Genomic DNA, 62,559 nt, shown 5'->3' on the forward strand with positions numbered 1-62,559 from the left:
TAGCACGATACGTTCTGGTTTATGTACCTTAAGAGGTCTATTGTCTGTTTTAAAGGGTGTCAGGAAGGGTTGCGAGGTAATGGTGGTTGGACCCAAATGCAGGACAATGAGGCAGGAGTTGGCCAAAAAAAATTGGTATTTAATGAAAAAAAAGACAAAGCTGACAAAACCAAAGGCGCTGCAGACGAGGCAGGAAATCCAAAAACAAAAATCAAAACACCATGAAGACTAGAACAAGACATGAAAACCTATAACATGGCAAGACATGAACATGGCAAAGAAACAGAATGACACAACCAGGAACAAAGGGGAAGGCAGGGCTATATATACACACGAGGAACAGAGGGGTGACGAGACACAGGTGAAACAAATCAAGACATAGCACAAGGAGAAAGCAATGACCTAATCAGAAGGGGAAACACAGGGAGTAACACATAACAGGAAATCAAGAACTTAACAAAATAAAACAGGACACAGAAACCCAGAAAAACTAATCACGAAATCATGACAAAGGGGCGTGGTGGAAAACAAACCACGTGTTTCTACTGTGGAAAGTCAATGGAGCCAAATCTGGGACAAAAAAACTCATATTTTGATCTCGAATCCAACATTGTGCTCAAACTAAAAGTAAAAGTAGGGAACGCACGTAGCATTTGGAAAATATCAAAATATAAACGAAAGTGAAAAATTATGAAAATAAGTAATTTGTTCAAGTGAATTCCAGGAACTGAATCAAAAATTATCTTTAAACAGAAATAAACTTTCCCTACACTTACTTTTAGTTATAGTACAATGTTTTTTTTTCAAAATTTGAGGTTTTAGTTTCAAATCTTTTTTTCCAGGTTAATTAAATCTTTGGCCCGGATTTGGCTCCATAAATGTCCACAATGCCTAAAGTGTCGACCAGTTCGTGACCTAGTGCCGACCGACAGATTAACACAGGTGGATAATGAACAGGAAATTGGGGGAATAGAATGCCTTTGTCTGCTATAATCTGCAGCTGTCTGTTGGTATATTCAACCATAAATCAAAAGTAATGAGTAATTTAAATATCAGTAATTGTGAAAGTGTTATTTAATTTGTAATTTGGTCACCATTTTTCTTCTTGCATCTTAGTCAACAAAAGCTGATTTGAGATCTTTCAACATATGTGTGCACAAAAGGAAAATGTGGATGCTCTTACAGCACAGAAGCACTTCGGACGAAGAGAAAAGAAGTAGTGAACCCTGACAGCAGAATGTGCAGCAGCTCTGAAGGTCAATTTAATTTCTCTCATAATCATATAATGATTTTTTATTCTCACTTGTCTTATGAGGGTTGCATGAAAAAAAAAAATGCACCTACATTTTGCTGATCTCAGGCTGATTTGAACTAAATACAGGTTCTATAAATGTAACAGAACGTTTCGGCGCCCAGCTTGTATCCCCCGCAGATCCCTGGACGTGTTCCGCCGAACAATAAATCCTCTCTGAATCACTGGAGACATCAGATGGCGTCTTTTGTTCTGACTCCCAGTCAACTGTTGCCCGTTTAGTTGGAGCATTGTTAGCTCAGTTCGTGCCAAAACACTACAAATTATCCGCAAGCAGCATGAGGAAGAGAGAAAACAGCCGAAGACGCAAGTTTGCCTGAGCAATAATATGCTTGCTTCAGTACCACAACGTACTGCAACACAACAATGCTTCCTGCTACCTCTGTGAGGCTTGAGCTTTCATCAGATAGAGGTGTTTGAACTCTGCCTTGAAGGGACATCGCATCATTGTAATGAACGCTGTAATAAAGAAAGACAGTGAGAGATGGAAAACCCAACTAAACACATAATACCCATCTGCGCTCATTGCTCTGGTATGTGCATGCGATTGTGTGTGTGTGTGTTTGAACGCTCTGCAGTAATGACACACACCGTGTAAAAGGATCAAGCATTTCCATGGTGCAGCGCGGGACAAAGCCATTACAGTAATCAGTCTGGGTTGAGCGGAATTGAAACAACCAAACATGTGGACTTTCGCGTTAGTGTTCCACCAGGATGTAAAAGTCGACTGTGCGATCGCGTGTGGCCGAACGACGCCTTTTGCAGTTTTATGAGCAGTTTTCATTCATTATTCTTGAGGGGAAGGGGGGCACGGAGCCCTCACACACCCTCGCGTCAGTTATTATCAACGACATGTTGCATTTCTGCTTTGCAAAAGGCTCAAATTGGACAGCTCAGAGAAGAGTCATGAGGAAACAAGTCTATTGTACGGTATCTAGAAAGAAACGCTCTAATGAGACCTCGCTACCGGTGAAAGTGGCACTGACCTTTTCAGATGAGATCTGGTCCTAAACGGGAGACATTTTAGTTACGTAACTTATGTTCAGCGTTGTTATGCTCGCCCTGATTCTTCAAGAAGGTCGGTGTTGTGTTTGACCGCTTAATCATCTTTAATTAATTTCGCTCCAAATGTAACCCAAAACCTTTTACCAGTGTGTTTTTTGAAGGAGCATGAATGTTGTGTTGTAGCTGACTTCTACCAGGTGTATGCAAATTTAGATTAACTTGTGACACTTTAAACTGCAGTGGTCCCCAGTAAGTGCGGCATAACAGTTGTGTCATGGCATGGTCTTTTGAGTATGTTCTGTTTGGTTTTCCTTGTGTTTCTTGTTTTCATTTCGGAAAGTTCTTCCTACTTCCTGTGTTTTCCCCCTTTGATTATTGGATTGGTTTCTCCTTGTGTGCTCCGCCCTCATTAGTCTCACCTGTATCTCATCGACCTCGCTGTCCATGTGTGTATATATTTAGCTCTGCCTTTCCCTTTGTTCTTGGTCAAGTTGTCTGTGATGTTATCCCCATTGGTCTCAAGGTTCAGTTCCTTGTGTTCTTGTGTCCTCCTCTTGTTTTTTGGTCTTCACCAGTTTTTTTTGGATTTCCGTGTTCCGATTACCCTGTCATCCTGTACGGAGTCTTAAATTCTGTTTTTTGAGATTCTATTAAAGTGATTCGGTTGCCTGCTCCTGCCTCCCCGTTGAGTCCTGGATTCGGGTCCGCCCTCCCTCGCTTCTGTTCGCGTCGAGTTGTTCCGTTGAGCTGCTATTTTCAGCTATACCCTAACAATGCCATGAGGTTACCATTTAAGGTTATAAGTCAACCATCTCATCAACTTTTGCAGGCAGTCATGTCCAGACTATAACTGGAATAACTTTGATCCCTCCCACATGGCCAGAACCCAGTACAAGGGATTGCGCTATCTGCCCAACACAAAGCTAAAAGCAGCGCTAATGGCTGCCAGTGTGAAATTTAATGACGTCGTGAGATGGTAGTTCAGCCATTCTTTAACAATGGATTTTGACTAAACCGAGACATTCATATCTGTTTGCTTTACCCTGCACTTCTGTACTTTCTAGTTGGATACATCAAGGCTTTCAGAAAAAAAAAGCCCTTCCCATTCCTAATTACAACTTCTAATATCTTAGTAGACTAACTTTCTGTTGATGGTGCCATTACATTCAGGTTCCAAAACTTTAAAGAAACATGCATGTTTGGCTAGAAAATAATAATTTGCTGACATGATGTATGATGTATTGTCATTAGCCACCGATCTTCAAACATAATATGAATCGGCCTGAGGGCAGACACTTATGAAAAGAGATACGAAGAGTAGAGGAACAGATTTTTCCACGAGGCAATGGAGCCCCCCAGGTGTTTTAGGTCCAACATCCCTTACTTGTTCAATACCGGCCGAAGGCATTTGTTGTAAGTCAGTCGCCGGTACAGACTACAAATCATTCTGCCACTACTGACTGTGCAGCAGCTGTCTTTTACAAAATACACCCAAATATGATTTGTTATAGCTTTCAGTTTCTTTCAGCAATTTCTGCATCCCGGGTATTACGTCACTAAGAGAGGGCACATCTTAGTTGATGTAAGGAAGTTTATTGGTAGATAAAGGACGCGAGGGAAATAGAATAGCTTAGGCTTCTTGTCGCCCTCTGTGATTTAGAAGGTGAAGAGGACGAAAGGAAAAAGTGAGATGGGACCTCCCATTCCACCCATCAGCTCAGGCCCTGCATGCCGCACTAGTATTTTTTAATTTTAGCTTTCATGTGAACTATGTCACATTACCCTATATGACCAAATTAGCACCGTGGAACATATTACATCCACATGTGATACAGCTATCAGCAATATTTGCCCACTGATAAGAGCGTGCCCAATGAACCACAGAGCCCACACTAATGGATGCGCTGCAAGTAGAATCTGTCTCAAATGCCGCATTACACAGAGTGTTAGACACGCACAGATGAAACATCCAAATATGGCCAGGAGCGCGTGTGCGCATGTAGCAGGTGGCAGCTGAATTCACATTTGACATCCCCCAACCCCAGTCGGAGCCACCAGTTCAGCTTCGTCTGTGTTTTTGGACACAACAACGAGCGGCTACACCTGCCTTTCCTGCAGCCTGCGCTCATTAGCCTGATTGCTGCAGCCAGGGAGGAACAGCCAGCAAAGCATTTAAAATCTGACGGATGTGCAGATATGCGTCGGTGGGGTTAGAGCAGCGTGGTGTGACTGAAATAGAAATGTAACCAAATTTGCTCTGCGATTATCGTTACATCTGGAAAACCACGTTTGACAAACAGCTGTCATTGCCTCCTTCAAAGTAATCATTATGGTAAATCATTGCCGCAGCCTCTCTGGAGACGCTCTAACGTCCTCACGAATCACGACTCCTCTATCATACTTTATTTACGTCTTCAAGTGGGTTATTGCGCCAAAGGGGTCCGCAGTGACCCACTTACATCTCTGCATGATAATTTCTCCTTTCAAACTTTCCGGCGAATAATAAGGTTTATTATCGGCTATTTGAGACATTCAAAGTCTCCCGTGTTACTTTGGCGGCTCCAGGTCTGCGTTAAATTATTTGACATGTACACCAGGATCAAAACCACTAATGCATCTCATGCGGCTCGTGTGTGTTATGCAAATGGTGGGTGTTTTAATGAAGGCGTCATGAATAATTCAGGAGTGGTGTTCCACAACAAAACACACGGCAGGAACAAATTTGCAGAAAAAAGAATTGCTTTTGGAAAAATCAAAAAAAAGGCCTGATGTTGATGTTATATCTGAGCCTTCTGTTTGATATCCAGAGCTGCTCATCACTTGCTCATTAACAAACCGTGGGCAGATTGAAGTAACCCATTTAATTAGTTTGGAAAATACAGGAGATGCACTCGCCGCGTCCACTCAGATTCTCTCTTGCTGCCTGCAGCCTTTTGAACTTTAATAAAAACCGAACATCAGAACAAGGTTTCAAACTCAATTTGTCTTTTCAGCGGGGTTGCTTGGACGACGCCAGAGTCTTATTACTCCCTACAAAGCGGAGGAAAAGGGAACACGCGGCATATCAATTGAATCATTATTAACACACATTTTGTTGCACTAAAAATAACATTAAAAAACTTTACCGCAGGCGGAGTATTCAAAAATAAAAATCATTTATTTATTTGTTTTTTTAATTCCACCGCGGCTAGAGTTTCAGCAGACTATTGTGTATGGATTGTGGTTTGGGCCGAGTTGTTGCTTTGACAGCCCTGAGCCGGGCAGAGAAGGTGAGAATTATTCTCCACCCACGCAGCACTTACAAGTCTCTTATCTAATCCTACAGCAGCAGTCGAGATGAAATAGTTTGCTGGATCAAACTCAGGACATGTCGACCTCAAAGAGAAAAAAAATGACTTCTTTAATGATACTCACACCCAAGTAGTTTCAGATTCGTCAAATGCCATTTTGTTGATGCAAGTGTTGCAGCACATAAGGATATATAACACCGTCTCCACCTGCCGCCACTCACTTACAGGTGTAGTGCCGACACAGTACAAGCGAGCATCCCAGTGTCCACCTTGTCCTTGTGCAGACGTCTCAACCAAAGCGCCCCTCCGCTCTGTGACACAGCCAGGCCGACTTTGTAATCATATTACCGATGCATGTCTCATTAGTTCCTGCCGTGGCTGAGTGTCCCCGCTTCCTCCCGCTCTACTCATCCCATCTTCGTTGCACGCGCACAAAAGGACACACACTCGCAAACATCCACTCAGTCGCTGGCTGGCATTTGAGAGTGTCTGGGCTTGCATCTAAAGCAGTTTGCTGGGGGAAATAATAGCCCTCTAAAAGGATTCTCTGTATGCAGAATCATCCAATTGCATTTGAATTCTAGTGAGGCAAATTCAATTTTAGCACAAGGTGAGTACAGCGCCGCGGTGAGATGACAACAGAAGGAGCGTAAACGGGGGGAGCCTAAATGAGATGAGAGTCGGTCGAAGCAACAGGTTTGGGGAGTTTTAATGAAAGGCTGAATGTGACAGACGGAATGCATTTTGTTCCATTAGCAGTCTCTTGAATGCATGTGCAGACAAGAATGTTCAGATCCTTTCCTCTTGTTAGTTTGTTTTGGATTTCACATCCAAAAATGCAATAAAGAGAAAAGGCCACTAGGAGTCTTTAGAAAAGGCTGTCATTCTGACCGAGTGTCAAGGTTGCCGAAACGTTTCTGTGATAAGCCTGCTGTCAAAAAAAAAATACACAAAAAAACTCAACGCTCAGGTCCCGCTTTTCTCACCTACCCATAACCCCTTTCTGTGGTAAGGCGCTCACAGATTGAACATGAGAGTGTTTGTGCGTTGCTCTAAATAGGCTTGGCTGGATGTTTTGTCCCTTTAAAAAGCAGTAGCTGTGACGTCGCTTTGACTCCTGGTATCGATTCTCCGGCAAATGCTTTAACTGCATTCTTTCAAAAGCTGCCCAAGAGGAGAAGGTCTTCCTTAAGAGCATCTCTAGAAATACCTGTCACAGTTCCCCTCTCTGTGAACCCGACGGTATTCAATATTGATGAGCTCTCCGTGGCCCTCATACGTTCCCCTTTGCCGGCTATTTGTAGCGCAGAGGCGATATGTGGCAACCTGAGAAAACTGCAAATCCTCCGTGCTGCTTTCTCACAGTGTCCCTTCCTTGCAGCTCCAGCTGGGTTTAAAGTTACTACAGCGCCGGCTCAAACTCACAGCACGCCCGAGTAGGAGATCGATTTCCTCCCGCTAGGTGACTTTCAGGGCACTTGGCCTAAATATCAGCTTCGATCAAAACCGACTGAAAGGGAGCGATCTGCTTTGGGCTCGGCTCTATGGGTTTGTGTGCAGCGGGGATAACAGGAGCTATGCATCGAGAAGGGCCGTTCCTTTCAACATGGATTAAGGTGATGTTAATGTCCCGACCTGTAATCATTCCAAAACATGGCAACTTTTGAAAAGGTCCCCTGCACATCCTCCAATTAGATTAAAGGGGAATTTCCGTCTTTTACAACCTGGACCATATTTCTGGCATAAAATACGATTGTTCACTCACCCATATAACTCTGGTGTCATTTGGAGTCGTTCGGACGATATTTAGATCCGCGTATATCCATACAGTGGGAGTGACTGGGGCACCGAAACGCAGCATCTAAATAACGCATTATCTGCCGCGAACTCGTTCATTTCACCAATATTTCGTTATGAAACGCTAGTGCTACTCCCCGTTGAATGACACCAAAGTTATATGGGTGAGTAAATGAAATAAGATCCAGGTTGTAAAAAATGGTAATTCCCCTTTAAGTGGAGCAAAAACAAAAAATAAAGAAAGTTGGACGGGCTGTGACTAAAGTATTCTTTTGTTGTTGTTTAGAGGTTTTATCGTTTCACAGAGAAAGCAATTTTTAAACAGATGAGAGAGTAATCCTTGACAATACAGGGATTATCTCTTTAAATGACCTTTATCTTGAGCCATGACGCCAGGAGTGCTTTTCAACTACCTTGTGCCAACTTTAATTACAGCCAGAATGCCTATTTATTATCAGCAGGCTATAATAAACACGGGCTATATAGCTACAAGGAACCTATGCATTCAGATTTAGGAAGTCCAGCATAAAAGCACAAGAGAACACCTTAGTTTTTAACTGGCTTGCCCACTATTTATTAAATACTCTATACATCTAGCTGTCTTTGAACCCATGACAAGTTGTTACAGCTATCTGCTTCTGGTTTAAAACTTTCAGACAAACCGGAAGGAAGACAAACTCATGTTTTACTGAAAGGCTCAAAAATAATGGAGCAAATCCGAAGGGTGTTTGTGCCGTTTTAGTGGGATTAAAACAGGCGCCCGCCGAATGACGGATGAGTCGATCGTCTCCCACTGTCGTTAGCCGGTATTCCTGCCTCATCAAAGGTGCTACATTTGCCCCTCCAAACTCGGGAGTGGAGAGCAAGTGCCGCTTTGGTTCAGATAATTGGAGCCATGGGATCTGGTTACAGTAATGAGAAAGGGGATTGACTACAAAGTCGACTTTATTTCATTGCTAAACTTCCACATGACCACTTCTGTTGTGTTTTGTTTTTTTTTGTTGGGAAGTTGAGACTCTGTTTGTTTTCAACTAATGTTTCTCAGATCTTGTTTACTGTTTTTTTTGCCTTTAATATCTTCAGCGGAACCGCTACAGCATGCAATTACTTAAAGAAGAATTACCGTTTTTTACAACCTGGACCTTATTTCTGGCATAAATTACAATCGTTCACTCACCCATATTCTCTGGTGTCATTTAGAGTCTTTCGGAAAATATTTAGATCCGCGTATATCTATATAGTGGGAGTGACTGGGGCACCGAAACGTAGTCTCTAAATAACGCATTATCTTCTGCGAAACTCGTTCATTTCACCAATATTTTGTTATGATACGCTAGTGCTATTCCCCGTTGAGTCCAGAGTTACCTGTTTTCATCATCCGGGGTCTATAGACGACTTTGTTTATGATGGACGTCCTTACCGCTTTTAGCCAGAGTATACGTATGAGGAGCATGTTGAAAGGAGGATGCGGAGGAAGAGAGAGGAACAGCTGGCCAAAGAACAACAAACCACTGCACGTCCGCAAATAGACAACAGGTAACTTCGGACTCAACGGGGAATAGCACTAGCGTTTCAGTGCCCCAGTCACTCCCACTATAGGGATATACGCAGTGCTCCGCTGGATCTAAATATCTTCCGAACGACTCCAAAGACACCGAAGTTATATGGGTGAGTAAACAACCGTATTTTATGCCAGAAATAAGGTCCAGGTTGTGAAAAACGGCAATTCCCCTTTAAGATGCTCTGATTTGCATTTCTGTCTTCCAAGGGCTGCCTCCAGTCAGTGTGAAATAACGATGTGTTGTGATTTTTTTTATGGTGGTCTTTGTATCTTAAAAGAGCCCAGTGGAGAGTCTGAGACATAAAATATAATCCTATAGCCAATGATACAGTTTGTAGACAGCCCCACTGATATATCTTGTTCTATTACATCCGTTTAAGTAAGATTGTTGAGCAGGTCAACCCTCAACTTTATCCGAGTTATACCCTTGATGAATATTATAGTAACATGCATTATGCATGTGGAAATGTGCTGCATGTACTGCACAAATAACAGGAGAAATATGTCCAGAGAAAGCTTAATCTCTCCAGAAACTGATCACAAATGAGCACAAACAGGGCTGTTTGAAATAGCTGAGCAGCGAGGAAGGAAATGTTTCTTGCAATGTATTCAAGTTCTGTGTTCAGTGGAAGGACATCTCAGCTTGAAAGTGATCTTACCGCATAAGTGAGAGCTTCTTTTTTTTTTTTAAATCATAGAAAACAAGCAGCAAAGAGAAGCCGACGAATCATTTCAGCAAGCACATAAAAAAAAAAGCTAAGAAAGTGCCCGACATTAAGAGTTTCGTGATAATAAAAAGCCCGGTTGCCTGGTAATTCTAAGAGGATGTCAAGTGATTCATCCAGTGATATCTGTCAGAATAAAGGCACTTTTTTTTTTTTTTTTTTTTTAAAGTCCAAAAGTCCTTAAATAAATAGGAGTATGACAAATTGATGTACTTTAAAAACTTCTACTTCAGTGCTCTGGAGGCCCTAGGGTGAAGGTTTTACACAGCAATTAGAGTTCCTTAAATACATTTATCACAATCCAGAGATAAATGCAGGTTTATATAACAAATTCCTGCTGTATTTCCCCCAACCAGCCAGAGGGTTGGCAGAATTATACTTAAATTTATTTGTTGCTCTTACATTCAAGCATAAGATTATGCCCAACTTCCCAATATTGTGTAGGTCTCCCTTGTGCCTCCAAAACAGTTGTGACTCATCAGAGAATGGACATGGGCCTTCTGAGTGTGTCCTGTGGTGTCTGGTAACAGAATGTTGTTAGTGATGGCCTTTGGGTCCTATGGGTTGAGGGGAGGGGCCTCTGTGGATCATCCCACAGATACTTGATCAGTTTAGGATCTACAGTAGGGAATTTGTAGGCCAGGTCAACACCTTGTGCTGTTCTTCATATTTTTTTAGTTGTTCCTAAACCGTTTTTGTGTGTGTGACTGTGTCAGGCTGCATCCTGCTGGGGAAGGGGGTGTCTGGTCTGGTCTGGTCTGGTCTGGTCTAGTTGGGTGGTACATGTCTAAGTAACATCCACATGAATGCCAGGTCCAAAAGTTTCCAGCAGAACACTGAATAGTCACAAGATGGTCGATGTTATTTACTTCTCCTGTCAGTGGTTTTAATGTTGTGGCTGATGTTGTCCTCTTTATGCAATTGAGTTCCTTTGGTGCATTTGCATTTTAAAGAACAAATGAAAGGTAAAAACAGGAAAGCATTTGTGACTACATGACTGCTGTGTGTGTTATTGTCATCTGCTGTGCATAAAAAAGAAAAATACATAATCAATGACCAGCACATTGTTGTAGATTGTGACTGAAAGGTAGAAAAACACTTTATTCTTATTAATAAAAACATGAAACACTAAAATGATATATTTCATTCTCTTACAATATGTACAAAGACTTTGTGTTCTTCACACTGATTTGTACGGTGCATGTATTCTTTTCTTTCCAGGCCGAGGGAGAAAAACCGAGCTGTAAAACTTTCTTCATATTTGAGTCATTTTTACCCCCCTACCCCCTCTATTTGGCTATTCAAGCTCTATTTAATGCGAGAGAAGCTGAATTTCAAATGTGTTCTTGGAAGGATTTGAAGCAGACCGTTTCAATTGGAGCTTGGCTTTATGCTGTGACAGGGCCGGGTCCAGTGGGCTCGCTAACAGAGCCCCGTTGCCTGCGTCCGCAATATTCGCCGATAAATGAGCCGTCCTCGCTGAATTCTCCGTCGCCTTCCGCGTAGTCGACCATGCTGTCTCTGCTGACGCCGTCTCCGGCCACGTTGTCTCCGCTCAGGGAACATGAGCTCCTGCCCTTCAGTGGCTTCTCGTCGCTGTCACTGCCGTCGACAAGAACACAGAGGGATGGCCAGGGGTCAGCGGTGCGGCGCATAAGCAAACACATTGTGTAGCAGATGGAGCAGACAGATGTTTGGAAGCAACACGCATGCCTTTCACACACACATTAAAAGAACAAACACAAAACGTACACCAGCACACAGAAAATGTTCACAACATATAGACTATTAAATGCTCGGCTACACTAATTGACACACAGGCTCCCACTCACTAAGCAAATTCTTATGGTTTCAATGCATCACTACAGGCAGTAGGCAGGGGTGGATGCGGCGTCTGCACAGCAGGAAAGGAACACAAGGGAGACGGGGAGGGTTTGCTACAATCACTTCACTAATTGCTAATTGCCAAGGCTTCAGGACCAAAGGCAATTTCAAATCTCTCCAGAGCCAGCGATGGAAATTGCCAGAGTGCAGTGAGAAAGAAGCCGAGTGGGAGGTGTGTGTGTGTGTGTCTGTGTGTGTATATATGTCGGGGAAGCTGAGATTGAGAAAGGGAGAAAAAGGGAGAAGAGGTGGGGCATATGCAATCCCAGACAAACAGCCTGTCATTCCTGGTATTCCCAGGGGCCCCACACGCGGGCCGAGGAGATTAGATGCCAATTTAGGGCTGGGCAAGTGGCCAACTTGCAGGTGTCTCACTACAAGACGCGGGGTCACCTCAAAGCACTGAGGATATTTCTCCTCCCTGTCCTCTTTTTGTAATTCCCTAAACTACCCATGTTTGGTAACACCGCTCTCCCTCTCCCTCTCCCTCTGTCTCTCTCCTTTGGTTTTGTATTCATGACACAGAGCGTCTGCATTCACATACGCTCAGGTGGCTCATATATGATAGCGCCATTTGAGGCGTATTGTAGTTGACACCTGTGTCAAATACAAGCTCGACATTTTAAGCAGGACTTTAGCGCAGAGATGCGCTTCAAGCACAGATTACAAATTGGGTCTCCTTCGCTGAGGACTTTTAATAACCAATCTTATCTGTCCTATTTCATGAGGCCGTTTACGATGCAAGCCACACAAGGTCCGCATTTCAGCTCTTATCAAACCTTCTTTCTCTGACGACTCCAGAGCGCTGCAGATAAGTGGCTGTTATCTAAGAGCAGTGGAATGCCACAGCCGCGGCGGGCCGCCCACAGTGACTTTGAATCCAGCGATAAAATGGGGCTGAGTGCTTTTGAGCCCCAGCTCACTAGAGACCTTGTTCAGGATCCAGCTCAGTCTCAGCTGTTCCCGTGAACGGGCCTTCCTCCAGCCTTCCAGAGCAGGTAAGAGATGGAGGCACATCAGCCGGCAGAAAGTAATTAGATTTGTCTCGCCATTGACCCGTGCTGACTGAGTTTGGGGGCAGCAGGAAAACTTCAGCACCTGAAGTTGTATTCATTCTACTTGAAGGCTGTCTGGTGGAAAACTCGCAGGCATCTGCTGCCTTCTCCCAAATTGCACATAAAAATATGTGAAGATGAGAGCTGAGAAACGAAACATAAACTTGCTGAGGAAAATATTACATCACTCTGGTGGCTAACAGCCTCCTCCAACTATGGCACCTGCTGTTCTTGCAGTGGACAGAGGGGGCAAAGCCACACAGGCCTGTCTCTGAAGAGAAATCATCGGAGGCATAATTACCACTTGTCAGCTCCCCCGACACGTGGCACACCAGTGGGTGGTCTGTCGCCTTCAGAGATTCAAAGGGCACAAAAGGGCCCTGAATCCAGCTCTAAAGCCAGGAAAACAACATCATAGTAAGGCTGAGGGCACTCTGGGGGGACAGTACTCAGAACAGCCTCATGAAACCAACCATGAGAAGCATTCTAAACAGATAGCAGCAGACAAACATCTGCAGTGGCTCAAAATCACACACCAAGACTCCTCCTGCCTGGGGAGGCGAAAAGTGAACTTGATATCATCAGATTTTCTTCCTCTCATCATATTGAGCATGTTTACCCATGCCTAAATCACTGATTCACTGGCATTGATCTATATAACCTTTAGCCAGAGTCATTTTGAGCTTCATGCATCCATAAGCTATATAATCTATAAACAGGGTCGTAGCCGCTGTAAACAATGGATTCTTTCCCGTTCAACAGAATTCTAGTCTTGGCAAGAAGCACAGGAATGCAATTGGCAGCGAGTGCAGGATTGTGAGTAATCATGTTCTGAATAATGTGATGACGAGCAGAATCAAAGCAGACAGAAGAGGCTATTTTAGGTGAATATGCTCACAAACAAACGCGCCATTGTCACACGATTGCTGCAGCGCTGTCAAGCAAAATAGGATTCAGACGATTTCCCTAAACTGTCACCGTGGCGGCTAAACAATGCGAACAATGGAAATTCAACGGCTATTACGGAAGTACAACAGCTGTCTGCTTTAGGCCCAGAGGCCCAGATTTGCTATGTTTAGTTTAGGCTTACTTCACTGAGTGTAAGATAGTTTCCATCAGCAATTACTGTACTTCTAAAATCTGTCTATCTTTAGTGGGAGCTATTATGTTAAATGTGGCCTCTGCTAAGGATAATCCACAGAATACATACTAATCCACTACATGAATTAGCGTTTAAAGGGTAAATGTAGAGAGGGACTACAAGCAGGAACATTTAACGTTTCAGTAACCTTTAGTTTCAGAACACATTCCACGATAAAGGTGGCCTAAAACTATGAGTGGTAATGGTTCAGCAGGCGGCTAAACTGAGCAATTAAACTCAAATGAAAACTAATTCTGGCTTCAGACTGCATTTATTTTTAATGCCGGTAATGCCGCGTGAATTCAGACGTGAAATGACCTACCTTCCAAACTTCAAGAACAAACAGTATAAAGAACATAGACAGTATAAAGATGGAGGCGGAAGAGCTCCTCTAATGTGAAGTCAAAGCAAGTAGAGCTCCCCCTGGTGGCTGGCTGCAGTATAGGTCATAAGCTCCACCTCCTCCATGTTAGTGGATGGGACTTGAGCCAAACTAAAACACTAAAATACAATAAGTGTTGTTTGTCAAGGATGGTTTCTGTCATATTACGTAGTTAATATAATGTTGATGAATGTCCAAGAGCCAATTCTTTGGATACGTTTCGTTTTAGTTAGTATTTGACGCTATAGAAACAGGATGTGTTATAATGGCGACTATCAGTTGCCATGCCAGCCACTCCATAAAGTGGTCTCGTGCTGTGCAGACTCTGCCTCCAAACTCGCAAGATGGCGCCGCCCGTATCCCCAGGAAAATAGCATCAGTTTGGCAAATGCAAAAGATGTGTCCCCACATCGTCCATATTTATATACAGTCTATGGTAAAGAATAGGGATAGATGCTTTATGCAAGTTATAGGAGGACTGTATCATGCTCTAGTCAAAGAATCAGTCTAACTTTAGTTCACGCTTCACGTTTAAGAAATAAGTCATTACAGCTGTTATCCAAGAACTGTCACGTCCGTAAAATCTGGTGACAATCTCACGTAACGCCATCCAGGAAATTGTTTAATTTTGACTGTGACTCTGCAAGCCAAGGAGCAGTAGAAACAGCAATGCAGAAGGCGTTGCACAATAATTAGGATGATTAGACGTAAACATTCAGTATTGCCAGGTTGCTTACACAGTGTAAGTCAGCTGTAATTACATTACGCGGGGAGACAACAAGCATGGAGTGATTTTCAAGCTCAAGTAATTTTTGATGAAACGGGAAACACTGTGTGCACTCTCAATTAAATACAGGCATAAAAGGAGATGAGCAGCAAATATGCACAAACACACACACACACTAACACACAGCTAATGCGTGCGGGAACAAGGAGACACACACTCGGAATCTGGCAACAAAATAAAAGCACATAATTCCAACTAAAAGGGGAACAAAGCTTAAGCTGAGTGTTTCCCACTACTCTTAACTACGCCGTGTGATTACCTAGCCCATTAAATGATGAGAACATTGGCTTCTGGGTCGGTCCTGGTAAATCTCATGAATGTGAGGTTTGCTTTTTAAGTGGGAAGGGAAAAACATTACTGCGATACATGCAAAAAAAATAAAAAATCAGCCAGAAAAGTATTTTTATAAATGATTGTTTGCTTAGTAATACTACAACGTGATGCATCTGAAGGAGATTAAAAAATTCCATTTCCTTATCACACCTCTGCACTGCAGCTTTTCCTCCTGCAGCGCGGGCGTATGTCTCACCTGTATTCACAGAAGGTGTCATCATTCATTGCTTGTGACTCCACGTCAGGATGGAGGTCTTCTTTCTCTTTCACTGCAGGACACACAGTTCAGCAGGGTTGTTATGATATAAATTCAGATAATTGTCAATCAGTATCAGTGATTTCAGAAAAAAACAGATTATCTAAACCTTAACGTCAACTGAGTTTATATGAGACTCGAAACTCAACAGTCACAACCAAGAAGCCTTTTGAGATCTGTGTAAACATTACATCAGGAAAGCCTTTCTTTTGTGTGTCGGCACAAAGTGCTAGATGTCAGGGCTGTGCGTAAATACCCATTAAAAAAAAAAATACCAGTTGCTTTTGAGAGAGACAAAAGAGCGGTTTCATGAAAAGAGCTAGCTGGGCAGAAGGGAGAATCCAAAGGAGCTGATGAAATATTCAGGCCTTCATGTCAAAAGCTACTGCAGGCAAAGAGGAGAAGTGCGGTGGCGAGAAGACGGGAAAGCAGGTTGAGAGGAAAGGAACAGATTAAAGAGGTGCTTCGCAGGTACAAACCATTGTGAGACAGAATCTGGCTCTGATACGAGGCAACACAAAGATGCAAGGGAAGACCCCGGGATGGTCTGCACAGGTGAGCATTGGGGAGTAGAGGAACAAAGCCAGCTGATTCTCACTTGCGTGGCTTGACAAGGTATGCAAACAGTGGTGCCAAGCAGAACTAACAGGGTTGATCTTGGGCTTCGGGAGGGTCGGCATGCAGTCCCACATGCATGGGGTCAAGGTTGGAGTCCAAACCAAATGAAAAAAGCAGCATCCACACTCCCCCAGGCAGAATGACGAAGGAACCCACTAACCCACCTTTTTCCATGGAGAACATGTCTTGGCGCTGGGCCGGCGGCGGCGTACCTGCATACTTGCCGCCTTTGTTTTTCCGCACAAAGCAGGCCATGAGCACGACAAGTGTGAGCAGCGCCACGGCACACATGGTCCCGATGAACCAGGCCTGGCTCGAGAAGTCGCTCCCCTGACTCGCCACACCTGAGAAGAGAAACATCAGAGACACAGGCTTTACACTTTTAACTGATCTATTTGAGTAAGAACTTTTTCTTTGGTGAAACACATGAAAGATTCAAGCTACGTTCTCGCGCTGTATTTGATTCCCTTTGACTACAGAGCTCTGTCTCTTCTGAAGGAATATCACAAACAAATGATCAGAGATTTAAAAGAAAATGATTCAGTACGCCACAGTCAGTCAGTCACAGAGTCGACGTGTCACCAATATGCTGATATTCTCACGGGCAGGTGTGAACTCAGATTACTAAACTCTAGAGGCAGTGACGCCTTTCTCTCCTCTCACCTTTGACACGCGTCTGGATAACGTCTTCGTAAATGCTAGCGTTATCGAGCAGCCCCTTGGCCACGAGGCGCACGGTGTACACAGCCCCGGGTTGGAGCCCGTCGATAACGTGGAAACCCTGAGAGGCGTTTATAGCCTCTGAAATCCGCCAGTTACCATCACCTGCAGCCAAGCACAAGGAGTGCACAAGCAGCAAGTCACACTATCAAAAGAAGCATGCGCTGTCACCAAGCAATAATGAATAAGTATTTTTGTTGCACTATGTATAACTTTAAATGCATTTAGAGGTAATCTCAAAAAAATAAAAAAAGATTGAGGCAGCCGTGGGGGTTTATGACATATTTTTAGATGTTGATATAAACCATTCGCAGGTGTACATAAACACGATGCCGCCTAAAATTGCGATGCAGTTTTAGCAAAGCTGAGACAGGAAAAGTAGCTTACGGTTATTCACATAAGCCACATAAAGCTGCGAGTCGCGCTGCTCTTCTCTGGCAGTCCAGCTGATTTTGGCAAAGGTGTCACTCACATAGGAGCTTATGTTCAACAGGGCTGGAACTGATAAAGAGAGAAGAAGTAGGGGGGAGGAAAATAAGGAGGAGAGTGAAACACAGACAGGCGGAGAGGGAGAGAGAAAGAGAGAGAGAAAAGGGGGAAAGAAGACAGGAAAAGAGGATTAGCAGAGAAAAACAGGATCCCCCGCAGCTTGAGAACAGTGAAAAACCCTTCAAGGCGACGGTTCAAAAAGGCAATTCAGGGCTCCAGACTTAATTGAGTGGAGCTGGATTTTGCCTCATAAAAAGCGGTGAAGATATAGAGATTGTGGGCGGGAGTGACATCTAGTCTTCACTCTGTGTTAAGCAAAGCTGGCATTTCACCCCACCGCCATGAGGAGCGCATATCAGAATAGATTGAAACGACTCCACGTCCCGAATCCCATTGTTACTTGAAAGTTCAGGTACATCAAGATGAGATCGCAGGGGTGTCACGGGGGTGTGCGTGCGTGGGTGGGAGCTAGCTATATAACTAAAGGAGGATGAGCAGAATTGCCTGGGACAGAGCTGGGAACAGAAAGAGAGCAGTTGTGGCCCGGAATGAAAGAGAAGCTGAAGATGTTAGATTTCCACTACAATGCTGTCAGGTCTAATAATCTATATTGTGCAACAAGGGAGCTCTATAGACTACATAAAGGAAAGATTGTTAGAGTGAGTGGGAAAACTGTATTAACGGTGGGAGTACAGCGCAACTTATACTGCAGTAGACCGACTGAAACTGTAACAGGGATTGCACAACACATCTGAACAAAAGATTTCAACCGCAGCCGTCACTTATGACTCGGTGTTCCCACAACTACTGTTTAGAAATCACCCAAAATACAAGTTGCAAAGGCTACGGATGGCTACTTGCTACTTGCTACACCAACACACCTACAACCTTGCCTATTTCTACCTCCTCTTCTATTTTGTCTACAGCAGCAGCTGCCGGTGATACATACTGCTCTGAACAGGGGCCACAGCTGGAGTCGGGGACAAATCTTCAGAGGGATAAAAAAGAAAATGAAATACAGCAGAAGATTAAAGATATATGGAAAGCCAGCTTTAGGGTTTATAGACCAGGCACCCAAACACAAACAAACAAACACATACACACACACACACACACACACAAACTCACGTTTCTATCTTTGTGAGGACCTTCCATTGACATGACGCATTCCCTAGCCCCTTAACCTCACCCCGACAATCTCAACTAATAGCCTAATCCTAACTCCTAACTCAACTGTAACCATACTCTAAAACCAAGCGTTGTGGGGCCCAGCAATGACAACACGGCCCCACAGTGTTAGTGAATAAGTGAATAAATATGGACAACCCGTCCCGACCTCTTTGCACTGGCCAAATTAGTTAGCTAGTTTCCTGGGGATACACGGGTGGCGCCATTTCGCGAGTTTAAAGCCAGAATCAGCGCCAACATTTCCGTTAGACTCATTGCGTTTTCATTTAATTAACACAACACTCAACACAAGGAAACGTTGGATTATACACTGTTCTTATTTATGTAATTGAAGCCAATGCAGAAGTTACAAAGTATGCAGTTCCTCGAATGGCCACTAGAGGCTAGCTCCAAAAGTGAGTTATCCTAATTTCCATATTCAACCGTACACGATTAATTTTAAATTACTCAACTGTCAAGGCTGTTTATCGAGGCTTAAAGTTCAAGGGTAAATGCACAATCGGACGTATGTTGCCGTGTATGTTTTCGTACATGCAAGGAATTTTGTTTTGGTGGTTGGTTCAATAAACACAAGTTAGAAAGCAGTACAGGGCATGGTCACTTTAAGAGATAGATAGACAGATAGACAGATAGATAGATAGATAGATGCTCACAGGTTCTAGCCGTCTTGGTCATGGTTTTGAATTTTGAAGGTTTTCTGGGACCCTGTTTGGTTTTCCTTATGTTTCCTGATTCTATTTCCTAAGTTCTTCCTTGGTGGTTCTATTTTACTTCCTGTGTTTCCCCCTTTGATTGTTGGATTGGTTTCTCTCTGTGTGCCCTCATTAGTTTCACCTGTGTCTCGTTAACCCCTCTGCCCACATGTGTATATATAGTCCTGCCTTTCCTTTTGTTTGCTGTCAAATTGGCTGACATGTTACCCCTGTTTGTTTTGCTGTTTAGCTCCTTGTGTTCTTGTGTCCTTACCTTGGTTTTTGGTCTTGACCACTTTCTTTTGTGTGTGTTTGGTTTACCCTGCCATTCCTGCAGCACCTTAAGTTCGGGTTTTTGAGTTTTTATTGAAGTCATTTTGTTGCCTGCTCCTGCCTCACCTTAATGTCTTGCGTTTGGGTTCTGCTTCACCAGAAACATGACACATTTTTGAGTTAGAAGGAGTCCCGTGCTGCCCAAATGGCATTGGCCGGAGCTACCGCACTGACCTTTGAACTTGCTCCACATTAAGTTTAGTGATGTCACAAGCGGTTCATCCATCTTTATACTGTATATAGTCTATGATCATGCCTTCTTCCAGTATGTCTTGTTGAGCATTTACACTATAGTTTAGGTTAATGGACAGATCTGGACTGTATGTTTTTTCCCCTATCTAATCTAATGCAGTGATTCTGGACGCTATCGGAGCAAAACCGATCGACACATGCCTGGCTTCAACTTAAAGTCAGATCTTGATTATTATGTTTCCGCCTACACTTTTTCCAAACATCAAATTCGCGCCATTAGCAAATATGCCGGCGATAGCGACCTGGGTGTTCAGATGCTGTGCCAGGGAGCAAATCGTTTAATCTCTGGCAGGGCTGGATGTTTTTGTGTGACTTTAGAGGTATATGCTCCACTGAACCTTTTGTCTAGTTTGCAGCCGGCTTTATCTCTGCTGCTTTTTTATCTCATGAGACCTGATGGAGAAAAATAGATATTTTTTTTTTTCTCCGTCTGCCGCACTCTCCTCCTATGGCTGTTAGCTGTTTTCTCTCAGTTTTTCCCACTGATGTTTCTCATGTTTCAAGCCACATTGTTTTTTGTTGGTTCTTTTGGGGGGGCTTTTCATTCCTGTCTTTTAAAACAAAGACATGTGGACACACACACACACACACACACACACATGTGCTGATATCTGGACGGTTATTTTTCTTCTGACAGGTCAGTCTGTAATTTGTCCAGACCATTTTAAAGCTAAGCAGCTGTTTATCCTTAGACCAATAGTGAAAAGCTCATTCAGCCAGAAATCTAAAAGGAACACTTCAGAGTCCAGGCTCTCTACTTCACGTTCATCCTTCTTTTCTTTTTTTTCTCCAGTGTCGCTCCATCACTCCCCATTAACGTTTCTAAATCGAGGGTGCCCATTCTCCGTGCTATTGGCATCCATAAATCTACTCGGCAGCATTGTGACTAACGCGCCCCGAGGACAGCTCCCTGGAACAGAACTATTTTATCTTCCCATTGAGCCTCTGCTCGACCATATTTACAAACAATGCGTCTAATGGCTCTCAGGCTGGACGTCCACCCACAGAACAGGAGGCAGAGGCCCTCAAAAGACGCATAAAAGCTGGGAGGGAATGACTAACTTTGAATAAAACATTCAGACACAGTGCTTCTCAACCATTTGTTTTGTGGGGGGGCTTTTCAGGAAATGGCTGGGCAGCTTTAATCTGATTTAAGACACCATTTAAAGCTATTATGTGTACAGTTATTTAATTTACTTGAGGAATTTAGATCTTTTTCTAGCAACAGGAAAGTAGGACTATAATAATGTCCCCTTCAGTAGGACAAATCGTTATGTAAAGTCTTTTATTCCTTCTGCTATTAAGCTTTTAAACACAGACCCCACTCGTTTAAGATGAGCTTTTTAAGGTTTTATCTATTTATTTATTGGATTTATTTATCCATGGGATTTATTTATTTATTCGATTTCTACTGCTGATTTTATTGATCTTAATGAGCACTGATTTTGTGATTGATTATTATGTGTCCATGCACTTATTGTTTCCTTGGCTTGCTTGTTGGTTTATTGATTGATTGACTGTGTGTGGAATGCATGTGGAAAAGCTGCAAATGAATTGAATGAGGTAAATAACATTGACCATCTTGTGGCAATTCAGTGTTCTGCTGGGAAATGATTGGCCCTGGCATTCGTTCATGTGGATGTTACTTGGACATGTAGCACCCACCTAGACCAGACCAGACACCCCCACCCCATAACAATGACACTCCTTGATGGCAGCAGCCATCCCCAGCAGGATGCAGCCTGACACAGGTTTAGGAGCAACTCAAAAGACAAAACGTGACAAGGTGTTGACCTTGGCCTCCAAATTCACTAGATCCCAAACTGATCAAGTATCTGTGGGATGATCCACAGAGGCCCCTCTTCTCAACCCATAGGTCCCCATTAACAACACCACAGGACACCCTCAGAAGGCTCATGTCCATTCTCTGATGAGTCACAACTGGTTTGGAGGCACAAGGGAGACCTACACAATATTGGGAAGGTGGTCATAATGTTATGCCTGACAGGTGTCTCTGAAATCAGTCTTTATGTGAAGTTTATGTTTTTGCCAGTATCTCAGACAATTTCAGAAACACTGTCAGGGTACAGAAAGCTACGGTTAGGCTTTTATCTACGGAGCCTGTTTCATCACACTGTTGTAATTTCGCACCGGCCTTCGTTAAAAGAGCATTTAAAGGACAAAAACATAAAAATTAAAAAGAGGAAGCACCGCGCGCCAGGTTTTTAGATGAGCCATCCTCGCTCCCTGTGTCCTTTGGAAAAGTCATTTTACTCTTTTCGTGTAAAACTCTAAATGGATCACGGCTGAATTAAACTGCAGACTCTCTGTGTTTTATGTGTCTTCGGGTTCGCTCCAGTCCCCCTGCTGCAGGTTTGCTGACTGCTCACAACCATTGTAATACGAAATCTAGGGGATGCACCTTTTTATATGCAAACTGTGGAAGGCATTCACGAGGATGTTAGGGAGGCAGTTTCACAGAGCATTTCAAACCTCGACACACCCTGTTCCTGTTAGTTCCTTCAACGGTTATATTAATTAGACTCTGGGTCCGCTAGGGAGGATACTTCTAATTTGCCGTTGTTTCAAATTTAACACTATTATTTGAAATATATTAATACTTTTCACTACAAATATTAATGGAATGTAATTTCAGTGAAATCTTTGGAAAATGTTCATGAATTTTAGAGCATCCACTTAGTCTGGCCTCCTTTTGCTTTAATGGCAGCATTACTGGTGCTGCATGCACTCCACAACTTCACTGTAACAGATATCCTATGATCTGTAAATGCACCAAAGAGGTTCTTGGTCGTCTTTGGTCTTCAAGTAGTTCTCGCAAAGCTTTGAGGTGTGTTTGGGCTCATTATCCCGCTGCAGTCTGAGTCCTTCTCTGCAAAGGAGGAAACCTAAGGCTGTAGCTTGTCTCTGAAGAATGAAGTGCTACTCCTGCTAAGTCAGGGTGGAGTCTTATTTGGAGCAAGTCCAAAGTAGCAACAACAAGAAAAAAAAAAAACTATTTAAATAAATTTAAATGCTGTAAATGTTAAACTTGGATTTATCAGTAAATGCGACTTTTTTCCAGCCACCCACTGTGAAATTATGTTTGCACTTTTTAGCACATCTTAGCACACCCCAAGCATTTGGCGGATTGAAGTGGATTAGAGACTCTTCTCATCCTCTGAGACTCTTCCAGGCAGCCTCCTTTGACAAGGCTTTTGCTGTTTAGAGTCATGTGTTCTTTATGTATTCAACTCGGTATCTGTGAGGAAGTTGCTTTTCTGTTTAACAAGGCTCGGTGTATTGAGCTGATGGGAGGGCAAACGTTGCTCTGCTTTTATTCATGCTTTGGATGCAACTCGTCCAATTTTTGGAGAATGCTTCAGGGTCCCATCCACAGCTCCTGAAGCCTTTAGTTTGACTTTGACATGACTTTATATTGAGGGAACTTTACCCTCTTGCCTTTTATTGCCATTTGTTACACCCTTGTTTTGTTCTCATGCCACGTTTTTCACCAATTCATGTTTCATCACAATGCTACTCACAACACAATGCTGGAAATTAGAGCCACACACGAATTAACAGTAGGGTGTCAATGCTTGCTTGTTAATTTACCCAAAGAAATCAGGTCTATTATATAAAAACAAAAGCAAGAAATATATGCAACCACTATAACTTAAAATCTGGAGAGACGCTTTACATAAGCAAACATACAGAGGGGCAGTAGGGAGCCAATACTCAACATTTTAAAGCAGTCACTTGACATGTGTTTCACCCTTTTCGGTTAGTCGGCCAATGCTAATTATTGACTTTGAAATAGTAATACTCAATATTTATTAGTAATATCTCTTTAAATAAATTGTACTTGTGTTTTTTAAAGCTTCTAAATCCTCAAACTCTCTCCTTATTTACAGCAAATAATATGAAGCAATACTGATTGCTGATGGGGCCTCAGATTTGTGGGCACATGTCAAAACATTAAGTACACGAGTGAAAACCAGTGCGTTCTAATATAACAGCTCTGCACTAAAGCTTACCTTTGTGACTGTTATAACATCGCTATGTTGGAACTGTGTCAGAAAGGTGGTAATTTAACGGGATCTAAGTGTTTCTGTTATTTAGCCTAGCCCGCTGACTAAAATGAGGCTGTCAACATAATAGGAACAGTGCAACACAATACAATTCAGCTGTGCCGCAAAACACAGGCAATGAAAATGAAAATGCAGTTGAATCAACAGCTCTCCCGGTTAGATAAGATTTAGTGCGGGACAGTTAATAACGGAAAATGAATTGGCAACTGAAAAGGGGAAGAACTTAGTTTTAGCTGAGCAATGCTCACTATGTTTATATATCACATCTGACTCGACTAATAAGGATGTTACATTTTGGCATCGCTGTTTGTGCTTGTTTTGCATGATACAGCTTTGTGATATGTCAAGGGAAAATCCAGCTAACCCTAGTGACTTTTCCAGGAACATTTTCTTCTTTCAAACTTTGAGATGAAAGTTTGTAACACAGACTTGCAGACGCACATAAAACTGTAGTAGCTGTAAACTTTAGTGACTGTTTTTTAATGCTGATTGATATTAATCGTAGTTATTATACAAATCTGATTCAAATATGAGAGGGTACATTTAATAAATACTACATCCTACTGCAATTGCATTGTGTTATCAAGCTTCAAAAACACAGATTTTATACCCGATCCTATGCTAACTACGACCACGCTGCTACCACACTCAAACTGATTTCATCAGCTCACCTGCTGCAGTCACAGTTCTGCCTTCCTCGGCCCGTGGCGGTCCACAACCCGCTCGAGTGCAGGCACTGAGGTTGAAGCTGTAGAGGCTGCCCTGCTCCAATCCCCCCAGCTGCCACTTGGTGGTGTCTGCCCCAGTGATTTTAACCTCTCGGGATTCAACCACCTCCATTGCAGTCTCATTAACTATCGACGAAAAGAGAAAGATGTCAGGTCAGTTCACGCACCGCGAGTGAGCCTAAGACGGCCCCACGCAGGAAACGTCTCCACAACCAGGCCGTGTTGTGCGTTAATGGAACACGGCTATAATGAGGGTCAGTGGTTGAGGGAGGGAGAGGGATGAAGGGATGTCGTGCTAGCTCATGCAGAGAGTGGATATAGAAGATACCGGTCGTGACAGGTGAGCCGGAGAGGAATACATTATGAAGAAAGGACGGGAGAAGATGAAAGGGGAAACGGAGAGCTCAAGAGGATGGGAGGAGTGTAAACAAGAAGTAGATGGATGCAAAAGCGATGGAGGAGGAGGAGGTGAGGAAAAGAACAGCGGGAGGAAGTGGAAACTGAGGAGACGTTATGAATGAAAGGCTGAAAAGGAGTGTAAAAAGGGAGAAAAATGAAGACAACGAGGGAAAAGAAATCACAAGGAAGCAGAAAAGAAGAGAATCAGAAGAGAAGCAATCACAAGTAGCATAGCCTATCATCAACCATGCATTATAGATCAAAGTACAGTATGTGTGCAGACTATTGAAAGACCCCCCAGCCCCAGCTCTCCTCAGTCATGTGATTACTTTACCATCCTTATACTACAGGTGGGAGAAGATGTGTCAAGGCTGTTATGACACTTTGCAGCACATAATGCTGCACATACAGTATTACAGGTTATTCATGAACCAACTGGATATGCTATACAATATTATATTCATAGAATTAACAGCAAACAAAACTGGAGATGTGCTTGAGTTACACTGCGAATCAATGCAACCAAAAAGTAATAAAAAAAAAAACACCCACAGATTGCACTGTGTGGGAATAACTGTGTAAAGTCTGACATCTGATATGGAGGGAAAAAAAAAAAAAAGAGAGGAGAAGGGGGACTGGGTGCATTGAAGAGCTAGCCAGACTCCGTGGGTGCGGGCGGAGGCGGCAGAGGGCTGTCTCTGCCTTCACATTTTACACAAAAGACTTCAGAAATGTCAGCCAACAAGAGTGTAGGCTTTGAAAACAGAGAGGGTGTAATGAAAGCACCTCAGTCACATGTTCACACTCACTGTACGCAAGCGTAAAGGGTTTCTGTTTTTTTTTTTAGAAGAAGAAGAAGAAGAAATGTTTCTGAGCGATAAATGCCAAAGAAATTTGCACAAGAGGGAAAGGAAGGCAACCCGGAGTCCGGGAGGACAAGAGATAAGAAAGACTGAAGAAGCAGGCGACCCGCTATCTGCAGCAGCATGCACAAATGGCCTGCTGGGGACCAGGGTGAGGTGTTCAGTGTTAAACAGTGCCACCTACTGACTGATGTGATAACACACAAGAAGAAGAGAGGAAAAGGGGGTGAAGGTTAGACGGTAGTGTATGCAGCCTGCTTTCAGGTGTTTCCTGTGTGTGTAAACTGTAGCATCACAGATCCACCTCCTCCACACCTCCACCCCTACTCTGACCTGATCTTATATTTTCTCATCTCCGATCTACTAATGCTCCAGCTACACTCCTGTTTACGCTTCGCCCACAACACCTCGCACCGCAGACAAAGTACGGAGCACTGGCGAAAGGAAATCTATTAGTGAGAAACCTTGGGTGGGCACAATTAGCTTGTAGTCACAGAACACAGTGTGTGGACGTACTGAGGTGGTACTGCAGGAGGTAACCAGAGAGGATCCCGTTTGCCTCCAGCGGTGGACCCCATACCAGCAAAATGGAGTCTTTCTGGATGTTAGAGGTGGTCAAGATGGGAACTTGCTCTGGAACTACACAAACAGCAATAATGTTAATTAATTGACTACACTCTAGATTGATTGCTCTATATATTACATCATGTATTTTCATTGTGTGTGTATGTGTGTGTGTAGAATAGAATAGGATATAATATCTTCATTAATTCATGAAGTGTACGCATAGCAGGTGTTTGTTTACATCGACTCACCTCCCTCTGGAGTATTGAAGGTGACTGGATCGCTCTTGGGCCCATTGCCCTTCTTGTTGAAAACGTGGACAGTGAGTTTGTACTCGGAGAAAGGCTCCAGGCCCGGCACAATGGCGTGCCGCCTCTCTCCAGTGAAAGTCATGGAGTGTAGCTCATCTAAAACCTTGTTGGGATTCAGCAGACTTTTCTTTCTCACCCAGTGCACCTGAGAGAAGATGGTAAGAGACAGAGACGTAGAGGAAGAGAATGAAATTGCTGCTTCACACACATCTCTTTGTCACCTCCTTCACTGTAGCACTGTAGCGCCTACACTTCTTTTAATGACAACACTTATACAGAGTACAACATGCACTGCATACTGAGACTGTAATCTGTATATTTACTTAAGGCTGAGCTCAAATGACCTGGGGCCAGAGGGAATTACTAGGACGTAGCATCTAAACATAACCTGTTGTAGAGTCACATCATGAACATTTCTGTGTCTCAGCTGCATCCAGGCCAATTAAAAGACGGTTAAAAGGACGATAGAAATGAAGGGAAAAGGGTTCAAGTGAGTGGTGTCTTTGTCTTTGGGAGCTATCTTTGGTTATGACAATGAATACATGTGTGAGACATGATATAAGACTTAAAACTGTGTGAGTATGTAGAGCTGACTGCACAAAGTGATTCTGACCTACCAAGTAAGCCTTTTTAAAATCTTGTTGTCCTTCCAGGATTATTAAAATAATGTCCTTTATTAAAGAAAGTACTAACAGCACTTTTAGATTGTTAATAACCATATCCAGGTACTTGGGTTGGTACGTTATTTCCTGGGACTTTATTTGCTCATATTTTGTTGCCACCTTCAGCTCATTGTTTTTCTATACCAGTAGTAAATAAGCAAGTAATGTACAGTACCAGTAACTTCTGTACAGGCCAGTAGAGATGGGATTTATGGCTCTTTGAAGGGAGCCGAATCTTGTGGATCCGTTTCTTTCAAAGAGCCGTTCACAAGACTGGCTAATTTTGATATTTATTTGTTTTTAACATGCCAGCCTGGGGTAACTTATTTTATCCTTAAAATGAGCACTGTGATAGGATAAGATCTGGATCAGAATCATTCAAGCTTAGACATCCCAGCAATACATATTCTCTTGGTGGGATATCTGAGTCTATCTATACTATAGATTCTATAGACAGCTACTTTATTTATAATGAACCCAGGTCCACTGCTATGGTCACCACTATACAGATCCGTCACCAACACCTTCTCAAAGCAGAATAGGAGCTTCTGTTTGCATCTGTGTGAACAGCTCGCTACTGTGACTCAGTTCCCATTTTTTGTTTTAAGAGCCGGTCCAATAGATTCAGTTCATTCGCTTTCGTCACAACTCTACTGGCCATATCACCAAGTCAATATCCGTTTGTTTCTCAATGAAACAAAGCTAAAACAATGGCAACAGGACGTGTTGACTTTTCTAAAAGTCATTTCACCACTCATCGAAGTAGCTTCTTCAGTTCTGGTGGGGAGTTTAGGTTTTTATTAGAGACATCTGTTGGTCTTGCCCACCTGAAACTAACATGACCAGGACCTGTTAAATCTAGCGGGTTCTTGCAACCCCTGGCCAGAAACTCCATATTCATTCATTCATTCATTCATTCATATTCATATTAGTCCACGTAACCAACCAGTTTCACAGAGGGTATTTGCAATTTTGACTGAGAATGAAAGATTTAGACAGACTTAGACAGTTAATTGTATTTCTTATTGCATTATTCTACAGTATAAGTGAGTATGAGCTCCTGTATTTCTGTTGAAAGTCCACAGTTAATGAGTTTGTGCGATATCCGAATAACCAGATACAATTTGGTGAACACCCTCCCCAAGTCAGAACAACAACTTGGAAACTTAAAAAAGAAATAATTATGGTACGACGAATCAACTCATAGTTAATGTTTGGAATCCTTTGATTTGTCATTTGCCAACTGCATGTCCATCTCTAACGAGAGCACAACGCCATACCATTGAGAAGCTACAGGTCTTTTAATGATCTTAATGAAATTAATCATACGTCATGCCTCCTCTGATGTGTTTCCTGTGCCCTTTGTCATAACACGTAGCATCTATGAAGAATACGAGCGCACCAAAGTCAGAAAAAGTTCTCGACTTGGGAAATGAAGCTGTCTGAAAAAGTCAGGAAAGAAAACATGTTAGGGAACATGGAAACTTACATTGTAGCCACCGAGATGACCTCGCACTGTAGGGCGCGGAGGAGGGGTCCAGCTGACTCTCAGAATAGTGGTGTTGATCACCTCCACTGCTATGTCCTTCGGTGCTGCAGAGGGAACTGAAGACAGAAGAGGAAGGTTAGAACCATACAGACGTGCTGTGAACATTTTTAACACCACGAAACATGGATAAAGAAATGAAATAAACAGAAAACAGGTTTGCACAAATGAAGCGGATTAGCTATTGAAAGCAGGGGAACAACAACACGAAATAGGTCCTGCTCTACTGTGGTGGAAGCAAATAAAGCAGACGCTACAGAGAGAAGCGGCCATCGTGCTTCAGCAGGCCTACAGCGCAAACTGTGTTCTGATCTGTCAAATCTCCAACAGCTTCTGAGACAGAAGCGGAAATTTGACATCCCCCTTCCTCTACAAAGGTTATCTGCCACCTGCTAGATTCAGAGATGGTGTTTTTCTTTTTTTTTCTTTTTCTTCAGAGGGAAGGAAAAGTCACTACCGAACACCTGCACGGGGTTAAAACGTTGGGCAAGAGGGAGAAAAAAAAAAGAAAGAAAGAAAAAGAAAAGAACTTAACCTGACACATTTTCCCGCAGACAATGCCAAAAGACAACTGAGGGCACAGTGGGAAACGAGTGAGTCACAAGCTAAACAACAGCCAAATCTGCCACTTCAGCTTCGGGGTATGTTGTAATGAAACATGCAGAACCGAAGTGAGGTGCTTATGAACATGTCATGTGGTGAAATTAGGAATTAAATAAACATGAAGGCACACAACTCACCATCTTCTCCGGAGTAACCCGTAACAACTTTAGGCTCTGGTCCCCATCCGTGGCTGTTCCTGCTCTGAATTTTGATCTCGTAGGGGACAAAAGTGGATGTGTTCCTCACGACGAAGGAGTGTCTTTTGACCAGGTGCTCCGTCCAGGCTTCGTCCACCCCCACTTTCCGGTAACTCACCTTGTACTCGAGGCCTGGACCGTTGTGTTCAATGGCCGACAGCGGCTACAACACGACCGTGATGACATGAAAGATTGTTTTTAAAAAAGAAAAAGTCCACAATATATAACGGTTGGAGATGCTTTATTAAAAAAAATGTTTCTTACCTGCCAGCTAATGTCCATCTGATGAGGTAGAGGGCCTTGAATTTTAATGTTTTCTGGGTTCCTATCAGGAGCTTTGGAGAGACATATGTATAAATGTACTTATTAGACATGAAAGACTACATTTTTACTGCTAAACTGCAAATATATTTCCTTGCGGTTAAGCTAAAATGGACGATATTGTGCTTCTGGAAGAGTATCCAGATTTCATGGTGCTCATATTGTAATAAGGTTAAGCAGCAACATGTGCCGGAGATAATACTCTGGGACTTTAAGGGCCGCTTAGCCCCAAAAATATCCACACCCCCTGCCGTTTCAATTTTCTACGGCTAAAAGGCAGGATTTTACACACGGCACCTCTGCGCACATTTCAAAAGAAACCTTCAAACTCGCTTGTCACAATCAACAGATAACCGCGGCTGAATGTATTAATAGAAAGGGAGCGACTCTCACCACCGGGCGGTGTTTTGTATCTCTCGGTGGGCTCACTGGGGGGTCCGGGTCCGACGGCATTAACGGCGTACACTCTGAACTGGTAGTTAAGGTGACCGTGTAGAGCCAGCTCGGCTGTTGCCTGGTTACCGGCGACTTTCTGGAGCTCCTTCCATCTTCCGGGCTCCCATTGGCTCTCCTCATACTCCACCACGAATTCTGAGAGGTGAGAGGAGATGACACATTTAGTCATCACAGCACAACAGATAATCACAAGCGATGAAAAGGCTCGGTATATAGTTCACACTCAGTTGCTCTTTGACAATTTCCGCATGTATCTATCTATAAGTATGAACTTGGAGTGAGGGAGTTTAACTCAGTAAGAAGTCAGAACTGGTATTCTGGTGTCACTATTATCATTTACCACCCTTCTCGCACACCACAGCTCTACTAGTTTGTATTTTACTCGAACCTCATTGGCTGAAATTTTCCATTTAAGCTATGCGTGGTGCTCTTGATCTCTAATAGCACTACGGAACAGTTTTTATTTGAGCGGCTTTTGTTTGTCTCGTGCAATCACACAAGCACGTGGGTGAGGTATTGCAGAACAGGGGCCGTAATGTGCACAGAAACGCAACAAAGGAACAACAAAAAGCAGAAAATAATAAAACTGCTTGCTTTCAGACATACATGTAAGCAAGCAATGGACTATTCAAAGTTAAAGTCTTTTGAGAAAATAAACTGTATTCACCATGTTTGTGCCTCTATAACTAAACTGTGTTACACTCTAATTCTTTGAATTGTGTAAGGTAGCCTTTACCTGTTACAGTGCTGTTGTGATCACTCCCTGGTATCCAAGACAGCCGGACCTTCCTCGGACTATCAAGTTCAGAAATCTCTAATTTGCTGGGAGCATCGGGAACGTCTGCAACATCAGATACATACAACAATATTAGAAAATCAGAAGCGCAGAAGTGTCAGTTTAATAGTAACAACGTGTCAAGAATTTATGTGCTGTATTTACAGAACGAGTGCAACATTTTATAGTTTGCACAACGGTTCAAAACTGAGCTATGCATTCATCATAAAAGCCAATCTCACCCAGCACTGTGAGTAGTGCAGCGGCAGTGTCCTCGTCCAGGCTTGTTTTAGCGGTGCATGTATATGTTCCCTGATCGCTCAGGTTTACATTCATGATCTGCAGCCTGTCGGTGTCCATGGAGTATCTAAACACGTGAGAACATTTGACTTCGGTTAATCCAGGACAAACTACTCCGTCACCACAGTTGCATTTTACTCAGTTTAAAGATTGCAGACTTGTGCTATAGTTCATGTCAAGGCCTAGCTTTCCAACAATGGTACTGGATAAAAACTAAAAAGAACAACCACACAAATGAAATGTAAACTCTCTGGCTGAAGTAATCAATCAATTCCTAAAAAACACCAGCAAACCCATTGTCTCTGACCCTCCTGTGAGCAGGATTAAACTTTTGGGACTTTTTTTACTGAAGCATTAGCATGTAGACAGAGACATTAACAACGTCTTTTTAACCACAAGCACACCTGGAAACAAACCTGGAGTTATTGTCTGAGGAAAGCGGCAGCTCCTCCCCATCCTTCCTCCACACCACCTTGAAGGTGTCCTGCAAACTTTTATCATACTCTGTCCGGCACCTCAGCTGTGCTGTTGTCCCACTGACAATCTCCACGTCCCGGGGTCGACCTACTATTCTCGTCGGGTCTAAAGACAAAACACAGTGACAGAATTACATGAACAGATCGGATGATGATCTGTCAGAGGGCCAAGCAAAAATAATCATCTGTAATTTCTTCAAATGAAAATCTGAAACTGAGCCAAGTCATTTACTTCACAAATGAGTCGTCGCCGCGGTAACAGCCTCTTTTGATGAGGGGAATGAGTAATACAGATTCTAATGGTAATTTGCATTTATGATTCGATGAGGAAAATATATTTCTAAAAATATGTTCCGTCACGTTATTATTTGTGCAGCATCTTTTTTTTTTTATAACATCAGTGAAATTAAAATCGAGATGCATGTTTAGAGTTTTTCAGTGCGAGCACATTTCAAAGCAACGGACTCCAACTACTTTACTGATCCACAGGAGGGCATGTTGTAAGGAAATGAATCCTGTACCTTCTACATATTAAACCTGCAGCTTTCATATAGACTTAGATTTAGATAGACTATACTGAGCCACAAGGGAAACTACTTGGTAGTAGCTCAGTTACACATAAAAAACACTAATGAAAAAGACTAGTGAAAAGAAAAATAGGTGTATGACGGTTATAAATAAATAAAAATAAGCAAAATATATATATACAAGATTTGCACATGTATGAGAAGTAGAAGAAATAGAAATAGAAGTAAATATACACAATATACAAAGGAAGGATAAATGATAAGGTGCAATAGTATGGATGGATAAAACACCACAACACTGCTTTGGTTTAATACAAGACTTCTACTGATAAAAATGCAAAATCCTATCCTGCAGTGACTACTGGTACACCTGCTCAAAGAAAAAAGCAGTTCATTACAGTACGACTTACCTTTCACGTCCAGGACTGCGGTGACAGACGCTTTTCCCTCCGTGTTAGCGGCATCGCACACATATTTCCCGCTGTCACCTTTCTCCGTGCTAATGATTTTCAGCGACTGTCCCTTCTCGAGAACCAAAAAACGGTCCCCCTCGATGCTTCTCTCATCTTTGGCCCTAAGACACAGAGTTGTCGACATCGTACGTCGTCAGCGCAAGTCAAAAGTCAGCGTTATTTTTGACTGCTGTGTCAGGGGAAGTTATGTTTAGTCATATTTTTAGTTTTCTATAGATTTTAATTGATTGGAATTCAGTTCAGTTCGGTTCAAATCACTTTATTTGTCCCCAAGTAGCTACAAAATAGACGCAATCACAATTAAATAGACACAAATAGACTCAAAAACAGCTAAATCTGACATTCCCAAATAATTTATAAAGTGTTTTATACGTTCGTGCATCAGTTCAGGTTTCCGATAAGGTTGAATGAAGTTAAAATATAATTTAACAGAATCACAAGTGTTTTGGGTTATTTCTTTTTTTACACTTAGAGTTTTGTCATGGACTGTCAGAGATCCTTTTTCTCTTTTGTGAAGCTGTAGCTAAGCTGCAGTGGTAGTTAATAGGATTTAATTAGGCCAATTTCAAGGAACGGAAGAGGATCATCTCATTAAACAGACGTACGTGTCAAGATAGGCCCGTGTCATACAGACACCTGAAGCAGTGAGGGATTAATAGCATGACTCACTGCCGTGATGCAGTGCGTGTCAGGATTCTTTTTTTTTTTTAAAGAGTGTCCTATTTGGGCTGCTCCTAATGAATGCAGCAGAACAACGAGGGTTTTATGTGAGAGCAAAATCAGCTGTATGTGTGAAGTGACTGTTGAAATCGTCGGTTCAGGCTCAACGATCAGACACTCCACTTACCAAGAGATGGTGGACGGCGGAGAGCTGAAAACACTGCAGTTCAGGGTGACGTTCCCTCCAAGTACTACAGCGTACTCCTGGTAGGCCCTTGTCAACATGAGTGGAGCCATGTCTGAAAGCGAAGGGAAAGGGAGACAAGATTCAACTGGCTTAAATGTCAAGTTATATCAAGCAGAAGAGATATGCTGTAAGCACCAGCATCACGTTCTCTTCTAACGCTGCGAAATCATCCTGACATTTGTAATAGGGAATATCATTACAAGTCCAGGCTTTCTCTGCAGTAAGCCGTGTGGTTCAATCCACAAAAAAAAAAACAAAAAAAAAAAAAAACATGAGCTGGTAAATCAAGCATGGCTATAGATCTGGGACTTTAAATCAATTAGACAATTGACGGAAAACTAACTGAGCACAATTGTGTTACTCAATAAAAGGGAGAAACAAATGCCAGTGATCAGCCGGAGCTGGTTCAGTCCTAACATGTGAATAATGCATTGTGTTATTTACGCCTCTCGGGACTGGAGAAAATAATGAAATTATAAATTACTTGATGATATATAATGAAAGTAATAACTGTTAGTCACAGCAATGCACAGCTGGGATGACAGCGTGGCAGAGAGGAACGGCGCCGCGGCGGTTTCAGACTGCAGAGATAACAGCTGCTGGTGGAAATGTTATATTTACCCTTCACTTCATATTTTTTTATATTTACTTTTCATATATATTATTCATATCACATTGTACTCTTTGTTTTATGCTATTTTACAGGGAGATCCATCCCTCTTCCTCCCTCAGCTGGATTCAGCTTGCAGGTCAACTTGACTTTGTTGCTCAGGAAAAGAATTGGCTTCATTGGTAGACAAAGGAAAATACAATTTCCAAGCCACTCGTCTTTCTCTGCTGGGAGCGGTATGAGAGATAGGAATCCATAACTATTGAGCAAAACTCTTTTATTAAACGAGTCTGTTTGTGGTTGGGAGGCATGAGTCCTGCGTGTGTAGGTTAGGATAATTGCATTAGACATCTGAAAAGCATTTGCTCTTTTCAATTCAATTTATTACAGAAATTCCCACGACAAACACCGAAGAATGAGGAAAAAAAGAATGCGAGTCAGGGATGTTCTTATTAGAGAAATCATGTCGGGACGACATTAAGAATGTGCGCTGATGTGCTGTTGTGCACATACAAATAATACTGAGTGACAGCTGGGATGGAAATAAAGGATTTAATCAAGCCGCTTGAATGACGATAATTGCTCTATATAAAATCAGAAAGAGATTTTTGTCTGCAAACGTGGCTCCCGTGGCTCAACAGGTAAGTCGCCCACCAATCACAGAGTTGGATATTCGATTGTATGCTTAGCTCGCCGCAGGCCTGGACCATTCTCTATTTTTGTGTAGTTAGCAAAGACACTTAACCCTGAAATTGCTCGTCGTGTTGCGGCCTTGCCTTACATTGCAGCGTTCAGTGTGTGAAAGGGAGAACGAGAGGCTGTGAAATATGTAAGTCCTTTGGATTAAAGCTCTACTACAATTTCTTAAGTACGCTGCAACAAAGCGAGGATCCAGTCAGACTTCAGCTGAGGGAGTAAGCTCCTCATTCATGCCAACAATCGAATCACGAGTCAAACTCATTTTAGCTCGGGTTCTACGTACAGCCCAATTTGATCTCAAGCGGGTCGGACCAGCAACAGAACAGAATAATAACCTATGAGTAACTGACTTTTTCCATTTGTTTTAGCGCAAAGAAGAACAAGTAAATCAGGAGAATTTAATAAATATCCTTTAAACAAATTTGGGCACATTGGTTTTTTTGACACTACTGCGACTGCTATCAGCCACACAAGAATATAAAAATAAATGAATCCCGGGATGCATTACATAAGTCCCAGTTACTGTCTGTCAGGGGTATGAGCTAATTCAGAAAAATGCTTGCAATGTTTTTAAAATAAACGAAGCTCAGGATCCGTGGCAGCTGAAAAAATGCTTGAGTCTCTGTAAACACTTCCAGAACCAGGCGTCTGCAGATGAGGAAGTGGGCTCTTGTGATTCTGTCGTAACAAGAGCCCCGGCTGGGTGCGCAGGTTTAATGTCTGGCTACAGTACTCACTCATGATCATGATGTTAACGTTGGCCAGAACGCCGCCGTGACTGTTGGAGGCTTCACACTGGTAGACGGCCGTGTCCTCCGCTCTGGCATTGTGAAGCACCACGGTGTCATCGAGAACTCGCCTGTTGCTCTGCGGGTCGTCTGACAGGAGCACAAACAGCACAAAATCTGAACCATCGGGACGACGCAAGCAGTATGTTTTCCAGGCTAGCATCAAGATCGATAAATTTAAATCTGCTTCTTCCTCAATTAGAGAGCAAGGCATGCAGAAAACGTCACATACCACTTCAGGAAATTGTGATTTACATGTGAACCCAGCAGTTAATCAAGCAGAGAGCATATTAGTCTGAAGATGAACTACTTAAAAATGTTATCTAACATTAATTTTTACACAAACACTTTTAATAAAGAAAGACAGCCAGTAATATTAGTCCTCTGATATTTCAGTTTACCTCTAGACTACACCACATTTACAGTATTGTACGGTGTTTGCTGCTGAGAAATGTAATTACATCGTGAATATACAAGAAATTCTGCCTGCGCCAACCACTCAAGCTGCAGACACCACCCTATCTAGACTCACAATATATGACTTGAAAGGAATTTAATAAAAGTGCTTTTGCAGAACATCATTATGTAACAGTGTAGTTGACCTTTGACCTTTGGATAATGTATTATATTGGACATTTGGGTGAAATTTTGTCACGGTTAGTGGACTAGTGGGTGTTTTGTGATGTTTACACCGTCTTCTAATCAGCTCAGATATTTTAAAACTAGTTTTCTTGCATGCACTAGAGAAAAAAAAACAACAGTTATTTTTATCAGCGTATATGTAAATGAATAAGTCTGTCTCATGAGCTTTGAATAGAGCTCGGCAAATAACTGCTTCGCGCACAGCTCCAGGTTCTGTGGTGGATGTTTGGTATAGCTGCTCATTGCTCTACGCTCCTGTCCGACAGCCAAACATGAATTAAAACCACAGTTACAATTATTCTCTCTCGCTCTCTCTCTCTCACACTAACCTCTGAAAATTTCTCCATTCCTCCGCCACGTTATCTCTGGCGCTGGTTTTCCAGTGACCGAGCACTTGATGTGAACCTCAGATCCGATCACAGCCAGCTGGCTCCGAGGAGGCTCTGTCAGCCACTTTGGCAGCTCTGGGGGATGTTAAAAAGGGCCACGTTAGTCTCAGTCAAAACAAATGGCATCCCCGTGGCAAAAGCTCTCTTTTCAAAGCGAAAACAAATGCACCCACGTGCATAATTACCTCCTGATGTTGACTAACCTTCAACTATTACATCAAAGTAGTGGACATCACTTCCAGCTGAGTTTTTGGCTGTGCACATGTATTTCCCCTGATCCTTCTCTTCTACAGCAGATATAGTTAGAAGCCTGTTAAAGTTGCTCAGTTGTACCCGGTCATTCAGGCTTTCTCCCATTTTCATCCATGTTATGACAGGAGTGGGACTGAAACGTGAAATGATTACATGTTAGTATCCATCACAAACTAGTGACAACATAAGTGTGGCATTGGTGACACAGAGTGCACACGTACAGTCCCGCTGGTATACACTCGAGCTGCATGTCGTCTCCTTTCAAGAACACCTTCGCTGTTTGGACACCAGAGGGCAGCAGCAGGCTGGGTTTTCTCTCTGGGGGGCCTTCAGATGCATGGAACATAGAAAACAGTCTTCCTCATTCATGTGAATCCTTTTATTCAGTGATCATTCAAACTGAACACAAATCCTTGTAATCTGCAGTGTTTGGAAATATGCAAATCGGCCGCTTTGTGTTTTTTCACATCATGTGAAACGTGTTTTGATGTGTGACTATTACTTACCGGCGCTGCTGCTGTCAGAAGAGTTATCATCAGGTTTCACTGGAAGAAAAACAAAACTCTGTGAGAATAATACTGGTTTTGATAGTTTGTTTTCACCGACATGTATTACTCAATGACAGCGTCTGTACATGACGAGGCAAGCCCGACTTTCCGGTATCCTGTGGAGGAACAGCAAGTATTCCTTGAAATACACCCAAATGTCTTCTGCAGAAACAGAAAATGGGCAGACAGATGTTTCTTGTGTTTTGCATTGAAGGCATAAACCTACAGCTCTTGACCACGACCGCCATGGCTGTTTTCTGGACGATGGTGCGTATTTTGGAGAAGGAAGCAAAGCAACCGTAATCCCGGCGACTGTCTTTCTGTAAGGCATTAGCGAAGTACAGGTTGCCATCAGTTCCCATGGAAACCCTCTCATCTTGCTCAATATGCTGGAGATCTGCAAAAAATAACATATTTGTGTCAATAACAGACAATCAGTGTAAAAGAGAATGTCAGTATCTCATACTAAAGCCACAATATCCAGATTTGTTTCTGTCTGCTTGGAGAGCACGACGAAACTATAAGGAGAGAAAAGTAAAAATCCTTTCGACTGAGACAACAAGACTTAGGTGCAGTGATACAGTGCAACACAATGTAGTGTAATATTCAATAGATGTTAATAGAAATGCCCTGAAGAGTTTCCTTGTATAGACCTGGTGAAGTCGTGAGTGCAGCAGTACAGCATATTTGGTTTATACTGAGCCATTATTTAAGTAATGGGTCAGTGACGCTCTGGGTCAGTCCACGGTCAGCCCATTCACTGTATTTAATGGGTTCATTTAAGACATAGCCTTAAGTCATTGCTGGTTTTGTCAATGTTCAAGGCAAAGTTACAAAAATAAGCATATTTGATTCTGATTTATGTCCCGTGGCCCTTGTAAAAAGATGGGTCACGACTATGAAGGGAGGAATATATTTTTCTCATTTAAATGAACAGAAGAGAGTGCAATGTTCTGCACGCAAATATACAGAAGCTAATGCATGCTACGAGCATGTTTAAAGGACCAGAGTGTCGGCTTTACTGACATCTAGAGGTGAGCTTGCAAATTGCAACCAAGTGAACAGCCCTCAGTTTGACCTCACAGGCGGGTGACACAACAACGTAAAAATGTGAAAGGCTCTCTCTAGAGTCAGTGTTTGGTTTGTCCCTTCTAGATTACTGTAGACACATGGTTGCACTACTGTGAAAGACTCATTTTGAGCTAAAACGTTTTACAGATGAGTTATCCCGTATCATTTTTGATGTGTTTATACTTCTGGCAGTGACTCAAAACATAAATGTGTGAAACAAAGACTAAAAACAGACATAAATTACTCTTTTCATTCATTCTGTGTCATGGTTCTGTGTTTGATTGTTGGATTGGTTTCTCCTTGTGTGCTCAGCCCTCATTCGTTTCACCTGTGTCTCCCACGTGTTTATATAGCCCGGCCATTAGCTTTGTTCTCTGTTGTGTAACCTCCGATCAGTTCTGTTATGTTGTTTCCCTTATTCTGTGATGTTACCCAGTTTGTCTCACCATTCTGTTCTTTGCTTTCACTCGTTTTTTGGCTAAACTGCCTCTCAACAGTAGCGCCTTTTATTATCAGGTTTTCATTACATTTGTTTTGTTTCCTACTCCAGCCTCATCCCTGTGTCCTGCATTTGTGTCCAACTTCACCAGAAACTGTGACATTCTGCTCCATGCCTGTGGACCCATCCTCCTGAGTACCTGAAAGGTTCTTGTGTTTTTCTTTCTGACATCAGTCAGTTTTGTTTGAGGTGGTCGAGGACCTTCTGGGGGTTGCAAAGAAAACTCAACCGCCATTGACAAAGCACTTCAGACAGAACTGAGGTGACCTTTTCACAGTAAATCACTTTCTCTGGCAACGGTGGGAAAAAGTGTGCCTGAACTGAGGTAAACCTGGCGGCCTCGAGTGCATACCTCCCCTTAACTTTCCTTATTGTCGCTGCTAACTGATGGCAAGTGGGTTGTGAGGACAGCTGCGTGCCTCCTCCAGTACACAGGGGTGTCACCAGCCAAGACAAACCTTCACACTAATCTAAACTATCCACCTTAGAAAACTGCACAACGCTACTCCAGCAAGAAGAAAATGAATCCCTTATGGAGTTGTCACTCAAGAACTGTGCATGCATCCATATGGTTTATATAGTGTACTTGTTGTCTTGTCTTGTAATTCTGCATGACAGTCAATGACACCAACCTTCGACTCCAATTGATTTGACGCAAGGTACACTCTGTACACCCAGGTATACAATAACACTATGAATGTGTCTGAGCAATACTTTTCAAAAACCTTTCAAACCTCTCTATGTCTGAGTTTTTCACCCCATCTCCAAGGTTAGGCTATTTGAAGAATGAACACTTCGCCTTCTTAGAAACGACCAGACAACACGTTGAATAAATTAGTTAATTTTAGGCATAACTGGAGCCATGGCAACAGTATTAATTGGAGCGTGTGACCAAGTGCAACACAAACCAGGAATTGAAAGCCATTCATGCGTTGTGACACACAACTGTGGCACGAGTCCAGCTACCATATGATTCATTTTTTAAACAAGCAAAAGGCCTGCATGCCCAACATATGAATTACAATCATAAACAAGTGCATCATGGCTTACCAACAGACATCCAGTAGATCTGACGTGGGGCCACACCTTCTGGAGGGTCACAGTGCAGGGTGATTGGATCTCCCTCCTTAACAACAATGGGCTCAATTGTTTCCTTTGGAAACTTAGGGACACCTAATCAAATAAGATGTGGTATAAAATTAAACATCATCTTAAACACCAAGGTACCAGTCAGCGATTTATTTTCGTCCTTGTGTATCTTAGCGCCACTTACTGGAAACTTTGATCTCAATCTCCTCCGCCACGGCTGTTCCCAGCTTGTTAGAAGCGTAGCATCTGTATTTACCCTGCAACGGGGCGGCTCGCTTGTTCTGAAGCACAATAGTGCCTCTTGCGCCGTCTGTTTTGATTATCGCAAATTCCGAAGGGGTAAATTCTCGTCCGTCTTTCGTCCATCTGTATCTGTTGGTGCAAATTGCGTGGCAGGTTCCCATCAGTGAGGAATATTTTGTGACAGAACTGACAGAAGCACTGATCATTTGTCACGGTTTATCTTTTTTTTTTTTCACTTACTCTGGTGGTGGGTTTCCCCTGGCTTCACAGCTGATAGTAATGGTGTTGTCAAAAGGGAGCACAATAATGGGACCAGATGTGTGAGTTATTATGGTTGGAAGCTGCTCCACTGTAAAAAACGAAAAAAATAAATAATTAAGATACGGAAACTCATCAAAGAAATTATAAATGTTAACACAATAATTACTTTATTTTACAAGATTCCTCTAAAAAATATCACTTTGTTTTGTATTTATCCTTTTCCTGTAGTTTTTCAGTCTTTACTAGGACTCCGTACGGAGAATTTCAAATTTGTGCCAACAACGCTGCATAATCTGCACAAATAAGGTGCCTTACATAGACGCTGACCTAAAATAGCATGCGGAGGCAAAGCGTTCTTATCTCTAAACAAAGTAAACTGCTGCTGTAACTTTAATTTGTTATTTCTAAGTCACAGTTTTAAAAAAGCTCCTAACATTTACATTCAGGGAGGATGAACAGAGTGAGAGAGAGAGGGAGCTGGCATTACTCACTGTACATACTTTCCGTCTCAATTAAACGTATAATCAACTCTTCATATTAAAAGAACACGTAAGCACACGCAAGCACGATTTGTTTCGGGACATTCCTACCTTCCAGAGGGATGTTGAGGCCTGAAGCTGCAGAGGTAAAGGCCCACAGCAGGACGAGCTGCAGGCTCCCCGCCAACCTCATCACCTTCCACTGGTTAATGGAGACAACCAAGATCAACCGGGAAAATGTGGAGATCAGCTGCCGTCACTTGGTATTTGTAAGGCACAGAGAACCTAGAAGATTCAAAATAACACCGTAAGAACAGACGTCGCACCACAACTTACAAAGTGGTCGAATACGGGCTTTCCGTGCATCCGTTGTAATGTCAGAGACGCAGTGATAGAATAAACATCACACGGCAGAGAGTTGCTTTTCTGTAAAAGCAGTGCAAATGATCACAGCTTCAGAAGCAATACTGAAAACAGGAAGTTAACATTACTAGCTGCTAAGTGAAAATCTGAAAACATAAAAAAACTTGTTATGACTCTCGCATGTCGCGCAGCGCCTTTGCACAATAAAACACAATGATTTTATTTAAAATGTGTTGCAATATCTAAATCTGTATGCCTAATTGATTCAAGGCCTTCTACGGAAAAGACGCCAGCCATTTAGCGCGAGCCGGCCCTTATTGTTGTGGTGTTGTAGCGCGACACGGCAGAGCACTTGTCGGGAGATTACCCTTTGAACTGTAAAGCCTGGCTGGTGGCATCACATGGCATGCTTACAGTAAACCCGACTGGCACAAAGGCTAAGCTGCTGTCTGCTACCATCACTAGATCCAAGGTGGCAGTCTATAAACTCGCCTAAGCCCGTCAGTGTTTCACAGCTCGGTTCTCACAGCGCTGAGACCGCGGCGGCGGCTCCGGCGGTGCCAAACGGGTTCACCCTCCAGCTAATCCTGCTATCGGGACAATGAAGCTGGGGAGCTCCAGCAGGCATACAGTGCGCAGCTTAACAATGGCTGAGTGCTACTCTGAGTTCCTCTGAGGACACAAGACTGCATATGTTGTCCCTTCTTAGAGATAAAGGTTAATGTTCCAATTGTTGTCGACTTGATTCAGGATTAAACAGCTTGAATTTAGAATCAATTAAACTAATTGAGAGGACTTTGTGATTATCTTCCATGCGTTGGAATGGTAAACAAAGCTGGTTAGATGTCTGTTCCAGTGGAGTAAACACACATTTACTCCCTTCCACTGTTGCATTAAAGCTGTAAGCCACAATCATTCTTGTCTACTTCTGAGGTGTGCCACATTTCGCGCACGGAGGAACACGCACACAGATCCAGCTTTGCAATGGAGACCACCCAGAGTGTGACTACTACACCTACAGTACGGCACTATTATTATACAGGCCCACGTTAAAAACTTAAGAGGCGGTGCTACGGTTTATACAAAAAAAATAAAATAAATAACACCACATCAACCTAGGAAAGCCTTTAAAGGCGAGAGGCCCGCAGTCCTCCTGTGGCATGGAAAGTGGGACCTCTTATCAGGATTTGTGCTGATCCTGACAGCACAGCAAAAAAAAAAAGAAAAAAAAAAGACTTTCATTCATGTGCCTCAAAACCACTGCCTTGTGCACACACAAACAACTTGGTGGGTTAGAGAAATTACTGAGCTTTGAATATGTGTGGAGCTCTGCAAACGTGCCACTAATGACAACTCAAACAAGGCTGTCAAAGTCGATTGCAGCAATACAAAAAAGGGGGTGGAGCCCTAATGTAAACAGGTAACAAAGCGTTTGTTTTTTGAGCCAGGGGATCTATTACTTGAACACATGGTAGATCATAGCCACAAATCCGTAAGGGATTGTGTTCCCTAAGCCAATAGTTGGCCAGGGCTCAGAGAATGTGAATACTACACAATTAATCCTTGCCAGAATACACTGTATACAATGACCCATGGTCTGATTCCACCCCACTCCTTTCTTTAAAATCCAACTTGGTACCACCTCCCTGCAGATTATGTGTGTATTGCTGCAAGGGACAGACTGAAAAGTATGGCAGGAATGAACTCGTGTACACATGTCATTCTGCTCAAAAACACCCACGGCAAGCACAGAAAAGATTTCTCAGGGTTCAGTTAAGACAAGTTTTTCATGAAGTAGCTAGTACTTACAGTTTTTTGAGTCATTTTACATCTTAAATCCACTTCTAACATAGGCTCAAGGCGGCTGCGCTACGGGTCCATGTGAAAAAGTGAAGGACCGTCAGGGGATCATTCCAGCAACTCTCTCTGAACTAACATCCCTGACATGTCCTTCCTCCTCCACCTCACGTTGCTCCTCTCCTGCTGCAGGGACACGCCTCCCTGCCCGCCCCTCCACTCAAGCGGCTAAAGGAGCGACAGGAGACTCACTGAAGTGACATATGTCACCAAAGCCTCTCACTTGGCAAAGAGGCTCTCTAAGCCGGTGACAATGATTGGGACAAAGGCTGCACTGCAGGGCTACTCAGTGAGCATTAAGGAATGGGTGGAGAGGAAGTACAGGCATGCCTCTCCCACTCTCTCCCTCTCTCCCTCTCTCTCTCTCTTTCACCCTTTTCCCTCCATCCTTCCAGCCTGGCTTCCACAAACTATGCACGCCCATTTACACCCAGCTCCATCTCAATGAGTCTAATGCAATGTGTCTTAGCTCCATTGAAAAGGAAACAGAGTCATCTTCTCTCAGAAGACCACATCTTTTGTGGAAGTCTACTTTCATTTCCGCGCAGCGCTCCGGGGTATTGATAGATGGAGGCTTGGGAAAAAAATAAAAAAATAAAAACATGTCTGCAACAAACATGCTGGCGTTTCATCTGTTCTCAAGGAGTTTATCAAGCTAAGAGAGTCTTATCTGGGGGAAAGAAGGATTCAGTAGAACCTCTGTCTCTATCTTGTTCAACTTCTCAAACAACTTCAATATCCCTTTCATGTCGAGATCTCTGATGTTATCTACATTTTTTTTTAATACTAAAGCAAGGTTGTGGAATATGGGTAGGAAAACTGACACTGTCCTGAGGTCCAGATTTGCATTGCACCGAGACCTGCAAGTTTCATTTGTTTAGTCTAATGTGGACATAATGACCGCGGGAGGGTAAGCAATGCTCTGGTCAGCCTGTAAGGTTCCATCTAAACAGGAAGAAGAGTGTTCCTGTCTAAAATTTAAAAAAGCAAAAGCTCCTTGACACATCTAATCTAGAACACTTAGAGTGGAAATGACAGGCTACATCTCATAAGAAACCTTTAACGAGCAGAGGAATAATGCTTCACTGCACTTACTCTGAAATTAGAAGCCTTCCTAAATCTGAAATCTGTTTATTGATTTATGTATTTATTCATATGTGGATATATAGGAAGCTTCCCTTTTTTATGTAACGCTTCTGATTTAAGTCACTGTTGATAGAGAAGGGCGGGACGTAATTGCGCACTTCATTTAAGGCAGTTGTCGTCACCTCAGCTGGCTCTGTTCCATGTTTAAGACAGCATGGCTCCCGTAAACACAGAGCAAACCTTAGAGGCAAATTCCTCTGAGGAACTTGGAGATTCAAGCCTTCGAATAGGGCAGCTCCGTTTGGTCTAACTTGTTTGTGAGGAATACTATTTATAGCATGCGTAGTCGTCCAGCTTCTTGCCATTTCAACCATTGCAAACATTTCTTTTAAGAATTAAAATTACAGGGAGGTCGCAAGAGCCGGAACAGAAGCTCCCCAAGCCCTCAAACAGACAGTCAGAGAGTAACACATTTAATTTGCTCACACTGCACTGAATGTGACTGCAGTTTAATTGTCCTAACTGACAAAACATACAAGTGTCATCATTCTAAATATGACCCTCTGTACGTGACTCGGCTGACTGGGGGCTCCTAAACTCTGAGGACACTAAAGAATATCCCAAGAGAGAGCACAGGAGGTGTTTTCAGGGTCTCTGCTCACGACCAGCCTCACTGTGTTTGTTAAATTAGCGCAGCTTCTAAAACAAACCGGAGACACGCATCAATTGTGAATTCCAACATTTATGTCTTCACTTGCATCTCAGTCGCCCCCGTGGTGACTAACTGACGGGCTGCCCTTCCCCGAGGCCTTTGTCGTGATGCATTTCCTCCCCAACTGTCCATGGCTCCTGATAATTACAAGTCTTCTGCCTCTTCGCAAAGCTCACAAATAACACAGTGATCTCGAAATGTCTTAAACACAAAGAAGCAAACAGGACACACCTGTGTGTCTTTTTTTTTTTTTTTCAAATCTCACTAGCAACTGGTTGTATCTCATTCATGATTCTAATACTTTCTCAGAAACGGAAAAGATTATTAACTCATGCTAACGTGGCGATTAGTCACTTCTCATGAGCAGACGTACAAACGCACAACACAAAAGAATAGCAAGCTTTTCTGTCGTCAAGATAGACAATGACAGCTGTGATGGAGGCTTCGGACGACGTCAAACATCATCTGAGGCTGGGAGAAAAGAAACCGGCCTCCAGACAAACTCCACTCAGCAACAAATACTAGAGTGGATATGCAGATACAAACTTTTGCCTGACCACTTTGTTTTAGCAAAGCACGCAAATGCAGTTTAAAGTCAATGAGCCAGCATACCCCCTTAAGGCTTGTCCCTAAAATTTAGGTTCAGAAGGTAAAGTTAAGTGCAGCCTCTCATTAACACGCGTTCATGCTCACCTATTGCATTTTAATTTGCATGGAATGTGTCAGTGTGTTGCGAAGTTTATTCATAATGACGGTGGCTCCAGCTGAAAATGAGGCAAAAGTGTGAGAATTTCTTGATAGGAGACCTAATAAAGTATACAGTGATCAGGCAAAACATTATGACCACCTTCTCAATATTGCGTAGGTCTTCCTTGTGCCTCCAAAACAGTTGGGACTCATCAGAGAATGGACATGGGCCTTCTGAGGGTGTCCTGTGGTGTCTGGCAGCAGAATGTTATTAGTGGGGAGGCTCTGTGGATCATCCCACAGTTTGGGATCTAGTGAATTTGGAGGTCAGGTCAACACCTTGTGCTGTTTTTTTTTGTTCCTAGTTGTTCCTAAACTGTTTTTGTGTGTGTGTCTGTGTCAGGCTGCATCCTGCTGGGGATGGCTGCTGCCATCAAGGAGTGTCATTGCTATGGGGTGGGGGTGCCTGGTCTGGTCTAGGTGGGTGCTACATGTCTAAGTAACATCCATACGAATGAATGTCAGGTCCAAAAGTTTCCCAGCAGAACACTGAATTGTCACAAGATGATCAATGTTATTCACTTCTCCTGTCGGTGGTTTTCATGTTATGGTTGATCGGTGTATACTTTATAAAAATAAACTTGTCAGCCACAGCAGCACAACAGCCACTGCATCTACAGAGAGAACATCTGGGCGCTTTCCAACTTCAAATTAACAAGACAACAGCATCGGCATTTGGATTATTACAGTGATTTCTGGGCAGATTCTTGGCCGGTTGTCCCTAGAGCAGATGCTAAGAAGCTTCTTTACGTGCATATAGACCTTTAAACTTATATTATGCTCTAAGTGGATGTTAGCAACCTATGGTAGATTAAAAAAAAAAGAAATGCAGCTGCATTCAATTACAATCAGAACAGGCCACTGAGGTTAATATAGAATATAGTAAACAATACCTTTTTCATGATTAGGTCTGCACTGAAATGAACTGAATATCTTATTGTCATTGTACATCAGTACAAAGAAATTATAAATGTGCATGCACAATGTAAAATACAAAAGATACCCATTCACACAGTCACCGGTATCCACAATCATACAGCCATGATGGGGGTTAATAATATGTGATTTTAAAATAATAACTACTATGTCTGTGAAGGTTCTCAGTCATCCAGGTCATGGTATATTATATATAACTACTATGCTGTTTAAAATACAAGATATATCACTATATTAACTTTGCAATAAATAGTATCATAAGGTAAAGGTTAAAGTTTATTCATAGATTTCATGTTAAAATATGTTATTGTCAAAAGATTATTGGTGGAAATTATTAAATACAAATTGTAGCTACATTAATCAATTGCAGTTATAGTTGTTGTTGTCATGATAGTGTGAACAGACCAAATATTTAAATAGACACTGTAAAGTTTTGACTGACGTATTTTCCAAAAAACAACCTTACTATCTTACAAAAGGCAAAACCCCATCTATGCCAGGCTGTGTCACAATTACGCATTTGAATTCTAATACCCTACCACCTCTACGTCTCTCTTTCACTTGTTGCTTGCAATCTGTTTCGGTCCCCCGGGCCCTTCAACAAACTACTAATCAAGTGCGTCTGGAATTCACAACAGCCCTGTGACACGCATCAAAAACATCCACATCGAAACCTGTGCTTCCAGTATTATGCAAAGAAACGGAAGCGCCTTTACATTCGACACAAGCGCAACAGGTTTAAAGCAAGAGTATGCAGCAGCTCCCGGTTCAAGTGACTCCAACAAAAACATTGTAAGGCATTTGGACACGTGTCACACAAAATTATTAGCAAGCCGCTCTGCTGTAAGATTTTATTTCGTACTGTTTATCTATTGCTACCGCAGCTTTGGCGTTAATACACAATTAACACATGGTCACTTAGTTCAATGCCAGTTTAACTCTCCTATCGTTCAAGGTGAACATTTTCTGCAGAGCACATGTGCTGCCTGGAGGTTTGTGGATGTGTGTCGGTCTCACCAGAGCTCTTTGAATCACTTCCTGCTCTGGAACACAGTGATGTGTGGAATGATATGTGAAGAGCTGCCTCAGTTAAAAAGGAGCTAGGCTGGCACGCAAACACATGGCACGCTAGGACGACCATAAATACCAGGCAAACAAAACATTGCTTAAGGTTGGGTATTTTCCTGCATACAAAGTTTCTTCCCTTCCACCCCTCCTTTTATCTCTCCTGGAAGTACTTCATCCATCTCAGACAATGTGGAGTTAAGATAGTTATAAGGAAAACTGAATTTCCATACATAACAAAAAAGTCAAAGTCCTCTCACAGACAACATGAATCACTATAGAAATATGTCCCTTACAGCAGAGGAGTGACAAAGAGTGGCATTCAGCAGTCTAATCAGTTTTCCACAGCTAGCAGGGCAGAGAAAGAGAGCCTGGAGACAGGCGGTCACACTCAGCTTCATCCCCGCGGACGCCGAGGCCACGAGAAGATCTCTTCACACCTTCCTTCGCCCCGGCACATTGTTCATCACTGTTGTGGAGAGGCCGATAAGAGAGCAATGCTGTGCTCCGTGGTCTGAGCAAAGCCCATAATTAGTTTATGGGATAATCTTGAAGGCCTAAAGTGGTATTTAGCTGGGCTGCAAAGTCTTTTTGAAGACGTCAACAAGTGTGAGGATCATTGTCCGTCGGTATTTTCACTCCATTATTTTATTGTCTTGGCTTGATCACAATCATGTTTTTTTTTTAATTTTTAAAAATTATCACATTTTTTTTTATATTTATACATTACTGACCTTGTGTGTGGTAGGGGTTGTACTGACTTGTCGACTTTACTGCTGTGTCTTGACGCTTTAAGCAGGAAGTCAACTAGTTGCCGATCACATGACAATAACAATAAGGACGCCTCCGATAAGACAGGTGAGGAGGCTAGTGGGTCACTGCAGCAAACCAGCAGCGGTTCATCAAGTGTGTGGAAGTACTTCACTAAAGATGAAGCCCATTGTACTGCGACATGCAGAATATGTAAGTCATTCCTGAAATACAACAAAAATACTACTGCAATTCACACTAACGCTAGCAGAGGAACGCTCCAAATCCTCTCAACTACATTCAGTTAACAACTTTACCAAACGGCCTCCGGCAACTGAGAGGAGGAGGCTGCAAATCAACAATTTGGTGGTAACTTTCATTGTCTAAAGTTATTAAACCTTTAGCTTCTATACAAAGAAAAAGGCTTCGGAGCTATACCGCTTTTTTTTTTATCCCAATTATACTATCCTGTCTTACAATACGCTGTGAAGTGTTATTAGACGCTATTGACGGTGCCGATTCATGTAGGCTAAATATATCTGCAGCACACCGTATTGATAAGTTCTATTCTGTTAGTTGACATTGTTGCTGTGGTTGTGGAGCGTGTTTTTTTTTTTTTTTTTTTTAGCGAGAGACGCATATTAGAAGTGTCAGACTGGCGGTGTTTATGGTGTTGGCATGGTTTGCGGCCGACAGTAGCCCGTGTTCAAGCTTCAGTTACTTTGCAGAAAAGCCTCCGTAGTTTCTTTTGTGCAAGACGCTACAATATGTAATCAGGTTAAGAACACAGATTTCATTGTTGCAAAGCATTACTTTCTACTGCACTAGTCGACTCCACTTTCACCACATTAGTCGACTTTAAAAAAAATCCGAAGACGTTTGACACCTAGTGTGTGTGAGAATGTAGTTTTTAATTACATTGCCTTCTTTTTAGAAAATCTTAAACTTTAGGGAATATATTCAGGTATTCTCAAATATTTTTTAGTTCAGTGGAAGAAACTCTTTAGGATTCATCAGTGTCGTAAAGGAACTGCTCCAAAGTTACCTTGCGAGGAGGGTGATTCTCGAGAGATTTGTGAGAGCATGAGATCACACAAAAAATCCATTTTGCCAGGCTTTAAGCTTCGTGCCTGTTATCGATCCTCAGAGGTGCGGGCTGATGGGTGTTCTGTGAGGAGCTGCTGGCTGCTACTGAATGTGCATGCTGGGAAAAGGGAACGCTGCGACTGTGAGACTTTTCTTACCAACATGCTAACTAGATGTGATAAACAGTGATAGGGAGATGGTTCATGGTTCAATTATCAGACAAGTGTTTGTTTGAAAGCCGCTGCCCTTCCCAAGGAGAACGTCTCAAGTGAAGGATGAAACGTGTCTGGTCGAGAGGTAGTCGCACATTACTATCATCACTCTCAAGTGCTCACCTGGCCTTTTAAACACTGAAGACCTAGACTGTGCAGTCAAAAAAAAAAGATCTTTTTGTCACTTTGTAACAAACAAATTCGTGCTTTAGTTCTAACAGCTTGCACCTGCAGGCTTCTCAGTCAAGACAAGAAGAGAATGAAAAGTAATCCCACCATACCCCACCTGTTTGGCGGCATAAAAAGAGTCTGAGACAGGACTTCAGGCTTTATGTGTGACAGCTGTTAAGCGAGGTCCGCACAGGAAAAGTTAAAATACGTGTCATCAATTAAAACAAACAAATTAGATCATTACACATGTGAGAAACTCACCTGAGATAGATAAATCTCTCGTCCGCCTACTCTCGATGAGCTGGCAGTGATCAAACAGTTTCAAAGTATCTGCCGAAACATGTCAAGAGAATAAAGCTCCTGAGTCACATCAAAGCACACCCACAAAGCTCATCCTCAAACATGATTACATCTGCAGCAAGCTTTGACAAGAGCTCACAACACGCGCACACACTCCCTTCGCCAAAGCATAAGTGAAAACAAATGCATTCCTATATAACAACCCTGCACCAGATCTTTGCTGTTCAGTTTGTTTTGGAACAGCAGGGGGTGATTCAACTGTACGATGATATTTGGAGGATGTCTGCGGTGCTGTTAAACTGGATCGAATTAAACGCTAAAGTATTTCTGTTATTTAACCTAGCCCGTTGTCAAAACAATAGCAACATGTGTCAGTACAACACAATACAATTCAGCAGCACCACAAACCGCAGCCTGGAAAAAAATGAAAACCAACAGCTTTCTCAGTTATTTGAAACAAATGCTGAATACCAGAACCTTCATAAAGATAAGATTTGATGGAGGACTCTTATATAAGGATGCATTTGTTTTCCAGCTGTGTACGTAATGAACTGGCAAATAAGTTTTGTTTTTTGAGACAGAAAACTCATTTGACTGGAGCCTTATCTTTTCATAACAGTGCCACTTCAAGCCACGTTATCATCTCCTGCTAGATAATTGTGGTATGTGCGGGGCTGACAAAATAAATGTGTGACACTGACAGCAATAAAGGAACCTGAGGAATTTTATGAACTGTTTGTGTTTCTGGATGACTGCATTTTCTTCCTTGTTTTCACCTGGTATGCCCTTGATCTGTTAAATAAATGCTGTGGCTCAGAGCCAGCAGCACTTGAGGACATGCATCGCTTTGGTAGGTCTAGGTTACTCTCAGGACAACTACCATAGGACTTGTTCCTTGCATCACCCTGTGTGAGCAACAGCGTCACTGCTGTCTAACACAGACCCATGACAGCAGTACCCCTGTGAAAGTGTCAGGACCTTGCTTCATTAGCATATTTGGAACATCATGAATGAGAGTGTTTGTTCTGGTCTGTGCGCTCAATTGAAAGGATCCATTAAAGGGTGTTTATGGGCCTCTACTGTGTTCAGTCGGAAGTTTGCGAGCTGGTGTACGGAGGAAAGGGCCAAAAGAAAAAGGTGGCCCGGATCAGTCCATACGCAGATGACACACCGCTGGACGCCTTTCAGCGTGCGAACAGGTGCGCCACATCACAAGTGGCAAGATCTGTCAGGTTCATAAATGTTTCAGCACTGACTCGGAACGGGCTTTTAGCCAGCGTTTCTCTTCTCTTTCAGAGCCAAGTATCAGGAGAAGCTTGTTTACTGGAAGTCAGAGATTGCAACATGTCCCGTGGCAACTCTGCTCATGAACAATTCAGAAATACCGGATCTCTCACACAAAGGTGGTTTATAAAATACCTCAGGTTATTATAAGACTTCAGTAAAACATATGATACTTATGATAAAGTGCACAGTCTTCTTTATTCTCACGGCTCTTGCATTGCATATTGAACCTCACTGCCATGTTGGTGCCAGCCTTGTCACCATGTCACCTCTTTCCAGGGCTCCACCCGGCAATGTGTTCGATATAAGTAGACATTAAAGGGGAACTACTGTTTTTAACAACCTGGACATTATTTCTAACGTAAAATACGGTTGTTTACTCACCCATATAACTTTTGTGTAATTTATATTCCTGCGGGAGATATTTAGATCTGCGTATATCCATATAGTGGGAGTGACTGGGGCACCGAAACGTAGCCTCTAAATAACGCATTATCTGCCACGAAACTCGTTCATTTCACCAAAATTTTGTTATCGTACGCTAGTGCGATTCCTTGTTGAGTCTGGAGTTATGCTGGTAAGACAACTCGTGAAATGAACGAGTTTCGTGGCAGATAATGCGTTATTTAGAGGCTACATTTCGGTGCCCCAGTCACTCCCACTACATGGATATACACTGATCTAATTATCTCCCAAAGGAATACAAATTACACAAACGTTATATGGGTGAGTAAACGACCGTATATTGTGCCAGAAAAAGGTCCAGGTTGTAAAAAACAGTAGTTCCCCTTTAAATTGTTTGATTTTGGAGAAGGAAAAGGAAAATGTTGCTAAGCATAGTGTGGCACTTTCGGGGATACTATGGAATAATGCATGATGCGTGTTTTAAAGGCATATGTGGATGGATGTGTGCATTAAACAGATTTTTTTAGTTTTATTTTACTTATTCATTGATTTATTTCTCTGCACTTACTAAGATTGTACTACTGCTGTTTCTGTTAAGGCACCTTTAATTGTGTTGCATTGTACAATGACAATTAACTAATCTTATCTGATCATATGAAGTAAATAATGTTATTTAACTTACTGAAACTACTGGCAGTGGACTCGTGATAAATTAGTGAATGAATATTAAGATTTGTCCACATTTTCTTCACTCTTCAGACATGATGCTAGCTAACCTCACCAACCATACTGACATCAGTTAATCTCAGGGTATCCCAAACCTCGCCACTAATGCATGCCACACCTGCCCAGGGCTCCATCTCAAATGTTCGCATGCTGAGCGTGAATGCATGGTGCGTGTGACATGTCCATATTTTCTCATATACATCATTAATTTCCTCAATAAGTCTTGGGTAGTAACCTTAAATGCGGCAGAATAACTGTTGCCATGGTTACCTGCAGTTTAACACGCCTCAGGCAGTTCTAAGACAGCTGGTTCAACTGTTGACCAGAAATATGTTTGCAATTTCCTCCCACAGTTTAAAGCTGTTTTACAGTTTAATAGAAGGAATGTCTCCATGGTAAAGTAATTATTCAAGTTACCTAAAAAAAACAGTTCTTATCTGCCAGAATATTCCTCGTTATCCGATTTATCTCAGCGGATCAGGGAGATACGATGGCTGATTTGGCTGAACGTCGACATGGTCTGGTGGCGACGGCTCAGATGCATATCGGCACCTGCTGCAACGGCGGCGCAGTGAGCTCGCTCAGAGCAAGGTTGTGACCCAAATGTTGAAAGAGAAAAGGAAGAAAAGAAAGGAGACGCACCAATAGCAAGAGGGGGCCTGGAGAAGAGCGGAGAGTTTGGGGAATTTTGGGGGTGATATCTATGGCACAGGAGAGAGCAATCCATGGGAATTCATCTCATTAACATATGAATCAAATTCCAGCAGCAGCAGCAAAAAAAAAAAAAAAAAAAAAAAAACACACAAAGTTCAGAGGCTCTTGTTGGGAATACCAGCAGCAGATAAGCGAAAAGTACTCCACTGAGCGATAGGATCAAATTTAAAGAGAAAATGTGATAAATCTAAAACAACATATATCACTACCAGCAGCAATAAAACATGCTTGTAAAATACTTTTGTAATGTGTTTTGCCACGGGGGGTGAACCTGAACCCAAGCGTGTACATTAAATTACATCTTAATCGTGTCAGATTGATAATAGAGATGCAATCGGTTTGAACAGTGACAGAAAATGTATTTGTTAAGATCAAATTGTCATTACTGAGCAAAAATACCCTTATAAAAGGCACTTGTCACTATTTTCTCGCACTTTATAGGCTGATAAATGACAAAAATGATCAACTGACTGATCAGCAATAAGAGAAAAGTTGCAGCACTTGCGGACAATCCAAACTAAGCATAAGACAATCATTCATTTCACATGTTTTTAAAGGTAAATAACTAAATACATTTATATTAAATGATTAAATGATTTTTATTTAAGTGTATCAATTCTTGCTAAGTAGCTATCTAAACTAACTGAAATAAACGTTACCTATTTTGCACATTCGACATAATGTCACAAACCCTTTACGCCCTCTACATTTTGTCCCACAGGTATAAATACAAATTACACATAATGAAGAACATTAGTAATCCTATAATGTATGTATACAAACACTTTATTAATACTTAATTCTTAAGTAAATCTTGTTGATAAAACTCTTAACGCTTACTCACTTGTGCCAACGCTATTTCATTAACATTAACAGTGCTCTAAATGCTTCATACGCCGTAAATGTGTCACCTCATCAGCGAAAAAAACAAACATGTTTTGAGTCTGCGTTACGTCTCTCATCAGCAGTGGGAACCTGTCTCGACTCATGTCGATCGCCTCAGCCTTAGAGCGGGGCGAGCATGTATGAACAAGGGACTCATGCGTCATGGGAGAATTCTTTACCCCTCATAATGTTTGCACACACATGTGCCTGCTCTACGTTCAGGTCCGGTTTCGGCCGTGGTTGCCGACATGCCCCGATTGTGATCAGGCCTAAACTGCGTTACCTCTGCCTAAAGTTCCAGGAATGGAGTAAAACAGAATCTGAAGATCTCATGATAAACCTTGCGGGAGGTGACCACACAGAGAGAGGATGTTTACTTCACAGTCTGTCGACAGGGACACGCTGTCACAGTCAACAAGGCACTGCGCTGTAGATGTCACAACTTATTTCTGTATTTCTGTCTCAAAGTGAGTGAGTGTCTTGAATGAGGGGGCTTCACAGTGAGGGCACTGTTCAAAAGCAAGAGTCCACATGAATGCCATGAAGAGCATTTCGAGTGCCAACAAACCATGTTCCTCACTCTCCAGGAGGAATGCAGCCTATTGTCAATTGAACTTGTCCAAAAGCTCCTGAAAGTGCAGCACACGGAGGGGGTGGAGGCAGGCTGGGGGCAAGTATACGTGACCGCCCTCAAAGTAAGATCATTCCGCTAGTCTTGTGTTTCACTGGAGAAACCTCAGTTGTTCCAGTTCAGACGGGGTGCAAAGTTATTTGTGCCCCCTGTGTGAGGCGTTGATTTCACCAAACATTTGTCGGCTGGAGCGGTCGCGACCTTTGCTCTCGGTAGTTAGGAACCGCCGGCGTCGAGAAGCCATGGCAACGAGAACGCTGGTATCTACGCTGGAAACATTTACTGGGAATTTTTAAGACTTTGCCACAGAGTAAAAGCTCAATCTGCTGAGGGGTGACGGGTTGACGCTAACAAATCTGTCGACAGCTGTTTAAAAAGGAAAGAAAGGCTAAAGATGCCATCACTTTCTGCCTATTTTAAACCACGCCGTCGAGCGGTGGAGAGTTCCCAAGTCAGTGTCTCCTGTAAATATTTCACAGGCATTCCAAATGTGGACTGGCTGTCCTCGGAGCAGGGCAATAAATTCCCTCAGCAGATACACACATCAGACAGTTTAGGGTCTCTTTCATGGCCATTCTCTATCAACGCCGCCCAAGCATCATTAAATAATTGAGTGGGAAGTTTGGAAGGAAACCCTGCACGTCCTTTTACAGCACAAAAGCAGGGAGTCACAACACAAAACTGATACTCCCAGCAGGAAAGGCCATGGGAACGACACAGCAGAGCCACCTGTCACTCTTTATCAAAACTTTCCCTTTGGATGCTTTTTATTCATTCAGTTTGCGTCAGGGGCCGCGCGCAGACCGCGGATGGCTATTATTGTACTAGGTTCTAATTGCGGAGCTGCAACAAAGATTAGAACAAATCCAAAACAAACGCGGAGATCAGGTCGCGGCGCTGCGTTCCTGACAGCTGCTAACTTCATTCTCGAGAGCAGCACTTCTTAATTCATTCATGTATGCAGTATTCTCAGATTATCAGCTTAAATAGTATTTAAACAGTTAATCCACATGAAGGCTTTCTCTGACACTACTCATATGTAAAGTATCTGATTCACATTCTTTCTTTTCTGCATGAGTAAGAGATCCTTTAAGTCTACTTTTAAGCACTCTCTGCGTTTTGTTTCCCACAAAAAAATTGCGATGTACGACTAAGAGTATATTAGTTCTTAAAGCTTTGCACTTTAAATAATTTCGCAATCTTATGCCTGTGCTTGTAATCCTGTGCTACGCAGTGATGAAAAACCTGTGATTTAGCTGGTGTGATTTTGTTAATTGGTTTCAGTCTTAATTTCTGAACTTTCTGCTTCTCTAATCAAGTGGATCTCCAGCTGGGTCTGACATAATCAACAAAATTTCAACACAGAATTTGCTGTGAGAACAGCAAACAGGCACATTAGACCTCCTTAAACGTCTCTGGACGCCGGCGAAGAGCCGCAAAAAGATTTGTTCTACCGCCATAATCGATTATTAGGCCGTGTTATATTTTTCAAGCGGTGGCGTCACGTCGATACCCTAATTTTGTTGACTATAAGTGAGTGGCACTTTGGAGTTTTATTCTTCCCAATGCATCACTGATTAAGTGGCTGCGAAGCTCACCCCCTGCCTGGTAAGGCTCTTACATTGCTGCTCCTAATGGATAACAATGAGCCGCTCTGATGCTGACCGCAGCTAAACATGCTCTGTTCTGTCACGACACATTTGGCAGCAATTTAAATCCATCCGATGCACCGAGCAACAACAGGCTGCGTCAATATGCTGCCTGCAAAACAGCAAAATAATGTGTGCTAATACTGAGTTTTTATATGGCGTTAAGAAGGTATATTTGTTGGTTTTCCATTTCTGTAACGCCAGGGTTTGACCTACAGCAGGAAGGTCCACTTATACAATTGCAGGGGTTGCTGAGAAGCAATTATCTTGTGTTTCTTCTTTGGAAGGCAGAGTAGAGAGGTGGAGACAGCATGCCTAACAAGTTGCAACATGCTGGATATACCTGTCCTGTAGACAAAGAGTATAACCCCTGAAAAAAGTAGCAGAGTGTGATTTACAGGGATTGTTACATTTATGTTCCCTCAGTGATGCCACCGGGGAGCTATTTGCTTTGGAAAGTTTTGATTTCCATTTCACGGTGTCAAAGCATAATGGCATTTCCTGCAAGGATCCACTGTCAGTTCGCGTTCAGTCGCTTGCTTGATAAGAAGTGCTCTCAGACAAACCACCTGCCATCTGACATTTAGAATTTATCATCCTCTCTGTGGCTTTAATGAGCCAGAAAATGCTGTAAAGTCATGAATATGGAAGGTTCAGTTTATATTTGTGGGGGAAGCCTTTAGTCACAACAGCTTCTAAGTTATGGGGAGCTGCTTCTTCTCCTAAATAGTGAACTGAGTGTCTTTGAGTTTTGGACTAAGGCCCGGACAAAAACATCTGAAGACAGAAACCGTGGTGGGTGGTTTCCGCTGTTTTCTTGCTCGAGCCACACATTTCCAATCGGGAATAACACAACGATCAGCAAGTCCACACTTTTGAGAAGCTAGGACAAGCACATTTTTGTTGAATGTGCATGCAAACTGACACAGCTGTAAACATAAAGAATGAAATCAAACTGAAGCCTGATGGGAAATCTGTTTTTAGTCTTCATCGTATGCAGTCATGAAGCTTTGCTTCAGATTCCCTTCCTTTGGAGAATGCCTTCAACAAGCTGTTATACATAATAATGAATCTAGCAGTTGTTACTATGAGATATACATATACACCAATCAGCCACAACATTAAAACCACTGACAGGAGAAGTAAATAACGTATTTGTGGCAATTCACTGTTGCTTCTGGGACACTTTTGGACCTGGGATTCTCTGATGAGTGGATGTTACTTAGACATGTACCACCCACCTAGACCAGATCAGACACCCACATACACGAAGGCGGTTTACAAACAACTAAAAAAACGTGAAAAACAGCACAATGTGTTGACCTGGCCTCCAAATTAACTAGATCCCAAACTGATCAAGTATCTGTGGGATGATCTCAAGCCATAGAACCCAAAGGCCCCCATTAACAACATTATGTTCCCAGACACCTGAGGACACCCTCAGAAGGCCCATGTCCATTCTCTGATGAGTCACAGCTGTTTTGCAGGCACAAGGGAGACCTACATGATATAAGGAAGGTGGTCATAATCTTATGCCTGATCTGTGTAGGTCTACACAAGTAATTTTGTTCTGATACCGATACCACTAAGAGCAGACTTGCAGAGTGTGAACACACACTGTCATACATGCTTCCATAATCTGAGACTTTATGACCCCTTAACATGAGAACTGAATCTAAGAGAGAGCTCGCAAAGACACAAAACAGGAAGTTCAAATTAAAAGTCGACCCTGTTCTCATGTAACTGCTCGCCGTACTGTAAATTCATTCACTGAAAGTTTCACCCAAACATCACCGCAGGGGGGCGAGGCTCCCCCCAATTAGCACATTTCAGTCTCAAGTTGGGTCACACACCGAAAGGGACTCGACCCGTTTCGCTGTGACAAAGCCGCAGAGCCCTGAATAGGCCGGCGCTCGCCCACTGTCTGAGCGGCCAGACAGAGAAACAGAGAGGGAGAGACTCAGCTAATCTCGCTATGAATAACTCACACAAATCCAGACTTTCACAAGCACCTTCGAACGAGGCCCTTATCTCTTTTGCAAGTCAAGCTTACTCACTTTCTTTATGTCCTGTAGTGAGTTCATCCTGAAATCATGTCTGTTAGTTTAAAGGGCCACATCAGGTGTGAGAGAACAAAACCCAACTGCACAGGTACATTTTGATGGCAGCCCTCAGTCTAATTAACGATCTTAAGGAAATTCATGTACAGTTTTTGCATTTTGGATATAAATAAACCATGATGGGATCTAATGCACACATGCCATTAGTCTTGGATAAACAATGAAATCAAAACTTATTCAGGCTTGTCTGGCATTGCACTTACCTCGCATGAGTGCAGATCAGTTTTAGAGCTCACAATTGAAAGCCTTTAGCTGGAACCTGCTCCTGATGTAAGCTGATAAACAAAACACACGCCATTTGATCAGTTGATAAGTTTTGACTTCGCGCTGTCACCGTGTTACGCCTCTATGAGTGCCAAAAGCATGGATAAGATGACGCCGAATTTCGCTGCGCAACTCACCCATGAGAAGAGCGGCAAGGAGAGGAGCTGTCACTTCTCTACGGGGAAAAAAGCGTGCCGTTCACAATTTAAACGTCCGCATCATGAGTGATGCTAAAGGCATGGCAAACGTCTCCCACGGGAATACTTTACCGCAAGTTAGGTGCGTTAAATTCCTTGAGTGGCGGCCAAAACTGCGCAGCACAACAGCTATAACTATGACTCAAGCCCCCGCAAGGTCGTCTCTCTCTATTTTGGAAGCTGCAGAGGTCAAAGGACGGTAGTGTGTGTGTGTGTGTGTGTGTGTGTGTGTGTGTGTGTGTGTGCGCGCGCGCGCGCGCGCGTGTGTGTGTGTTGCACGGCTGCTGTCATATGCTATAACCGGCTATAGGCTGCCTTGGAGTCAAATATGCGCGTAAACGTGGGGACATATTTCAGTCCGCGCGTGTGTGTGTGTGTGCGCGCACGTGGCTTGTCAGTCAATTGAGGTAAAGAAACGAAAGTCATCAGTTTTTTTTTGTTGTTGTTTAATTTATTTCTCCCAGAACAGAGCCCCCCCACCCCTTATAAAGCTCAGTTACATTTATTAACTCCTGAATTCAAAGTGTAATCACTGCTCATTCGTGCACATAATTACCCGCTCCCTTTATATCTTTAATGCAGGATGAATAGCTGCTGAGTGGACCTTTCTCCCTTTCCATATATCTGCCATGTGCCTGCTGGAACTTTCAAGCTGACACCGCTGGAGAACATAATCATAATTTCCCTGGACAAGTGCTGCTTATACTCTGCTTTCATGCTGTGCACACCGTAGAAGAAAAGAGAAAAAAAGAAAGCTGTTTGTACAGTATTAGTCCACACCCATGTGAGTTCACTCCATGCTCCAGCGCTGCAGCCCACATATCAGATTTATGACTAAATAAACCCCATTTGCACACACAAAGAATAAAAAAAAATTAAAAAAAATGTGTGTTTCGCTGCACAAGAGTTAAGAGGACTTGCAACAGGGACTGCTTTTTTCGTGCGTTTAAAGTGAGGATGTGTGGCCGAAGAGCAAACTGAGAGCTGAAGACAAGAAGATTTTCAGTTCTCTGTTTAGAGCTTTTGAGCATTTTACCGTCTTTCACCATCCAGAAGCCAAACTGAGACCTGACCGCACTTGTTGAGAGGCGACGTCGAGAGGTCACACCCTGAACCGATTAGTCAGTCATCAGAAAATGAGTCAGCAGCCATTCTCATAACCTATTAACCATTTAAGCGGCAATGCCGACGGTATTCTTGTTGTTGCCTCCCTGTGATTTTTAGCTCATCGGATCAAAGTAAATGGTGGAAAGTGACTCAGAACATTCACTTAAGTATACTGTGATGTTTGAGCACAACTTCTGAGGTACTTGTACTTGAGTATTCCCATTTTATGCTACCCCATACTTCCACTGTAGTACAAGATGTAGTTCAAGATGAAGATTTTGCATGATGGACTATTTAACATGCTTTTAGAACACGGCACAGCGTCAGAGATGAAACCAGTACTTTCCAGCGTTGGCTCGTCATGTCAAAAAGCTGTGGGTATAGTCACAATACAGATGGAGTTGCTCACAAAAAAAAAAGAAAGATCAGAGCAGCTACCACGTAATCATGTAATCACGCTCCTCGTATTAATAATCTAACAGTGTCAAAAGTGACAGAATATCCTCTGCAGAACAAACTTTCCTGCTTTTGATTTAATTTAACACGCACTAATACTTATTTACGTAGTTGTTGCTACAAAATGTCCGAACGCTTCTACCTAATACTAAAAGTAAACATTGCATGCCGGCGGCGCTTCCTTGGAAGTTATACAGACTGAACTTCACTTGATTGTGTTACCGTGCACATGCCGAATCCACTAGACTGACTAATTACATACAGTATATTGTGTGGAGCAGTGGCCCTCGCCGTGCAATCGGAACATCAAACAACCTATTAAGCAATCCTCTTACTCATGTGAAAACTCCCGTGTGAAAAAGAGATTTTTGCCAATAAATTCTCCTTAGATGCATATTTGATATTTTACATTTACAGGAATACGCTGGCAGTCAAGGTTAGGCCTTGTGTTCTTGTGGCAAAGCCCTTCAAGATCTCAGCTGCACTGTGTACTGCTGTTTAAACTGGGATGTGAATCATCCCTTGGGTTCAAATCTTTATAAAACTTTCATATGACTTTTGTGCTTTTTATTGATTGCACACTAAAAAAAAAAGTAAAATAATAATAATACTCTACTTCCATCATAAAAGCGTGCGCCATAAAATAAAGGTCTTCACTGTCAAGTTGTGCACGCCGCGCTCTATTCAGTTCCCACAAGGTCCGAACTTAATTGTGGAGCTATAGAGAAGAAGCTTACATTCCAATTACCACTCGAACCCGGCGGTGAATACTGAGTCCTGAACTCTGACATCGACGCCCATTGAGCGAGACACCAAGAGCAACTGCTTGGAGATCACACATTTTCCTCCATTATGAGGCCATTGTGCTGCGCTGACCTGTAATCTTGACCTTGAGTTGTGTTTCTCTACGGCTCAGAGCACTTGACAGGGGAGTATCTGTGGATTCCTCGCCACGTCTGAAGCCCGTTATGTATTAAAAGAAGTAATCCCGCGAAACAATGCTTCACCTCGACTGGAAACTCTTTATTCGAGTGTGGAAGTTTATACTTTTAATCAAATTGTCCTTTTTATCAATACGTACAGTTAGTTCACGCTGACCCCTGCCATGCAAAACATGCCAAATGCTTTCTACAGAGTGTAGAAAATGTAGTTGCCATGGTAATGAGTGTATATTTTAATGGGCCTTTCTTCCTGTGGTGTAACAATGCCCCCTAGTGATATCTCAAATGGATGTGCACAACGGGGGGAGG

General features: G+C 42.6%; 1 protein-coding gene across 4 annotated transcripts; it reads right to left on the reverse strand.

Annotated features, from left to right (window-relative positions):
* Positions 1–10,764: 10,764 nt before the first annotated feature.
* chl1a (cell adhesion molecule L1-like a) lies at positions 10,765–59,877 on the reverse strand. Of its 4 annotated transcripts, none has more exons than XM_084553723.1 (27): positions 59,687–59,877; positions 59,489–59,560; positions 41,698–41,871; positions 41,087–41,195; positions 40,788–40,975; positions 40,565–40,687; positions 38,171–38,341; positions 37,903–37,941; positions 37,618–37,723; positions 37,348–37,529; positions 37,085–37,219; positions 36,063–36,203; positions 33,957–34,068; positions 33,047–33,210; positions 32,050–32,215; positions 31,576–31,700; positions 31,295–31,399; positions 30,496–30,693; positions 30,046–30,116; positions 29,722–29,944; positions 28,925–29,040; positions 26,714–26,918; positions 26,415–26,537; positions 24,580–24,762; positions 16,359–16,490; positions 15,469–15,541; positions 10,765–11,292 (listed from the first exon to the last, which is right to left on the reverse strand). In XM_084553723.1, the coding sequence occupies exons 3-27, from the start codon at positions 41,777–41,779 to the stop codon at positions 11,079–11,081; spliced, it is 3,486 nt and encodes a 1,161-aa protein (XP_084409849.1). In that variant the 5' UTR covers positions 41,780–41,871; positions 59,489–59,560; positions 59,687–59,877; the 3' UTR covers positions 10,765–11,078. The 4 variants fall into 4 exon arrangements, with proteins under 4 accessions (XP_084409849.1, XP_084409846.1, XP_084409848.1 ...); XM_084553720.1 differs by having other exon boundaries at positions 16,311–16,490; XM_084553722.1 differs by lacking the exons at positions 59,489–59,560; positions 59,687–59,877 and adding an exon at positions 50,833–50,848 and having other exon boundaries at positions 16,311–16,490.
* Between the last annotated feature and the right edge of the window lie 2,682 nt (positions 59,878–62,559).

Source organism: Chelon labrosus (genome assembly GCF_963514085.1).
Source record: "Chelon labrosus genome assembly, chromosome: 10".
In the NCBI taxonomy this organism is placed as follows: domain Eukaryota; kingdom Metazoa; phylum Chordata; class Actinopteri; order Mugiliformes; family Mugilidae; genus Chelon; species Chelon labrosus.

Bases quoted from the DNA above. Each gene is read 5' to 3' on its own strand.
- chl1a (XM_084553720.1), bottom strand. From the start codon at position 41,779: ATGAGGTTGGCGGGGAGCCTGCAGCTCGTCCTGCTGTGGGCCTTTACC. The intron at 41,196-41,697 runs GTAGGAATGTCC...CGTTTTTTACAG, and splicing joins CCTCAACATCCCTCTGGAAG to TGGAGCAGCTTCCAACCATA. The intron at 40,976-41,086 runs GTAAGTGAAAAA...TTGCACCAACAG, and splicing joins AGGGGAAACCCACCACCAGA to ATACAGATGGACGAAAGACG.